We start from the raw sequence: 71,280 nt of genomic DNA on the forward strand, positions 1-71,280 counted from the left end.
TCCCATGTATTCCCTTATTAGGTTAACACTTCAATACAATCAATATTCCTTCAGGAGTTTTCATCCAAAAGAAAGAAGGGAGGATAACAACCCATGTTAAGAAAAAAAGGAATGAATACAATATCATATTTTGGTTATTTTACTCATGAAATTATATTAGCTTTCTTTGCTTTAATTTTAGTTGATTATTTTAGTTACTTGATCCATCGTTTATTCCTCCCTTTCTCATTCAGAATTTATATTACTCATCACTCAAATGTCATAATATTATTTTTATCATGTTTTTTTTTATTTTTCAAGTACAATTTTAACAATACAATTCCACAAAAGATAAAAGAAATGTTGAATTCCTTTTCTAACAAAAATATATTATAATTGCGATGAGTTATATCAAATGAAGTTTGTTTAGATTGTGGTGGTATGACAATGGTTTAATTGATGATATGAGTGTATTAAGTTTGTAATCTATGAATTTAAATAACTTAATTGTTTTTTAATCAAAACATAATATTTATTAAAAACTATTAAAATTTGACAAAATTCATATCAAATTTTAACTCATAAACTAAAATTAAAATCATTTTAGTACTAATTAAGAATCTTCAAGTTTACACTTTAGATATTGAATGTCATTGATTTTTGAATATATTTATTATATATTGATGGAATTTTTAAAAATACTTATGCTCATTGGAAAGGGGTACACACGCAATGTGCGTGTCCAAATACTAGTCCTGATACATAAAGCAGAAGAATTAATCAAATGAAAATAGACAACAGAACTGTTTTCATACACCCAACTGGCATTGACTTAGTTATGTATTACTATTCGAAAACATTACAATATGACTACTTTATCCTGTTATATTATTTAACTGCTTCTTATTATTTTATTGATAATTACTAATATGGTCCTGCAAATTAAATTGTGGTATGGTTGTTACATCAGTCACCCAACTGCCCATCATTAATATTACACCTACTTCTTCTGATTTATACACAACCAACTTATATGGTGTTGGAAATTAATTGAAGTTTTATTATAAATACAAAAAGAGTAGTACATTATTTGATATCTTGAGTTACACCTATTCTATATTGACTTGATGGCAGCTTATACCGCTGTAATTTCTCTTCTTCAAACTCTTGATCAACCAAATATTTCAGAACTCTTTCATGACCACACTACTGAAATGCTCGATTCTCTTCGTGCTACAGCTGAATATTTTCAAGATGTTCTTGAAAACAGTAGTAATGAGAAAATCAAATCTTTGGAGGAAGATATTAGAGTTTTTGTTAGTGAGGCAGAGGATGTTGTTGAAATGAAGATTTCTAAAGTCATCGAAGAATTAAGCTGGACATTTGGAATTTTACAACACCAGGATATGCTACCAGTTGTTGAAAAAATGGATACGACAAAGAAACAAGTGATGGAGATTCTTTCTCTTGATGCTGATCAAATTCTTGAATTAACCGGGGATTCCTTGATTGGTGCTTCCTCTAGGAGTGATCCAATGCTGTCAGATTAGATGAAAGGTGATATCGTTCAGGGACTTGATGTTGACTTGGAGATAATAGATAAAAAATTGAGAGGACCAATGTCGGATCTAGACATTGTCACCATATCAGGTATGGGTGGCATTGGCAAAACAACACTGGCTGAAAAAGTTTATGACCATCTTCCAATCAGGTATCACTTTGACATTTTTGTTTGGATTACAATTTCTCAAGAGTTTCGATATAGAAATGTATTGTTAGAAGCTTTACATTGCATCTCAAAGCAAAGAGTTATTGTGAACACAAAAGATTATGATAAGATGGAAGACAACGAGTTAGCTGACCTGGTGCAAAAGAACCTAAAGGGTCCAAGATACCTTGTTGTTGTTGATGATATTTGGAGTAGGGATGTTTGGGATAGCATATCACAAATATTTCCTAATCGCAACAATGGGAGTCGAGTCTTATTGACTACTAGGGAAACTGATGTAGCAATGTATGCAGATACTAATAGCCCTCATAAGATTAACCTCTTAAATTTAGATAGCAGTTGGAAGTTACTTCGTGATAAGGTGTTTGGACTAGAACACGATCATCCTCCCGAGTTGGATGAAATTGGAAAAACAATAGCAGGAAAATGTCAAGGACTTCCCTTAATAATTTCAGTGATTGCAGGGCATCTTTCTAAAACGGTGCCCAAGACATTATTAAATTGGAAGTATGTTGCCCAAACCTTGAGTGAAATCATTGCTAGTAATCCAAATAAATGTTTAGCCGTTCTCGGTTTGAGTTACCATCACTTGCCTAATAGACTCAAACCATGCTTTCTTTCAATGGGGGATTTCCCAGAAGATTTTCTAGTTGATACTCGGAGATTGATCCAATTATGGATCGCAGAAGGTTTCATAAGGAAGTCTTCCGGAAGTCGTGAAAGCTTGGAGGAAGTGGCTGAACATTATCTGGAGGATCTGATCAGCAGGAATTTGATAATGGCTAGAAAAAGGAGATTTAATGGTGAGGTAAAAGTATGCGGAATACATGATGTTCTGCGTGAGTTCTGTTTGTTAGAAGCTGAAAGGACAAAGTTTACACATGTTGTGAGAGCTCCTTTTTCACCAGCAGAAAAGCATAACGTTCGTCGCTTCAGTATTCAAGAGTATCATTATGCTAATAAGAAATTACCCCCTGTTACCAGATCTATGTACTGTTTTTATTCACTTAGTCTACTATTTGAATCCCGTACTGCAAGTCCTTGGAAATTGCCCGTCATCCATTATGATCCTACAATACTTGGATTTCTCTCTCGTTTCAACCTTCTCAGGGTATTGGTCATCATCCATAATGAAATGCTACGGTTCGACTCATTTCCACTTGTGATTACAAAGTTATTTCATTTGAGATATCTCCATGTTGAACGTTTACTCTTGAATATTCCTGAATCAATCTCAGAGCTTCTGAATTTGCAAACTCTTATTTCTAGCTGTAGTCCTGTATTGGGAATGACTTTACCTAAGAAGATATGGTTGATGAAGAACTTGAAGTACATATCTTTAGGGAGAAACACTTACTTACCAAGTCCTAGAATAAATAAGAATCTTGTGACAGTGATGCCAAATCTAGAGAAATTTTTCGGTCTTTGTTACACAAGTTGTACAAATGAAGTCTTTTCTAGCATTCCCAATCTAAAGATATTGACCATTCATGTACCTTTTACATTTGAAGAAGAAATTATTCACTATCTCTTGGATATGTCGAGCTTGAGAAAACTTGAGGCATTCAAGCTTTCCTGGAACAATAGTTGGGAAAACCTCATCAAGAGATTTGTTTTTCCAACATCACTTAGTAGGTTGACTTTATCTTTTTGTAGTAAGTTCATTTGGGAAGAGATATCATCAACTTTTATCATGTTGCCAAATCTTGAAGAGCTCAAACTTAAATATTGTGGAGCCGATGATGATGTATAGATAATGAGCGATAAAGTCATATTAAAAAGCTTGAAGTTGTTGTTACTGAGCACGCTAAATCTTAAGCGTTGGGAAGCTAGCAATGATAACTTCCCTAATCTAAAACGTCTTGTTCTGAAGAGATGTGAGGACCTGCAAGAAATTCCAACAGATTTTGGGGAAATTTGTACTTTGGAATCGATTGAGTTACATGATTGCAGCGCTACTTCTGAGGATTCTGCCAGAAATATCGAAAAAGAACAAGAGGACATGGGAAATAATATGCTTAAGGTCTACATCCGTAACAGCAACAGTAAGTTATAATTCTCTCTGAAAAGTTCTTCGATTCTTCACCTCATTTTTATTAAATCTTTACCTCCTTGAAATTAAGATGATGACTTGTACTTTTTATCTTTCTTATGCAGGGAATGGAAACTTATTTTGAGGGATCATCTAATGTCGCGGCCAATTGTGTTTTTGTATTTTGTAAATGGTAACTATTGATGTACTGTAATCTCTATTTTGTTTTCGAAATAAATAAGCATGTTCAATCTACTATGCATTGCCTGTGGAGTATAAGATTTGCTGGTTTCACACTGTTTTCCTCTGTTCATGTATAATACATGTTTTTCGTTGATGTGTTGTTCCTACTTTTGGGAAATTGATGCCCATGCCATCCAAAAACGAGAGCATACATGCTCTTCACTCTAACGGAAGACTAAATAGGAATACGTGGCGCAATCTTATCCGCCAATCCGATATTGAATAAATGTAAGATCTGTAGATAAGATTATGACACGTGTATATCCGTTAATTTTGTTAGACAGCTATAGTGAAAGCAGTTAGGCAGTTATAACTGATTTCTGTAAGATTAGTGATCCATAGTTGTACATTAGAGTAATCCAATTACTATATAACTTGTAATCAACTCTGTTAGAATCGTTCACTCTTCCTAAACCCTCTTCTTCTCTCTTAATTCTTCTTCTTTGGAAGCTGGAAGTAGTAGATTTTATCGAACTCCAGATATTGTGGATCAAGACTTATGCGAAAATGAAGGTCAAGATTCGTCTCTTGTTCTGTTTCCAACTTCCAAAAGAAGCATATATTTTGGAGGATGCCGTTGTGTCTGAAACTTTCTAATTCAAAAATGATTTAACTAGAATTCATCTGAAAGCTAAGATACCAAGTTAATAAGGCCTTTGTTGAGAGTAACATGTCTTTCAACAAAAACAATGATGGATTAAAACAACAGTTTTACACGAACATACCAAAGCAAATACAAAGATAACAGAATAGGGAAGATGCAAACAACAGTTTTACGCAACTACAAAGATAATAGAATAGGAAAGATGCAAACAGTTTCATAACGGAGAAAAAAAAACAATCTACATAAAGGGGAACTCGAGTTGCAGCAGACCTAGCCTTATTTCAAAATGACGATACTCCTGTTAGCTATTTGTCTGATGACCCCTGGCTTCCAGCAAGCTCGATGTCCAAGTCATCTCCTGCAGAAAGAAGGAAAATTATGTTAGATATAAGGAAATGGTATTTTCTACTCCAAATCATGGTCGAGCCATATATACACACACGTAAGAGCAGACTGCAATCCATAATGTAAGTGATAGAATATGATAGAATCGATAATTCATGTTTTGATGATAGACAAGAAGCGCAAATAATCAGTAGCAATTGTATGCAGCAAAAGAAGCCAAGCTCGAGTCCAAGATCGAGTAAAATGGGTCAGCCAACTAATCAAGAAAATAGAGTTATTTGTCAAAGCCAAAAATAATATATTAAAGGTATAAGTTGATACAAATAAGGAAAACCTTAAATATATTATTAAGGAAGGAAGTTGTATATAATAAGGATTGTACTTTAAAAGGGAATCCCTGTTTAACAATGACTTCCTTACCTTATCTGATAAGGATTTAAGGCAAAAGAAACTCTATAAGAAGAGGACGATGCTGATGAAGAATTCCACAACTTCACAAAGAGAGAAAAGTGAGAATTATTCATCAAACCGAAGTCTTCAAAATCGATAGGTTTGCCAAGTTTAAAACGTTCTTGAGTGAGAAGGTTTTTAACGTGTAAAACTATCTTCTTGTTTTGTTCTTGATTGTAATTTACGGCTTATTGTACAAAGGGTGGGTTTGGCTCTTTGTAGGGTTGAGTTTTAGTGAGGGTTGTAACAAAAGGTGGGTTTGGCCTTTTGGAGAGATCGATTGTAGTCAATCGAGAGAGGTAGTAGTGATAAGGATTTTTGATTATTGAGTTGTAATCACAAAATCTTATAGTGGAATTAATAAAACGAGGTTTTTCCTTCCTTGAGTGAGGAAGGTTTTTAATTTATAAGTGTTTGTGTTCTTTACTTAAAAGCAACTTACAAGAACCTGGTTCTTGTTCTGGGGTAAGGTTTCTTCAATTGGTATCAGAGCAGGTCTTTTCGATAAAAGATTCACACCTTGAAAAGACTCAATGGCAGCACCACCTACCCCACAAGAGGGAGCTTCACAAACATGACCCCCACTGTTCAATGGCAAATATTATGGATGGTGGAAAAATCGTATGATGGACCATCTTATTGGCGAAAACCCTGATCTATGGGGAGTAATTCTAGATGGCCCAACCATACCTATGAAAACCGCAACTGATGGAATCACCAAAATCCAAAGGAATGAAAAGAATGGAATGCTGAAGACAAGCTTGCAATCCAAAACAATGCCAAAGCCAAGAAAATTTTGATCTGTGGCATAGGACCAGACGAATACAATCGAATCTCGTCCTGTCAAGATGCCAAAGCCATATGGGAAACACTACAAACAGCTCATGAAGGAACAACGCAAGTCAAGAAGTCCAAAATTGATAACTTGAACAGGCAATATGAGCTGTTCAGGATGGCAGAAGGGGAGACTATTCAAGATATGCACACCAGGTTCACCTCCATCATTAATGAGATGTACTCCTTGGGAGAGATAGTTCCTAATGGAAAGGCAGTAAGGAAACTCTTGAGTGTCCTTCCTGAAACTTGGGAAAGTAAAGTCGAGGCTATCACTGAAGCCCGCGACCTAGACTCACTGGCCATGGATGAGTTGATTGGTAATCTCATCACATACGAACTCAAGAAAAACCAAGAAAAGGAAATTGGAGGAAAAAGGAAGGAAAGGAACCTGGTTCTAAATAAAAATGCATCAGATGATTTTGAAGATGAAAATATTGCCCTCATAACCAAAAGGTTCACCAGAATGCTAAAGAGAGGGCAGACCTTTCAAAAGAAAACTTCTCAAAAACCATCTGAAAACACTAAAGACCAGGTTTGTCATAAATGTGGGAGCCCAGATCACTTCATCAAATTCTGTCCACTTTGGGCTTTAGAGCAGAAAAAGGCAAACTTTGAGAAGGTCAAAGACATCAAGAATGATAAGTACATTCCCACAAACAGAAGAATGACCAATCAAGAAGCGGATCTTTCAACGAGAAGAGCCTTTGCCGCTATGGGGGACTTATCTGAAGAAGAATTTGAGGATGGAGGGTTCGAAAACCAGTCACTACTTGCAATAGAACAATCAAATAAATATGATTTTCTTGCACTCATTGCTGAAACAGATTCTGAAGATGATGAAGAAGATGACAAACAAAGCAAGGTAAGTTTTCATCACATCAAAGTAAATATTGAATCATATTCTAAAAAGGAACTAGAGTCTTTATTGAGTACTCTTATAGATGCATATCAGTCTGTCAATTCTGAAAGAGAACAAGTGATGGAAAACTATGCATCTTTAAGAGAAGTCAATGACAATCTTGAGAAACACAATCACTTTCTTCAAAATAAATTAAAAGAACAGATTAAAATCTCAGAGTTAAGTCACAAGGGCAAAAACTCTGCTAGTGAACTTCAATTAGCTCTAGAAGAAAAAATAAAATTGTTAACCATAAAATATCAAGCTTTAACAGAAAGGAATAGGTTGTTACAAGAAAATCTTGATCATACCAAACTGGATCTGGAAAGAAATCTTAGATGGACCAGGTCCTCTGAAATTTTAACTCAGATTCAAGAAAAGCAAACCACTAGTCGAAGTGGGATAGGTTTTAAAAAACAGAATAATCTTGTGTCACACACTATTCACATGTCTAAAAGTTTATGCACTCATTGTGGAAACTCAGGTCATTTAAAGAATCAATGTAAAGCTTTATTTGAGGCTTTTCAGAAAAATGTTAAGTTCACCAAAAAGGAAAAGACTGATACGGCTAAGAACCTGGTTCGAAATAAAAATGCTCCAAATAAAAGGTTTTCTTATTTGCCTTTATGGGCTAGAAGAAATCTTATTCATCCTTTTACTCACATAAAGGGGCCCAAGCTAATCTGGGTTCCCAAGACTAATCTTTGACTAGTGTTTCAGGTGAAGGTGAGAGGGAAAAGGCCAACTTGGTACATGAATAGTGCATGCTCCAAACATGTGCTAAAAATGGTAGAAAATTTCCTCTCGCTCTTTGATTTTCAAGGAGACAGTTTATTCCTTGAAAAGGATGAAAAAAAAAAAGTTGAAGAAAGTGACATGATATCAAACATCTTTGATGATGCAAATTTAGGGAACACTGCATATGAACCTGGTTCACAGCTAACAATCATTGATGCACCTGCAACATGAATTACTACTAATCTATGGTTCTGGAGATTGGGGGAATATTAGAGCAATCGGGACAGTAAGAGTATGGCACACCTTTAGGGGGAACTTCGTTGTGTGAACATGGTCCTTGTTATTCATTGGAAGGTATTGAAAATTGACAAGGGTTGGTTCTCTGTGAATCAGCTTGAGATTCATTTGATCTGGGAGAATATGATGATGCGACATTCTCATGAAGGCCTTGAATATGAAGAACTTGAGAAAAATCAGTCAAAGCATGGTGTTATCGAAACAAGTTGATGCATTATCATGATTTCCTTTAATAATTGGCTAGTAAAAGAATAATCTTACGCTTGAGTAATTATACAATGAATATCTGCTAACTCAACCTCGTACTGTAACAGGTACACACTCAAGTCACATCTCAAACAATGCTTAGAAAGTTTGCGGATGTTATCTCTTCTTTTTGCTAACACCATTAAGTAAGTCATGAAGAAACACAAAAAAGGGGAACCTGGTTTCTCTGTAATACTCAGGTATGTACCATCCTTTTTCAATGCATTAATTTCCTGAGTGTGGGTCAAACATAAGCACTAATGAACCTGGTCGATCATCAAAAATTCAACTTTCTTAAAGATCACCAAGAACCCTCTTTGACAATAAGCATCGTTCAATCTCAAACTGCTCTAATGATGAAAATCTCAGTATTGAAGTCACTCATGCTTTAATTTAGGGGGAACCCTGCTTTATCACCCACATCTGAACCAGGTTCACAAACTCCAAATTGATATTTCATCCATTCCAAGTGTATAACTTGTCTATCTCTCAGGGGGAACAATTCTCACAGAAATAAATTGTTGCTTGCTTTCATTATTGATAAACACATCTCTTTGTGCACCAAAATGTGATGAATCTCTTACTGGTAGTTGGTACTCCTTCAAAGTTGTCATCAAGAAAAAGGCTATAAAAAAAAAAAAAAGGAGAAGAAAATCATGGAGAATGAAAATGTTACGGAGTAGAGTAAAAAAAAAAAAAAAGGTGATGATGTATCTCATGTTTCTCGTGATGAAATTTCACATTCTAAGAAAACTGATCAGAATAAAGAAGCTGGTGCACAATGGGCATACTGAAAAAATTATCAATGGCAGTAAACATCCCTTTCTTCCTTACTTTAGTAATCTTTGTCCCAATCCTTATCCTCAAATTTTATACTCTTTTGACTCTTTGATGTGCTTATGTCTGTCTCATACTCATGATATTATATGTTTTTGATTAAGGGCATAAACTGGTACATATTTGTTTATTTCGTTTCTCATTGAAGATCTTAATTGTGTATGAGTGTAAGATGACTAATATCCTCAGATTAACTAACCATTTTGTTAGCAGAAGTGTACTTGAAAGTGTTGCCCAAGTGGCTATGAGTTAAAAATGATATTGCACTCATTGAATGTTATTCGAGTTCTTTGGTTATTGATTTTCAATGATGCCAAAAGGGGGAAATTATATAATGTGGATAGACATATGCATAGTTTGTCATCATCAAAAAGGGGGAAACTCTTGGGGAAATGAGAAAACATGAAGTTTGCAGTTTTGATGGATGACAAAGAATTGAAGTTTTTGGAAATCTGTTAACTAGAGTGTTTGATGCATTTGAAGTACCATTGGGAGAAGACAGGATTTTGACTCGTGCAGATATGTTCACTCAAACCATTCTTGCTGATTGTGGCATTCCCATGGAGTCGGAGCAGGTTGCAACTGCATCTCCACGTACATCTGGTCATGTTGCTCAGTTACTTAGGGAACTTAAAGTAGCTGAAGAAAAGAACGCCTCTCTTGAATCAGACAACCAGAAGTTACGTGCTGAGCTTGATTCCTCAAATGCTGAAATACACAGGTTGAAGGATCAGTTGGTGCAGCAGCAACTTGCTAACAATGCAAGAGTTGACAGAGTTCTGGATATGCTGGAATCTGCTTCAACTAAGCTTGGTCAACCTTCACATTGAAAAAGCATCTTGTTTGAACCTGGTTCTCTTAGTTGTTTAAACTTATTATGCTCAACTGGCTGGGCTTATATTGTTGCTATGGATGTTGATTGGGTTTGTTTAGCCGCTGTTGGATTCTTTTTGATTTGTCAAAAGGGGGAAGAGTATTTGCGCATGCATCACACAGAAAGATTTGTTTGTCTTCATCAAAAAGGGGGAATATGATAGAATATGATAGAATCGATAATTCATGTTTTGATGATAGACAAGAAGCGCAAATAATCAGTAGCAATTGTACGCAGCAAAAGAAGCCAAGCTTGAGTCCAAGATCGAGTAAAATGGGTCAGCCAAGTAATCAAGAAAATAGAGTTATTTGTCAAAGCCAAAAATAATATATTAAAGGTATAAGTTGATACAAATAAGGAAAACTTTAAATATATTATTAAGGAAGGAAGTTGTATATATATTAAGGAAGGAAGTTGTATATAATAAGGATTGTACTTTAAAAGGGAATCCTTGTTTAACAATAACTTCCTTACCTTATCTGATTAGGATTTAAGGCAAAAGAAACTCTATAAGAAGAGGACGATGCTGATGAAGAATTCCACGACTTCACAAAGAGAGAAAAGTGAGAATTATTCATCAAACTGAAGTCTTCAAAATCGATAGGTTTGCCAAGTTTAAAATGTTCTTGAGTGAGAAGGTTTTTAACGTGTAAAACTATCTTCTTGTTTTGTTCTTGATTGTAATTTACGGCTTATTGTACAAAGGGTGGGTTTGGCTCTTTGTAGGGTTGAGTTTTAGTGAGGGTTGTAACAAAAGGTGGGTTTGGCCTTTTGGAAAGATCGATTGTAGTCAATCGAGAGAGGTAGTAGTGATAAGGCTTTTTTATTATTGAGTTGTAATCACAAAATCTTATAGTGGAATTAATAAAACGAGGTTTTTCCTTCCTTGAGTGAGGAAGGTTTTTAATTTAATAAGTATTTGTGTTCTTTACTTAAAAGCAACTTACAAGAACCTGGTTCTTGTTCTGGGGTAGTCTCCCCTTCTGCCATCCTGAACAGCTCATATTGTCTGTTCAAGTTATCAATCTAAAGGGGAACTCGAGTTGCAGCAGACCTAGCCTTATTTCAAAATGACGATACTCCTGTTAGCTATTTGTCTGATGACCTCTGGCTTCCAGCAAGCTCGATGTCCAAGTCATCTCCTGCAGAAAGAAGGAAAATTATGTTAGATATAAGGAAATGGTATTTTCTACTCCAAATCATGGTCGAGCCATATATACACACACGTAAGAGCAGACTGCAATCCATAATGTAAGGATTATTAGTGAATTTCAACTGACCTTTAAATATCACTGTGCAACCTTGGATTAATTTTCAGGTGGGTATATGCTTAGCTTGAGTTTCATGCTTTTAGATGTCTTGCTATCCCGAAATTTTTTTGCGGATTTTACCGCTTTGCTTGTGTTATCCAGCCTCATCTCTACAAGGCTGGGTATATCAGCTAGTTCAAGTGGCATAGTATCAAGCTTATCCCAAGAGATAAGAACCAGTTGCCTAAGCACGGGGAAGTTAACAACCGAAGCCTCCTAAGATTCTAATTCTGACCTTTCAATCCACAAAACTTGGAGTGCGCTAAATTCACTCTTTGTCTTCCAGATATCACCCGTGAATGCATTTTCTTTGAACTTTAGGACCTCAAGAGATTCCAACGTCCCCAATTTTTCCGCCTCACTCCAAGTAAACCTTGTGTTTGTCAGAGTTAACTTTTTCATCGTACGTACCAGTTCGGAGAATGTTGATGGAAGGTGAAGTGCTTTATTCATGAAAAGAACATCATTCAACATGATAGAATGTGATAGAATCGATAATTCGTTTTGATGATAGACAAAAAGCGCAAAGAACAGTAGCAAATGTACGCAGCAAAAAAAGTCAAGCTAGAGTCCAAGATCAAGTAAAATAGAGTTATTTGTCAAAGCCAAAATAATATATTAAAGGTACAAGTTAATAAAAATAAAGAAAACCTTAAATATATTATTAAGGAAGGAAGTTGTGTATAATAAGGATTATAATTTAAAAAAGAATCCTTGTTTAAACATAACTTTCTTACCTTATCAGGAAGGATTGTACAAGGCAAAAACTCTATAAGAAGAGTACGAGGCAGAGGAAAACAACACGACTTCACGCAGAGAACAAGGGAGAATTATTCATCAAACTGAGGTCTTCAAGATTGATAGGATTGCTACGTTTAAAACATTCTTGAGTGAGAAGGTTTTATCGTGTAGAACTATTTGTCTTGTTTTTGTTCTTAATTGTAATTCACAGTTTATTGTACAAAGGGTGGGTTTGGCTCTTTGTAGGGTTGAGTTTTAGTGAGGGTTGTAACAAAAGGTGGGTTTGGCCTTTTGGAGAGATCGATTGGAGTCAATCGAGGGAGTAGTAGAGATAAGACTTTTTGATTATTGAGTTGTAATCACAAAATCTTATAGTTGAATTAATAAAACGAGGTTTTTCCTTCCTTGAGTGAGGAAGGTTTTTAATTCAGTAAGTGTTTGTGTCTTTACTCTGTCTTTACTTAAAAGCAACTTACACGAACCTGGTTCGTGTTCTGGGGTAAGGTTTCTTCAATTGGTATCAGAGCAGGTCTTTTCGTTAAAAGATTCACACCTTGAAAAGATTCAATGGCAGCACCACCTACCCCACAAGAGGGAGCTTCACAAACACGACCACCACTGTTTAATGGCAAATATTATGGATGGTGGAAAAATCGTATGATGGACCATCTTATTGGCGAAAACCCTGATCTGTGGGGAGTAATTCTAGATGGCCCAACCATACCTATGAAAACAGCAACTGATGGAATCACCAAAATCCCAAAGGAAAGAAAGGAATGGAATGTTGAAGACAAGCTTGCAATTCAAAACAATGCCAAAGCCAAGAAAATTCTGATATGTGGCATAGGACCAGACGAATATAATCGAATCTCGTCATGTCAAGATGCCAAAGCCATATGGGAAACACTGCAGACAGCTCATGAGGGAACAACACAAGTCAAGAAATCTAAGATTGATAACTTGAACAGGCAATATGAGCTGTTCAGGATGGCAGAAGGAGAGACTATTCAAGACATGCACACCAGGTTCACCTCCATCATCAATGAGATGTACTCTTTAGGAGAGATAGTGCCTAACGGAAAAGCAGTAAGGAAACTCTTGAGTGTCCTTCCTGAAACTTGGGAAAGCAAAGTCGAGGCTATCACTGAAGCCCGCGACCTAGACTCACTGGGAATGGATGAGTTAATTGGTAATCTCATCACATACGAACTTAAGAAAAACCAAGAAAAGGAAATTGGAGGAAAAAGAAAGGAAAGGAATCTGGTTCTAAAGGCTACTGCATCAGATGATTTTGAAGATGAAAATATTGCCCTCATAACCAAAAGGTTCACTAGAATGCTAAAGAGAGGGCAGACCTTTCAAAAGAAAGCTTTTCAAAAACCATCTGAAAACACTAAAGACCAGGTTTGTCATAAGTGTGGGAGTCCAGATCACTTCATCAAATTCTGTCCACTTTGGGCCGTAGAGCAGAAAATAGTAAACTTTGAGAAAGGGAAAGACATCAAAAAGGATAAGTTTGTCCCCTCAAACAAAAGAATGACAACTCAAGAGGCAGACATGTCAATGAAGAGGGCTTTTGCAGCAATGGGGAGTTCATCTGATGAAGAGTTTGAGGGTGATGAGACAGAAAACCAGTCTCTTCTTGCACTAGAACAAGAAGATGATTATGACTTTCTTGCCCTTGTAGCAGTGGAAACCAAGGAAGAAAGGGAAACTTGCAGATCACAAGAAACCATACTAGCACTCATGGCTGGATCAGATTCTGAAGAGGAAAAAGAAGAAGAAGACATAAATGAAAAGGTTAGTCTTCATCACTTACAAGACAATCTAGGTTCATACTCAAAAAGAGAGCAGAATCCTTACTCTACACTCTCATTGATGCATATAAAACCATAGACTCAAAAAGGGAACTGATAATGGAAGACTATGCATCACTAAGAGAAGAAAACAAGAGTCTTGAAAAACAGAATCTTCATCTTTTATCCAAGAATACCAAACTAAGTAAAAATCTAGACTTGGTAACTAAAAGGAATGAAACACTCTCCAAAGAGCTTCTTGTGACTAAAACTGAAGCAGAAAATGGAATGAGATGGACCAGGTCCTCCATACTGCTTGACAGCATTCACAAGAATCGTACATTTGAGAAACATGGGATATGTTTTGATAGAACCAGCTCTCAAGTAAAAAATCCCAACATAGACTGTTTATGCATGCACTGTGGACTGGTAGGACATAAAAGTCATGATTGTCAAAAGAAACAAACTGCTCATAACAAAAACCTGAAATCCTTGAGAAAACCTCATCATGATAAACCCAATGAGCAAAAACAAATCCCTACAGACAAGTCTCTTCCTAGATGGGCCAGAAGAAATCTTATCCACCCATTCCCTAAGCATAAATCAAAGTGGATTTGGGTACCAAAATCTAAACTCCAAAAATAAATTCCAGGGATGAGTGAAGAGGAAGCAGCAGCAATGGTACTTGGATAGTGCATGCTCAAGACACATGACTGGAGATAAAAGAAGCTTCCTCTCACTCAAGAACATCAAAGGAGGAAACGTTGCCTTTGGTAATGGTAAAAGTGGTGAAATTAAGGGAATTGGAAAGGTTGGATCAATGGATACTCATGCAATTGAGAACGTATATTATGTGAATGGCCTACAACATAATCTTTTGAGCGTATCTCAAATATGTGATAAAGGAAACAACGTTCTCTTTACAGAAAAAGAATGCAGAGTAACAAACTCAGTGACTGGAAACCTGGTTCTACTAGGAAAGAGACACAAGAATGTGTACAAAGTCAAGACTGTTGACTCCAAGGAAGATAATCTTAAATGTCTAAGTGCAGTCTCAGATTGCTCCATGCTATGGCACAAAAAAATGGGACACATTAGCATGACAACTATAAACAAGCTCATATCTAAAGACCTGGTTAGGACTGCCAACCAAAAGTTTCAAGGACAACCAAGTATGTGGAACCTGCATTCAAGGAAAACATGTTAGGTCATCCTTCAAACCAAAGTTGACAGTAAGTACTACTAAGCCACTAGAACTGCTTCACATGGATTTGTGTGGACCAATGCGTGTACAAAGCAGGGGTGGAAAAAGATATGTGTTTGTAATAGTTGATGACTACTCAAGATTCACTTGGACATTGTTTCTTGCAACAAAGGATGAGACATTCACTATGTTTGAAGTCTTTGCAAAGCTGGTTCAGAAGAAATTCAACAAAGAAATAATCAACATCAGATCTGATCATGGGCTGGAGTTTGAGAACTCACAATTCCTACAATTTTGTACTACAAATGGGATTGAGCATAACTTCTCAGCACCTAGAACACCACAACAAAATGGTGTTGTTAAGAGGAAAAATAGAACACTGGAAGATATTGCAAGAACAATGTTAATCTCAAGCAAACTTCCAAAATTCTATTGGGCTGAAGCAGTGAACACAGGATGCTATCTAATAAATAGANGTTAAACAAAACACCATATGAGCTACTAAAAGGAAGAAAACCTAATCTAGCACATCTTAGGGCTTTTGGATGTATATGTTTTATACACAACAATGACAAAGACAATTTGGGAAAATTTGATGCCAGGAGTGATGAAGGGATTTTTCTAGGCTACTCATCACAAAGCAAGGCCTACAAGGTACTGAATAAAAGAACAAACCGAGTAGAAGAATGTGTCCATGTTGTCTTTAATGAACATACTAGTGAAGTTGAAGGAAATTCAGAGGATGAACAAAATGAGGGAACCTGCTCCAAGCCATCAGACCCAAAAACATGGGAAAAAGAACCCATACCATCTGACAAAACATCTGAAATAGGAGATAAGTCTACTGATGAAACTGGTTCATCTGCACGTCAAGAACTAGTAAGTATTCCCACTCATAATTGGAAACATCAAAGCTCTCACCCTCTGCAAAACCTTCTTACTCCTCTTAACTCAGGCATATCTACAAGATCCAAATTACGTAGTATGTGTGCATTCTCTGCCTATGTGTCCCTGATTGAGCCTAAAAATATAAAGGAATCATTGCTAGACTCTGAATGGATTGGTGCTATGCAAGAAGAACTCAACCAATTTGAAAGAAGCAGAGTGTGGAACCTGGTTCCAAAGCCCCAAAACAGAACAGTAATAGGAACTAGGTGGGTGTTTAGAAACAAGCTCGATGAGCAAGGTCAAATAGTGCGCAACAAAGCTAGGCTAGTTGTACAGGGATACAACCAAGAAGAAGGTATAGACTATGATGAAACCTTCGCACCAGTAGCAAGAATTGAGGCAATTAGAATACTGGTCGCATATGCTGCTCACATGGAGTTCAAACTCTACCAAATGGATGTCAAAAGTGCCTTTTTAAATGGTTACCTACAAGAAGAGGTGTATGTAAAACAACCTCCAGGTTTCGAGAATACCATATATCCTGATCATGTATATAAACTGGACAAAGCACTCTATGGGTTAAAACAAGCACCAAGAGCATGGTATGATCGATTGTCTACTTTCCTTCTCACACATGGATATACAAGAGGAAAAATTGATAATACACTGTTTCTTCGAAAACAAGGTAAAGATCTGTTCATAGTCCAAGTATATGTAGATGACATCATATTTGGAGGGACCAATGACTCACTAGGAGTAGAATTTGCTCAACTAATGAATAGTGAGTTTGAGATGAGTATGATGGGAGAGTTGAACTTCTTCTTGGGACTCCAAATTAAGCAAACTCCAGTTGGAACATCAATTCATCAGCAAAAGTACATCAAGGAATTACTGAGGAAGTATGATATGAATGAAGCTAAGACAAATGATACCCCCATTGGGACAACAACAAAGCTTGATAAAGATGAACCAGGTTCACCAGTCAATGACACTAGATATAGAGGTATGATTGGATCACTCCTATATCTCACTGCCAGCAGACCTGATATAGTGTTTAGTGTTGGTCTATGTGCAAGATTTCAGTCTTGTCCAAAGGAATCACATCTAAAAGCTGTCAAGAGAATCCTGAGATATTTGAAAGGTACAAGAAACCTGGTTCTCTGGTATCCAACTGGTGACTCTTTTGATCTAAAGGGATTTGCTGACGCTGATTATGCAGGACACATGGTTGATAGAAAAAGTACTTCTGGGATGGCAAACTTTTTAGGACCATGTTTAATATCCTGGGCAACAAGAAAACAAAATTCAGTGGCTCTATCTACTGCAGAGGCTGAGTATGTTGCAGCTGCTTCGTGTTGTGCCCAACTTCTTTGGATAAAGCAGCAGCTTAAAGACTTTGGTATAGAAACAGGTTGTATTCCTATTCTATGTGATAACACAAGTGCTATAAACATGGCCAAAAACCCAGTTCAACACAAGCGCACCAAACACATAGATGTTAGACATCACTTTCTTTGTGATAATGTTGAAAAAGGACACATAATAATGGAGTTCTGCAAAACTGAGAATCAAGTTGCTGATATTTTCACCAAGGCACTAGGAAGAGAGTCATTTCAGAAAAATAGACTTGAGTTAGGGCTCATCTTCTTAGAATGAACTATGCCCAACCAAGTTCTAATGAGGTATAAACCAGGTTCAGTCAAGATGGTTCTACATATTCTTTACATTAAAAAAAAAGGTTAAATTAAAAAAAAGGGTTAAATTTACAACAAAAAAAAGAGGTTAAATTAAAATAATAATAATAATAATAATTTGGGGGAAATCAATCTCATCTTCTCTCTCCCATGTCCCCTCCCTGAAAAGCAGGTGCAACCGTCACAGCGCACGTCTCCTCGATGTCAATCCCCCATAATTACTCCAACCCCTTGATTACCACATCAAAACCGTTCCCAATAAAGCACTCTCTCTAAACTAGCAACCAACTTTCTCTCATCTTCATTCTTCAGAAAACCAAGAAACCAAAATCCCTTCCATCACCATGACTAATCCACTTGTTGCTTACTCTGATGACGAAAGCTCGTCTGATAGTGCATATTCTCAGGGGGAAGAGAACCCAGTTGTTGATGTTGTGCCCACTCTTGGGGAAGAAAGCCAACTCCCAACCACACCACCACCAAAAGCTCCATCACCACCACTAAAAACTCCATCTCCACCACCAAAAGCTACATCTCCACTACCACAAGTAACCCCTTCACCATCACCAGTTAAAGGAGCATCTTCACCTGTCGTTACAGACTCCCCACCACCACCCATCATCGAATCTCCCCCATCACCAGTCCAAGAAACCCCAGTATCACCGGTCCAAGAAACCCCACTTTCACCAAACCCACAATCTCCCACAACCACTGTCCCAAACATTCCCCCTCCTTCGCCATCTCACCAAACCACTCCTCAAAACCCACCACTATCTCCAATCCATGATGATATTCGTTTGAGTTCCCTTCACCCTACAAAACCAAGGCGGCCAAGAAAGCACATTGCAGTCAAACAGGCTCGTCCACACAGGCCAGTAACAAGGAGTGCGCATGTGGTCAAGCCAGCTGATGATGAAACATCTGGGGTGAAGCGTCGCCGATTGGGTAAGTCTCCTGTTCCTTCATCAGTCTCCCCAATGGATCTTGATTCTGATACTGATGCTATGTCTGAGGGTAAACATTCTGCTACTCCTCAATCCAAATCAAAATCTGCGAAAAGAAATGCAGATAAATTTCTAAAAGTGGTAAGGAAAAAGTACTTCCAAACCAAATCAGTGCTTAGGGGTAGAACCTTTCACCCTGATATACTTTCAATGGATATAGTGAAGCAGGTTTGTGAACTCCTAAGGTTTCAGGGGTGGGAGGAGTTATTTCTAGAACCTAGTTTGATTTATGAAAAGTAAGTGGTCGATTTCTATACGAACTTGGTAATCCTAGAAGGAGATGTGGTGTCGTCTAGTGTAAAGGGGGTTGACATTGTGTTTGATGCAACCAAGCTTGGGGAAATCTTGCATATACCATCTGTGGGGATAAATGAGTACAGTTGGGGGTTTGATGAGTATTCTAGTCTGCCAGCCCGATTCTCTCAAGGTAGAGTCAATTCTAGGGCTCAAACTGTTTTAAAGGGAATAATGTGATCTTTGCATAAGCTTCTTTTTGAGATAGTTCATAAGGTGATACTGCCTCGAGGTCACCAACGTCACATTGCCTCCATAAGAGACATGGGACTTATGAATGCACTTGAGTGCAAAGAGCGCATTGATTGGCCTACACTGATTATCAAACATCTTGCTAGAATTGTGGATCCTAAGTTAGGTTCTCATCAGTTAGCTTTTGGAAACTTGTTGACTAGAGTGGTTGATGCTTTTGAAGTACCATTGGGAGAAGGCAGGATTTTAACTCGTGCAGATATGTTCACTCAAACTATCCTTGCTGATTGTGGCATTCCTATGGAGTCGGAGCAGGTTGCAACTGCGTCTCCACGTACATCTGGTCCTGTTGCTCAGTTACTTAGGGAACTTAAAGTAGCTGAAGAAAAGAATGCCTCTCTTGAATCAGACAACCAGAAGTTACGTGCTGAGCTTGATTCCTCAAATGCTGAAATACACAGGTTGAAGGATCAGTTGGTGCAGCAGCAACTTGCTAACAATGCAAGAGTTGACAGAGTTTTGGATATGCTGGCTTCTGCTTCAACTAAGCCTGGTCAACCTCCACAGTGATAAAGCATGTTGTTTGAATCTGGTTCTCTTAGTTGGTTTCACTCTGTATTGTTGCTCCTTGTTTTGTTGCCAGAACAATTTATATTGCTCAACTGGCTGGGCATATTTTGTTGCTATGGATATTGATTAGTGTTGATTAGCCGCTGTTGGTTTCTTTTTGATTCGTCAAAAGGGGGAAGAGTTATTTGCGCATGCATCACACGTTACATGTTTGTCTTCATCAAAAAGGGGGAATATGATAGAATGTGATAGACTCAATAATTCATTTTGATGATAGACAAAAAGCGCAAAGAACAGTAGCAAATGTACGCAGCAAAAGAAGTCAAGCTAGAGTCCAAGATCAAGTAAAATAGAGTTATTTGTCAAAGCCAAAATAATATATTAAAGGTACAAGTTAATACAAATAAGGAAAACCTTAAATATATTATTAAGGAAGGAAGTTGTGTATAATAAGGATTCTAATTTAAAAAAGAATCCTTGTTTAAACATAACTTTCTTACCTTATCAGGAAGGATTGTACAAGGTAAAAACTCTATAAGAAGAGTACGAGGCAGAGGAAAACAACACGACTTCACGCAGAGAACAAGGGAGAATTATTCATCAAACTGAGGTCTTCAAGATTGATAGGATTGCTCGTTTAAAACATTCTTGAGTGAGAAGGTTTTATCGTGTAGAACTATTTGTCTTGTTTTTGTTCTTAATTGTAGTTTACAGTTTATTGTACAAAGGGTGGGTTTGGCTCTTTGTAGGGTTGAGTGTTAGTGAGAGTTGTAACAAAAGGTGGGTTTGGCCTTTTGGAGAGATCGATTGGAGTCAATCGAGGGAGTAGTAGAGATAAGACTTTTGATTATTGAGTTGTAATCACAAAATCTTATAGTTGAATTAATAAAACGAGGTTTTTCCTTCCTTGAGTGAGGAAGGTTTTTTATTCAATAAGTGTTTGTGTCTTTACTCTGTCTTTACTTAAAAGCAACTTACACGAACCTGGTTCGTGTTCTAGGGTAAGGTTTCTTCACAACAATTTCAAATGTTCCAGACACTGTAGCTCTTTAAGATTGTTGATACCACCCTTGTAAGCACCAAGAAAAGTTGCCATTTGCCCTCGAATGCTCAATTTTTTCACATTACACGTCTTTGCTAGCACTTTTTTCTCACAACTTTCTGGTGTAATCATAGGAAGAGTTTGTAGACAAGAAGGTTTACCTATCGTGGTAGTCGAGGATTGCAATTTTGCAGGTATGTTGGTGTGGAGATGCCTCAACTGTAACAAGTTCCATATATCGGCTGTAACTTCAAGAGTGGGTTTTAAGGTACTAGTAACCATATAATGCAGAACAAACTTCTTTGAGAGATACTTCATCATTCCCATGCAGTAGAGTCGTTTCAAGATTCTCAAACTCATGGAGAAGTGAACTTAACAACATTAAGGTCATGTCTCCATCCGTAAAAGTCACGTCCATATTCCGCAAATTTGTCGTCAACTTATTAAAGATGGTGATATGATCATTCATTGTGCTACCAGGAATATAAGTGAAGCATAATAGTCTTCTTTTCATGTAAAGTTTATTTTGACTGCTTTTCTTCAAGAATTTCTCCTTCAATGAATTCCATAATTTATTTGCACATGTTTTCTTCGTGTATGGATACTTTTGTTCTCTTGTAAGATAAAATCGAATGGTACCGCAAGCAACACGATTAATAATCTTCCAATTTTCTTCCCCTACACCGTCTGGTTTCTTTTCTTCTATTGCAATATATAGCCCTTGTTGAAAAATAAAATCAAGGACCTCGCCTTGCCACATTCCGAAATGTCCTGACCCATCAAAAATTTCAACTGCAAATTTCGCATTTCACACAACTCTTATCATAAGTGAAGATGACAATCATGACGTATTATTGACACTCGATGTGGACTCATCATTTTTCTTGTCTCCCATTTTACTACAAATACTATTTACTCGCTAATAATGCAGTGACCAAACTAAATTTTTTTCTGATGTGGAAGTTCAGACTATGCTGCAACCATAGAGTATACTCAGATAATACCTTGGCTCTGATACCAATTGTTGCGGAAGCCAAATATAGAGAGAGTGATGGGATCACAACTGTCATATTTAAGGTAGCTAATAAATAATAAATGAGACAACAATAAAAAGAACACCAGGAATTAATGAGGTCGGCAAACTTTTGTTTTCTTTTGCCTACTCCTCGGACACAACCAACCAATATTTATTTCACTCCAAAAGATTACAAGTGAAATACTACAAGAGAGAAAGAAGAACAAATGTCTTAGGAGATGAGAAGGCAAGTGAGAGGTGTGTTACAAATAAGTTGGGAGCTACCTATTTATAGGAGTGAATTCTTCCTATTGATGTCATCCATCACATCACAATATGTCAAAATGTCAAAATTTACCTTGTGAAACCATTTTATGGTTTACAAAAGGTGTTATCTTGACTTTTTTTACAAATGAAGAATTATCCTCCTAACTATCATATCTTCTCATTGATTCGTTTTTGAATCTTGTCAAATTTAACATACGTATTATCATAAAGACGGTTACTTTAAGCAAATTCCAATCCCCTGTCAAATGAATTGGTAGCAAACAAAGTCAAAGCTTTGCTCTTATCACAAGAAGGAAGCTAATAGTCATATGATTGTGTGGCAGCAAAATTTGTTGTAATTGGAACTGTGGTAAAGGAAGATGAACGAATGAGATTCTGTTCAAAATGAAGGAGCTTCTCATGAAGCTCTTCAAATTTCACTGGAGTTTCTCTGGCACGTAGAGCTGCAGTGATAGTGTCATGATCGGCTGAAAGTCCATAAAGAGCATGAAGGAAGAGCTCATCCATTGAGATTTGAACCCCAGCAGAGGCTAAAGTGCTTCCAATTGGTATCGATGTCTCGGTCATTCGTCCTCTCCCACTCTTCGTCAAGTTTTCAAGCTTTTAGCTATTTCATCCTCTTTAGAAAAATCCTTCTTTTGTAGTTCCTGTAAATGCAGTGAAATGCATAAGTTTCCTTTCTATAACTCTACAATAAAGAGCAATGCTCCTTTGGAATACATTTATTCAGATGTTTGGTTAATATTTGTTGGTCATTATACAAAATACACCGGTTCTTTCCCATAAAACGAAAATCTGATGTATCCTTTATGTTTCCCAAATTTAAGAAAGTTTTAGAAAAGCTCTTTCAAAAGCCCATCATCTCCTTTTATTCTGACAATGGTGGTGAGTTCATCCATCTCAGGTCCTTCTTTGAAGACAATGGAATATCTCACCTCGTCACTCCTCCACATACTCTGAACATAATGCAAACGTTGAACGTCGTCATCGCCATATTGTTGAGACAAGTATCGATCACCCTATTACACAATGCAAATCTCCTTCTTAAATTTTGGTCCTATGCCTTTGCTACCGCATCCTACTTGATTAATCTCGTTACCGACCAGAATTTAGAGAATCAGTCTCCCTATTTTGGACTAGCTATATGAGCTTCGGGTCTTTGGTTGTTTGTGTTACCCATGGTTAAGGCCTTATAACCAAAACAAATTGCAACCCTCGCTCCAGCACATGTTTGTCTCTTGGATGCTCACAAAATCAAAGTGCTTACCTTTGTTTTGATCCTAAGAAGTCTAGATTATATGTCTTCAGGCACAACGGCAGTCTCCTTCCTTCCGGTTACCCCACTGTCAAGCTCATCTGACCTGGACCAGATATCGTTTGGACCACTGTGGCAGGAAAATATATCCCAAATTCGACCATTATTAACATCGATATCTGTGCATTCAGAAATTCAAAGAAGGATTCCTTGTTACATTGCCTTATATGTCAGAAGGATCGCTCCGTTACATTCTGTCATCTTGATTTCACAACGGATTACCGGAGGATTGTATTGCTATTGCTCTTAAACAAGGTCTTTTAGGTTTGTTTGATCTTCATAATTCGGGTCTGGTTCATAAGTTTTCCAGTGCTGGGAATATCTATGTTAATTTCAAACAGACACCAAGTTCGAATGTCGAAATCAGATTGGGATTTGCAGCAACCATTTACGATTCAGAGTTGGAATCTCCTCTCTATGTTAGTCACGTAAACAATTTGTTAGTTAATTTACGGTGTTGAAAGTCTGTTTAAGTCGATAATTTTACTTGTGATTTTTGAATTCCAACAAAATCCAGAACTAGGTGTTTAACATATAAGGATTTTCTTTACTGGACAAAAAACGGTGAATGGACAATCTAATTTATGGTTAAATAAAAGTCGAACAAAATTTTTCCAAATCTGATTCACAAGTTTTAGTTAAATGCCAATTAACACCTTTTATCTTCTTAAATTCGTCAAAATAAAAATAATTTGAAAATTTTCACACCAAAAATAATATTATTTTTTTCTATTTCCCTCTCAAAGTAGGAAAAGAATTTAAAATTATTTTTTCTGTTTCCCTCTCAAAGTAGGAAAATAATTTAAAACCTAGAGTTCACTCTTATAAATTCAAGCTTAATTTCCTGCCTCTCTCTATCTCTCTGTGCGTAATACTTTTTTGGCGAATTGTATTGTTTCTTCCATGTCTGATCAAAAGATATTCCTTAGCCTTAAGAAGACCTTCTTTTACAATTTTTTTCCATCAAAAGAAGAAGAAGAAGCTTGCAAACGTAACAACACTCCATATGTAGTGACTCGAGAACTAATTGAGATTAGGGATATGTATCCTCCCCCCAAAATCGATCTACAAAACCCATGGCAGATCAAGATAAAGATTACCAGTTATGAAGTTGAGGCAGGAGCCCTCTTGATTCCATATATCGAGACGTTTGAGTACATTATTCGGTACTGGACATTGGACCTCGCCAAAATTTTGGTGAACGGGTGCGGGGTGTATGTTCAAGTGTGGGATGTAACGGAGGATAATGCTCCTAACAAGTATGAAGGTGAGCGTGTTTACTTATGGAAGCTGTGCAACGATGACTATGCTCTTTCGTGCATTGAATTGTTCAACCATAACAGATTGGGGGTCGGTGATGAAATTGGGCTGTTTTGGGATCCGAGATGTTCAAATTTTATGTTCAAATTACTTTCTCGTAGAATTTAGAACCAAAAACAACATACCGTAGTCTTTTATTTGTTAGTATTACTCTTTCATTAGTTGAAGATTTGATTATGAAATTGGAATATTAATTATGATTCTTAATTTAGTCTGTGTGATCCCCTTCCTGTACTTATGTTACTATAGTGCGAACGATTTAGTTCCGTGAGCATCAAATTGTTTAGACATGAAAAGCTATGATACTTTCACCTTAAGTTGATGTATTAATTTTGAATGAATGAATATCCCAGAAAACTGTTTGGGATTTCCATAATATTAATAATTCCTCAAGTATGAGTAAAGATTCCTCTGCGTCTTCCATATACTGATATAATATTCTCAATATCTCTAACTTTGTGTACACGTTTATTCAGAAAGTGTAGAGTTTCAAAGTTTGGTTGATTTCTCCTTAAGTTGCAAACAGGAATGGATACCTCCAACACGTGCCAAAAGAATGAACAATTTTGCCCAACTTTTGACATTTTTTCAAGAGTCGAGGAGTGACATGATTACTGTTACTATAATTATTTCATATTACCAAAATTGTTTCATTGTAGCTGGTTGTCAAACAATACAGAATTAGGTGCAGGGTTGTGAGAATTGTTCTGCTGATATCATCGTCTTGATTCTGCTGATCTGATCATTTTCGTTGTACTTGAATTTTAGTAACCGAGTGTGTGTATGCTCTACTTGCCACCAAAAAAGAAAGAAAGAAATTGAAACAGACATATAAAGTCGTATGTCAACCGGCCAAAGTAATTTTGGTACTGAATGCCGAAATGATGAACAACTTACTTACCATTAAATACTCTGTAAGGCAAAGTAGTTTTTGCAAGCCTTGGCATGCCAACTATAGAAATGACATCAACCTCAGCTGGTCCATTGGTGAGCTTTAATTATCCATTCTGTCTCCCCCTCACATGCCCAAACCTATAACACGAGACTTTTGAGTACATTCTTCCATACTCAAAGTTGTACATGGACAAAGGTTTGGTGAACGAGTCTGTCACGTGTGTGGGATGTATGTAACACAGGAGAGTGACCCTAAGAAGTATGAAAGCCCAACTCATGCAAGTGCTAGCTTTAGGAAGCTGCATAATGATCCCGGATTGGGTGTTGCCAATGAAATTGGGATCCTAGGTTTTAAACGTTTATGTTTAAAATCATCTATCTCGATGATCAAGAAGTCGAAATTCCAAAACAGGGGTATCTAACATTTTGCACCTTTTGCTTCAAGTGTCTTAGCTGACATTTTTAGGAAAGATGACAGATAACGAATAAAGGATTTAGCGACGATAATATAATTGTTGACACATTATATTTAGCGGCAATAAAAAATACAAGTTTTATAACCAACACTCTTCATTAATGTCTCTTAAGGTTGTAGTGATTCTGGATACAATGACATTAACTCAATTATCACTTAATGTTTTTATGACAATAATTTGCCGCGGAATTAAGAGAGCTTATTGTTATTAAATATATTTTTTGTTTCAGGCTAAATAAATTGAAATGAATATGTATTTTAAAAATAATTTCAAAAATAATTTATCATTCAAATTAAACATGAGATGAGTGACGAAAATGCCAAGACTTGTACTTAAGTTAGATGTTTCTAGTCTGCAGGATTTTAGAATTCCAAAATTTGTTAAACTCTGAGTTCAACAATTTTATCCAGCCTCTACCATGTTTTAAATTGTATCTCTAATGAAATTTCTTGTTTATAAGATGTAGAAAATCAACGAAATTTATTAAAAACTATTTTGTATGAATCCAATCAAGGAAAAATAATGAGTGAGTGCAAATTGTAAAAAAGCTAGGAGTTTCGACTTAAAAGAAAATGTCAATTTTAAAAAAGAAAGAAAAAAATAATAACCACTTGCTTTTCACTCTTATGAGGTTTTACTAGTATACGGACACGTGCGTTGCACGTTTACTTTATAACGATGAATAAAATGATAAATAATTTTTGTTTTAAAAGATAAAAATAAAGTAGCAAAAACAAAAATGGAGGCACACTACCTTATGATTAACTTTCTTAAAATGTCTTTTTTGTCTCATAAAAATGTTGAAATTAAATTAATATTTATACATTTCAAGAAGATAAAATGTTTGACATTAATTAGTAAAAGATGAAATTCTCCTTCTCATTAAGTAGAAGGCAATTAAGTAATTCAAATTTATAAATAAAAAACTTATTAGAAGGAAATAACTAAGATTTAAAGTGCAATGATTGATATTTAAATTATGTAATTATACAAATAAAATATTAATATTTAATTAAATAAATCAGATTTTAATTTAATGGATAGTCAAAATGACAATATTATTATCCTTACAACTAAAAGTTTGTTAAAATATATTTTAAATTTTTTTGTTAAAAAATTAATAGGAGCAATATTTGGTTACAGGATAGAAGATCTTCTAACTTCTTAAGCATTTTGGTGTATCATTTTTTTGACTTTGGGATTTGGATCTCATGATAATTTTAATGAAAATTATCGAAAAACTATAGATTTTATCCACAAGCACATGTAAGAATGATTCTTTACAAATATTTAAAATTTAAAATGCATAAATGTAATTATTAATAATTTGAAATTAGAAAATCTTGTAGGCATTAATTGTTTTGCATGTCTTATAAACTATTTTTATGATTGTATTTGTCTCATTTTCTAAAGCAAAAAACACACCCTTCAATCAAATATATTCTTAAAAAAAAATTACAAATACAAAGATAAAGTATCATATATAGGAGCAAGTTTAGCATAACGCAACCAACGAAAAATAGAAAAATTCTAAGACAATCTTTTTCCTGTTTTTTCTTGATAATGCAAATTGAAACAAAGTTTTAGTAATAAACATTCAACTTTTGACCATAAATAATTAAAATATTTGGAAGACAAGTTAATGGAAGTGATATTTAACTACATAAATGGAGGGGTCTTATCATAGTTCCAATCTCGACAAATAAGTAAAAAAAAAATACATCAAGCTTCGATACTTTAGTAGAATCATACTATGCCTTGTAATCTTGACATAAATCTTCTTGCCTTGAAATTTTTTTCACTTGATTAAAACTTCTCTAGTCTTCCACACACAAAAATTGTATCACATATAAATCTTCCTATAAAATAATGTTAAAAGATTGTATTTATTGGAAAAAATATAGCTTTGGAATATGAAGATTCACTTACAAAGTTGAAAGGTCAAGTGTTACAAAAATTTAAGACAAATATTAATTAAGAACATAAATTAATTTAGAAGATAAATCATATACATGTATCTATTTAAAGGGTAAATATTTCAAGAAAATAAATTAAATTAGATATTTTAATTAAGAATTATTCTAAAGAAGTGCAAAAGTCATTCACATTTCCATTAAAATAATGTAACTTAATATTTAAATTAAATAGTTAAATATTTTTATATATTTTAATTTATAATAAGGGTAAAATCGTAATTCAACTTTTAACTTTTTTTATTCCCTCTTATAATAATATATGATGATACGTTGAAAAAGCTAATTTAAGATGTTCAAGATAAAAAAAAAAAAACAGATGATAAAAGAGGTAACGTGAAATGTAATAGTCCATGAGAAATATGTCTTAAGTTGGATGACATGATCAAATATATCAAAAAAAATATGGCGAATCATCAATGCCGTAGTCAAAAATTTCACGAAGGGTGTCCAATAATCGCATAGGTAAAAAAAATAATTTGATAATGGGTGCACTAAAATTTTGAAATCGAACTATGTAAACAATTAAATTATTTTAATGAAAAAATATACTAAATTTTTTAAAATCAAACCACGAAAGATTTAGCTTGAATTTTCATGTTTCTTTAATAGGAAGTGAACGAAAAAGAGAAAAAGAAACTTCAGTTTATGATGAAATCGCTTGTATACTTCAAGATTTCACCAATCTTTGGCGACTTAACAATAAGATATGAAAAATAAAGAGTAAAATCAAACGAGTTTTTCTAAAAAAGAACCAATCTTTGGCGACTTAACAATAAGATATGAAAAATAAAGAGTAAAATCAAACGAGTTTTTCTAAAAAAGAAATTCTATATAGAGTCTTTTTCACTTTTAATAGCGGTATAGGGGAAAAATAGAATTTCCTTATTAAATTTAAATTAAAGGGAAAAGGGTCGGATATACCCCTAAACTTTGTCATTTGGAGATGATATACCCCTCGTTATAAAAGTGACTCATATATGTCCATACCGTTATACAAACGGCTCACATATACCCCTGTCGTTACAAAATGGCTCACATATACCCTTCATTTAACGGAAGTTAAAAAATTAGTTTTAAATTTATATTTATTACTTCTAATTTTTTATAAAAAATTAGAAGTAATAAATATAAATTTAAAACTAATTTTTTAACTTCCGTTAAATGAAGGGTATATGTGAGCCATTTATTTACAAGTAGGGGTATATATGAGTCACTTTCATAACAAGGGGTATATCAGCTCTAAATAACAAAGTTGAGGGTATATCAGACCCTTTTCCCTAAATTAAATAATTACTTTTAAATTTTATTGAAAAAATGATTAAAATTTACTATTTACTGCTTTTTTTATCATATTTTCAAGTTGTAGGTCTCTAATTTGAAATTATTCTAATAGGTGCGTGTGCGCATTTTGCAATGCATGGGCCCAAGAAACCGCTAGGATAGGAGACTTTAGTGTGTTTAAGGGTGTTCAAAATGTGTTATTTAACCATTTAATGTGTAATTTTACTTATATATACGATGTAATTTTTCCGACGAAGGGTGTCCAATTGAACACCCTGGATATAGTGTACCTCCGCCCGTGGGAATCACAAATATAACACTTTTCTGAGAATACAAGGATAAATATGACATTTTTCTATTTTAAAAATATTACATAAATTGAAATGAACATAATATGTGTTAATTATTTGGCCGAAATCAACCTTGTAGGTTAGTAGAACTAGATTTACTATTTCAATTCTAATATATCGTATTCACTACTATTTTTATTCATTTAACACAAACCATACAGTTGTTTATAAAAAAAAAAAAGTTAATTCAATCATAATTAATCTCTAAGTAGTTTCAACATTACCAATTCATAATATTGAATATTATTCTTATTTATTTAATACAAACCATAAGATGATTAAAAACTAATTTAGTTCCAGCATAAAAAATAATTTAAAGAAAATGAAAGAGAGAAAAAAGAAAGAGAAACAAAAACTGAAAAATGGTTATGCCCCGCCATTTGTAACAGCCTCTGTTTATCCTATAAATTTCCCTCTTCTTTCTTCTTCAATTTCCCACTAAAATTGTTGATCGTCAACAGAATGAGTGAAAAGGATATATATTCTCTTGTAAAACCTTTGCGTAGCCTGAAGACCTTCTTTTACAATTTCTTTCCATCAAAAGAAGTAGAAGAAGCTTGCAAACATAACAACAATCCATACGTAGTGAACTCGAGAGCTAATTGAGATTAGGGATATATATCCTCCCCCCAAAATCGATCTGAAAAACCCATGGCAGATCAAGATAAAGATTACCAGTATTGAAATTGAGGCAGGAGCCCTGTTGAATCCTTACATCGAGACGTTTGAGTACATTCTGCCATACTGGACACTGGACATGGCGAAAATTCTGGTGAACGGGTGCGGGGTGTATGTTCAAGTGTGGATGTAACTAAGGATAATGCTCCTAACAAGTATGAAGGTGAGCGTGTTACTTATGGAAGCTGTGCAACGATGACTATGTTCTTTCGTGCAATGAATTGTTCAACAATAATAAATTGGACGTCGGTGATGAAATTGGGTTGTTTTGGGATTCTAGATCATCAAATTTTATGTTCAAATTACTTCATAATCAAAGAAGACGGCTGATTCATTGTAGAATTGGGATATTATGTTCAAATTCTGTGAAGTGTTTCAAGATATAGGAGCATAGCTTTGTAAAATATGTTGGGTTTTAAAATGTGTTAATGGAAAATGAAGAGTTGCGACTTTTATGAAGAGTTGTGATTTTTATGAAAGGTTGCGACTTTTTTGATTAGTTGTGACTTTTATGAAAAGTTGTGACTTTTATGGAAAGTTGTGACTGAAAGGTGTCGACCTTTCCGAAAGATTGTGACATTTTTGGAAAGGTACAATGAGAACATTGTCGCACTACCCTTTGTTTTCTATAAATTGAGGGATTTCCTCTCATTTTAAAAATAGAATTTTCTGGACTTCTACTATCACAAAATCCAATATTCTAAGTGTACTTTACTGTCGTTGAGTGGCTCGCTGACACCAGCTTTTTGGGTATCAATACACTGGTGATTGAGATCATTCTACCCAGGGAGGACATATTCCAAATCCAACCTCGGATACTAGAGGGGAGTAATTTCCTTAAGGGGATACTGTGCATTCAATGGGCTTGATCTTCTTTCTGTTTTTCCAGATTCTGGTATGTGTTACGAATTTTAGATTTTGTGAATTAATTTTAGTTCTTCTATTCTTTTATTCTTCACTGGTTCATTAAACTTTGGTAACTTCGTATTTCTGCAAAGTTTGTTGGAATCAGTAAGATTCTTTTGACACATATTAACAACAATTCTTCTTTAAGAAAAATATTTCATATACTTTTTCTAATCTGTTTCTGATCGTAGTTTCGCTACTAGTTTTAATTTTCTAGTTGTGAAAATGTACTTAAACTTTGTTGTCTTACAAAGTTCTTCAAAGTTTTGTTCTAAGTGTGTCAGGAATACAAGATGAACAACAATCTTAAGGAAATTATTATACTGTTAGTGTTTCTTGTATTCTACTGATTGAGAGATCATGGAAATAGAAGATAAAGGCATTACTTCTTAATAATTTGTTGTTTTGTTTAGCTAGGTCGAAGTGAGAATGTACCCAAAAAAATAGGTGGTATTCAGATTAAAAATTACACCCGGTATTTAGACCCTTCTGAAAAATCTACATTGCATACTCTTTTTCTACGACATGCTGGGAATCCCGTTGAGTTCTTACGCTTTCATGTTGACAACTCAATTCATTCGATTACTACAGGGATGAACCCAATCCCTTCTTATTGTCTATCTAAGGAAGAAAATAGTAAAGGTTAACAATATTGATATTTATCATGTGTGTAATCAGAAAAAGTTCTGCAAATCGTATATTTTTTAAATAATTTTTTTTGGCAAATAGTGTTGCATTTAAAATATATTGATTTGCAGAATGAGATATGCACATTTATGTTTGATAAATAGTATGTTAAAATGTTATAGTTGGAAGATTATTTGAAAAGAAAAATATTTCTATGTGATGGTCTAAGAATATGTGTTATTCTGTTTGGAGAAAAAAAAGACTTCAGTAGTACTGCATGTGAAATGTTAGTGTGTCTATTTTTTGTAGACTAAAAACTTTTGTGGTTTTCTACTCTGGATAAATTGGACTATGCAATTGGTTTGAAGAATATGAAAACTTCACATAATAAGTCAGTGTTGTACTTTTGATTTTCTATAAACTTCAATGTTATATAGAAATAAATTGTACATTTTTTTTGTCCTTGTTATTTGTTGTTTTGATGATGTAACAAACTCAGTGACCTTGTGAAGGTACCCGGTTCTCAACATGAATAGATCGTTTACTGCCAACTGGAGAAGGTACAGAAAGTTGGTGCACAATTCCCAACTGGGTCAGAAACGTCAGACCTTTCCAACCAATGGCAGGGGGTTTAAAGAAGGTGACTTGTCTATACAATGTCATCTTTCCATACATGCTCTTTAGTTTTTGCAACTTGAAAAAGCACATTCAAGAACTCTTGCAAAGGCTTAAGAAAATCAAGGAGAAGAATCATTCAAGAACAACCTAAACTCAGGCGTATATTGTGTAGTTGCTTGAAAATATATTCTTTCAATCTTACATTGTAAACTGATCCGAAATCTATAAAGGAATCAGTGTGCTTTGATCTGAAATTCTAAGTTAGTTAGTTGAACTAATTTAGTGCGTAACCATTGTGTTGCTTAGAAAATTATAAGTTGTCTAGAGTGATAGCTTAGGGGGTAGAATAACATCTACTTAGGTTCATCAAGCAATAGAGTTATTGATTGTTGGTGAGATTAAAAACTTTTTCTCACATTTGTGTAACCGGTTTACTTTTGCTTGTAAAAATTAGTGAAACGGTTGTGAAAATCCTGTGAGACATGTCGTGGTTTTACTCCCTTGAGCAAGGAGGGTTCCACGTAAAACTTCTTTGTTATTAAACTGTATTTACTTTCTGTTATATCCTTATTTGTGTGTCAAGGGACCTGGTCCATTGACTGATAGTGGACGCACAGATTCTAACAGTCCTTATTGTTAGTATTTTAGTGGTATGTCTATTTGTGATAAAGAAATAAATATTATTAGTATTTAGAATACTAAATGGTATGTCTATTTGTGATAGAAAAATAAATATTAGTGAATTAGAGTTTGTGATTTTGTGCCTCTATAGAACGAACTTTGACATTGTGTCAAAGAAAATTGAAGGAATATAATTCTTTTGTAGAATTATATTTCTAAAAGAGGTTTCATATTGTCACTGACATTTTGAAAGTCTAGGAAAGTATGTGGAAAAACTATTTTCAAATACTTGAAAAATACTTTTGAGATTCTTGGAGTATATTTGGTATTGTGGTTGTTGAGTTTCTCTACTACTAGTATATAGTGTGACTAGTATGAAACTACCAAATTATATATATGCTTGTTCAAAATAATTGTGTTCTTTTATGAAAAAGTCACTTAAAATGTTGTGATTTTTCATGAAAATATATGTCTATTATAATAAAAGTATTTGCATAGACATGAATATTGGTGAATAGTCATTTGTTATGTTTTTGTAAAAGAAAAATTTGGACAATATTGCCTTTGTTAGACCCGATGAGACTTGGTTCATGGGTAGTTCTATATCAATCAAATGGAATGTTATGGAAAGGTTCTTCTCAAAAGGATATTTGATAAGATGAGGACTCTAAACAATGTTTGTGTCACACAAAATTGTAAAAAATACGAACAAAATATTAGTGAGCAAAAAGCTACCTCGCGAAGAGCTTTTCAAACTCAATATTTTTATTTGTTCTTACTTGCTTGAGTCAATGTTTGTGACATAAACACTTGGGGCATGTCAATTACAAAACCTTGTAAGGAAAACTAATCAACTTTAAAGTTTTGTCTAACTTTGAGTGCAATAAATAAAACTGTCAAGTTTGTGTGGAATCTAAGTACACGGAGCATTCTTATAAATCTGTCAAAAGGAATTATAATCCCTTTGAACTGATTTACAATGAAATTTGTGATATAAAGTCAATAATCTCATGGTGGGAAAAAGTATCTTGCTACTTTTATTGACAAATGCATTAGAAACGAATATATCTATTTGCTTAATGGTAAGGATGAAGCAATAAAAACGTCTAGACAATATAATATTGAAGTTGAAAATCAGTTGGGAAAAGATATAAGTGTAGGATGGAGAGTATAAATCTCATTATGCAGAAATATGTTTGAAAAGTGGAATTATCCATCAAACTGCTGTCATATTCACCTTAATCTAAAGAAAAATCGAACGTTGAAAGAAATGATGGATGCATTAGTTCGGGTTTACCGCAAAATTTGTGTGGAGGAACTATGCTTACTGTAAAAGAGGAAAACAAAAGTTGTCTTTTCAGAAAGAAAGCAATTTGGTTTGTTCAAGACACAATCTATTCCATATGAGAAATGGAAAAGAAGAAAATTCAACTTGAAATATTTTGAAGTGTGGAGGTGTCTAGCCAAAGTCCAAGTTCCTATTCCTAAAATGATTGAAACAAGACCTAAGACTGTGGACTATAAAATTAGACTTGAATATTCTAGTGAAAGGTCTAAACGACCTTGGAAAGAACAAAAGGAGAATGTACTTAATAAAGAGATTCAGAGGCGTAGTAAATGTCAAAGGACATATACTTCCTTCGAATATGATTTTGTAACATTTCTTGTGTCTTATGTAGACTCATCCTTTTGGACAGATGGTGTCAATAATGAGATTGGTTCAATTTGAGCAATCTTATTGAAAGTTGGTTGATCTTCCTTCAGGAAATAAACTTTTGGGTTCAAAGTGAATTCTCAAAAGGAAAATAAAAGTTAATGAAACTTTTTAAAAATATAAAGCAAGACTTTTTGTCAACGGTTTTAGACAAAAAAAATAAGGTCTTGATCTTTTCGACACATACTCGCCAGTAACTAGAATTACATTTATTTGGATGTTAATTTTGTGTTAGTTGTGGTATATGACCTCTAAATTCATCAAACGGATGTAAAAACAACTCTCTTAAACGAAAAATTTGAGAAAGAAATTTACATGGAACAGCCCGAGGATTTTATGGTTCCTGGCAAATAAAAAAAAGTGTGTGAACTTGTTAAGTCACATTATGAACTAAAACAAGCACCCAAACAATGACATAAGAAATTTGACCAAACCATGTTGGCAAATGGATTTAAGAATGACAGAAGTGGTAAATATGTTCACATTAAAATCACAAGGTCATTGTTTGATTGTACATTGGTGATATGTTGATCATCAATAGAGACACATGACATAAATGCTATTAAACATATGCTAGAAAGCAAGTTTGGAATGAAATATCTTGGAGTTGCTGATGCAATCTTAGGTATAAGAATCCTTCGAACTCCATAATGTTTAGCTTAAAAAGGTAGTTCAAATATATGGATTTCAATATTGTCAAGTCTCCAATAAATGTGAGCTTTGCAGTTCAAAAGATTGAAAGTGAAAGTGACTCACAAGCAATTGGATTGTGCTAGAGTATTGGAAAGTATGATGTATGTCATGAAGTGTGCGCGATCAGATATAGCATTTGCTATTAATGAACTGAGTCGATTCACAAGTGATCCCAGTAGAATTCGTTAGATGACAGTAAAAAGTGTTTTGGAGTATTTGAGAAATACTTAAAACTATGTCTTGCATTATAACAATATCCAACAGTATTGAAAGGATATAAAGATGCAAATTGGATCACCAGACAAATGAAGTAAAATCCACAAGTGGATATGTATTTAGTCTTGGTAGAGGAACAGTCTCCTGGAAATATTTCAAAAGGGACATGTATCGCTATCTCCACAATGATCTCTGAGCTAGGTGCTCTAGATAATGTCGGTGAATAAGTTGAAGACTCCGAAATTTCTTGATAGATATTCTTTTTTGGCCCAAACCATTGGCATGAGTATGCATACACTTTGATAGTCAAGATGCAATAGGTAGGGCATGGAGCATGACGTATAACGGAAAGTCTCGTCATATAAGACATAGACATGATAGAGTTAGAAAACTACTCTCTAGTGAAATTATCAGAATTGACTACGTAAAATCAAAGGATAATGTGTCGGTATCCACTTAGAAAAAAAGTCTAACTAGAGAGAAAGTTGAAAGATCATCTAAGGGAATGGATTTACGACTTAGGACAAGTCATCTTGGCGGTAACTCTATCTAGCAGACTGGAGATTCCACGAGCTAGAATCGAGGAGAAAAACAAAGTTGTGAATGATGGTTCGGTATTGTCAACAAACTCTATCCATTCTCATGATGAAGACAATGCTCAAGGAAAAGGATACAACATGAAGGCTTGTTAATGAGTTAATAACGCGTAATGGTTTTAATGATTTGCTAAATTTGGCAGAGTTGGCCAAATAGGTATTTACGCGATAACACGTTAGAAATCACCTCTGTGAGTGTGAAGTGTAAGCCGCTTCAAAGAAGATGATTGTCAAAAGCCCATCTCTTTATACACTCATGAAACCAGGAGGTGTTCATGGCTGAAAAGAATACAACCGTAAGAACCATAAACAGTAAAGGGTTAATTTTGTGACATATGGTTGTCTAGGTATACACCAAAGCTCGACGGTTCAAAGATATCGCATCTACCGATTTACCGAGTATATCCGACATACGTTCACTACGGAAAGTCCAAGCAAAAACCTACTTATCCAGATGCAATTAATTCTTGCTTGTAAAGTACACATATTTGTTCGTTTCTTTGTCTTGGAGTCATTCCCCATTCATGCGGGGGATTGTTGGATTTTAAGAAGGTGTGAATGGAAAATGAAGAATTGCGACTTTTATGAAGAGTTGTGACTTTTATGAAAAGTTGTGACTTTTGTGATTAGTTGTGACTTTTATGAAAAGTTGCGACTTTTATGAAAAGTTGTGACTTTTATGAAAGATGTCGACCTTTCTGAAAGATTCTGACTTTTCCAAAAGTTTGTGACCTTGTCGGTAAGGCACAATAAGAATCATTTCGCACTACCCTTTGTTTTCTATAAATTGAGGGATTTCCTCTCATTTTAAAAATATAATTTTCTGGACTTCTTCTGCTACCACAAAATCTAATATTCTAAGTGTACTTTACTATCGTTGAGTGGCTCACCGACACCGCGTTTTGGTATCAATACGCTGGTGATTGAGATCATTCTACCCAGGGAGGACATATTCCAAATCAAACCTCGGATATTAGAAGGGAATAATTTCCTTAGGAGACACTGTACATTCAGTGGGCTTGATCTTCTTTCTGTTTTTTCAGATTCTGGTATGTGTTATGAATTTTAGATTTTGTGAATTAATTTCAATTCTTCTATTCTTTTGTTCTTCACTAGTTCATTAAACTTTGGTAACTTGGTGTTTCTGCAAAGTTTGTTGGAATCAGTAAGATTCTTTATACACATATTAACAACAATTCTTCTTTAAGAAAAATATTTCGTAGATTTTTTCTAATATGTTTCTGATTTTAATTTCGCTACTAGTTTTATTTTTCTAATTGTAAAAATGTACTTTTCAAAGTTTTGTTCTAAGTATGTTAGGAATACAAGATGAACAACAAAATAGATTATGAATATCTGGCTATGATGATTGTCTATTTTTCTCTACTTGTTTTTCCAAGTTTTATGTTGAAATTCTGTAAATGATTCAAGAATTGTCTTTGTTAATGTGTACTTGTATTTGCAAGAAAAGATTGGCTGACATTTCTGTTATTCGATGAGATGTTGTGCTTCAATGTATGGTTATACAATTAGTGCCTGAATAGTTAAGAATTGAATGTGTTGCTGTAAAACATGTTGTATAATCGTTCTTGAAAGGTCTTACGACATGTTCTTCTGTAACTGAAGATTAGTCACTGGTGGAAGATTACCGGCCAGTTCCTTAATCATAAAGTTGATGAATACCTCCCTCCTAAGTGATCCAACACATCATCTCTATTATGATTTAAAAAAGCCAGTCAAATATATAGGATCCTTGAGCTGTTTGATCACAGTTTCGAAGGAAAAAAATTGAATTAATTTTTTTTGATTTTTTCATAAAATAAATTGATTACGTGATCGAATTATAATTGGTCACTTCATCAATTTTTTTCAGTAAAAAAATCAAAATTCTGAATAAAAATTGAATTTTTATTTTTTTAATTAAAAAAATTGATGACGTGACCGAATTATAATTGACCACATGTCAAAAATGATTTTGCAAAACCACAGTTAAAAAATAATGGCATTAATGAGTCTTTTGACATAAATGAGCCAAACTTTTAACGAATTGCATAAATAAGTCTTTTCTGAAAGTTCAGTATTTGAGCCTTCTCCCATAAAATAATTGTGCACCAAAGTGAATAGAATATACTTTGTTGCTTTCCATTTTGGTCTATAAATAGGCTTAAGTTGAGAAATGAGTTTCCAGAAGAAAAAGAATTTCCCGCTAAAATTGTCTCCCAAATTTCCAATTCTTGATCACCAAATGGATCATCCCATTTGGAGGAAGAAGAAAGTCTTTTTAAATCCCATGACATCGAATTCGACAGTAGTAGAGATAGTAGAGATAGGCTCTCCCATCGATTTCGATCAGAAAAACCCATGGAAGATCACGAAAAGCATTACCCCTGAAGTTCTCCATCAAGGACATCTGGTGATTTCACATTTGGAGACGTTCGACTACATTCTTCCATACTGGAACATGGACAATGCCAAACGACTAGTGAACGGGGCTGTGTATACGGGTTATGGTATGTGGGATCTAACGAAGGAAAATGCAGGTTTTATTTTTTGGAACCTGCCTAATCATAATGACTATTTTCTATGGATCCTGGGGTTGTTTGACGTTTACGATTTGGGAGTTGGTGATGAAATTGGGCTCTATTGGGATCCAAGATTTCAATCGTTTATGTTCAGAGTACTTTTTAAGATTTCTTGGGAGAAGATATTCAATTACCAAGTTAACAACACGACACCAGTACCGGTAGTGACTCGAGAGCTATTAGAGTCAGGCCCTGCCTGTACATATTATTCGAATAATATGAGGCACATGACTAAGAAGATTACCAGTCAAGATCTCACTTTTGGAGAGCTGCGGATTTCATTTTCCAAGACGTTTGATTACATTCTTCCATACTGGAAGTTGGAGCTGGCAAAAAGTTTGGTGAACGGGAGCACGGTGTGTGTTGGCTTGTGGGATGTCACGGAAGAGAATGAATGGCCTAATAGGTATGAAGATGGAAGTTTTACTTTTAGGAAGCTGTATAGTGATGACTACTCTCTATCATGCATGACATTGATCAATGATCGCGGAATGGGTGTTGGTGATGAAATTTGGCTATGTTGGAATCCTATTATTTCAAAGTTCATATTCAAATTAATTTCAAAGGTTTGTAGGAAGAAGACATTTGAGGTACTGACTAATAGAGACCGGCCCTGTCATGATATTTGATCTGAGTAAAGTAAGGCACATCACCCGCTCAAAATATTGTTCAAGGTCAACTGGAGATTTCATCTTTTGAGACGTTTGGAAATTGAACAAGGCCAAAAGTTTGGTGAACGGGTATGTGGAGCATGTTCGTGTGTTGAATATAATGGGGACGAAATTACCGTAAGAAGTATGAAGGTGAAACTATTAGTTTTAGGAAGCTCCCTAATAATGTCTATTCTCTAACGATTGTGGAATTGCTCAATGATAGAGGACTAGGTGTTGGTGATGAAATTGCTCTATTTTGGGATCCTAGATTACCAGCATTTATTCTCATTAGGCTGGTGTTTACCTGTAATATTGATTGATTAGGGGCATGTAGAAACTCAAGTTTAGTGTTCAAGTTTGTAAATGATTGAAGAATTGAGATATGAATATGATGGAGGATTCTTTTTAACGAATTGTGCTTGGAATGACTGGATACTTGTATTTATTTGCAAGAAAAGAGATGAGTTCCAATTTTGAGCAAAGATGTGATAGTTCAAACTGTTTTATTTCCTTCTTACAACAATCACATAAACATTCACCTCTTCTGTTTTTTCTTTTACTTGCAAGTGTATGCGCTAGCATTATTCATTGTATATATTTTTAGCGGGTTGGATTAAATAGGCGGGTCATTAGACGGTTTAAATGGATATATATATTTTATTCTTAAAATTTTGGTTAATAATTAAAAGTCCATGTCACTAATTTTAATGAAAAAATAATTAAATAGATTGAGTGACTTTTGCAAAGAAGTCATAGTTGAGTGATCTATGATCGCGAATTAGGTGTTGGAGTGTGGGATGTAACAGAGGAAAAGTATGGCAGGACTAATAGGTATGAAGATGTAAGTTTTACTTTTAGGAAGCTGTGTAGTGATGACTACTCTCTATCGTGCATGGCATTGATCAATTATCGTAGATAGTCCACTAATCGGTTTACATAGTCAGCTAATTTAACAGACACAACTAACTAACCACTTGATTAATATCAACTAACTAATTGCTAACAGAAGGGAACTGCTGTGCAAGTACCTGCATTTGACCGCTGTAAGTAAAAACTCATCTCCTGGCAGTCGAATTTCTTATTTGCACGATTTAACATCGTGATGACAATACCATAGAATGCTCTTCTTGATACCAAGTAAAAGATCAACATATTAACATGTCAGAAATCTTCTCCATCAGAAATGACATACTGTTTTTTGAGGCAATTATAGCAATAAGTTGTTACTGTTAATTAGGTCTTTTAAGTCTAACTCACACACCAAAAGCTAGCTCAAAGGGAGGAGGATTGCCCAAACCTTATAAAGAGTCCATCCATCTCAGTAACCACCGATGTAGGACTTTTGTAATTCTTTAACACCCCACCTCACGTTCAATGCTTAGCATTTGGTGCGTGGACAATTTTTTATTTGGGGGGTTCCAACATCGGGTGAGATAGGTTCTGCTATGATATCATTCGAAATTAGGTCTTAGACCTAACACACACCATGGTTAGCAACTCGAGAACCAGTGTAAATAAGGGTTTTTTGTAAAGACAATCTAATTTATGGTAAAATAAAAGTTGAACACAATTTTTTTGAAATCTAATTCAGGATTTTTAGTCAAATGCCAATTAAGACTGTGAGATTTAAAATTTTTCTATATCTTCTTAAATTCCATACTAAGTCAAAATACAAACAAATTGGAATAAATAGAATAATTTTAAAAATTTCACACCAAAAATAAGGATTATTTTTTTCTGTTTCCCTCTCAAAGTAGGAAAATATAATTTAAAACCTAATTTCTTAAGAGTTTACTCTTATAAATTCAAGCTTTCTTGCCCCTCTCTCTGTGCGTACTATTTTTGGAGTCTATGCGCAGTTTTCAATGTCTGATCAAAAGATATTCCTTAGCATTAAGAAGACCTTTTTTTACAATTTTTTTCCATCAAAAGAAGAAGAAGAAGCTTGCAAACGTAACAACACTCCATATGTAGTGACTCGAGAACTAATTGAGATTAGGGAATGTATCCTCCCCCAAAATCGATCTACAAAACCCATGGCAGATCAAGATAAAGATTACCAGTTATGAAGTTGAGGCAGGAGCCCTCTTGATTCCATATATCGAGACGTTTGAGTACATTATTCGGTACTGGACATTGGACCTCGCCAAAATTTTGGTGAACGGGTGCGGTGTGTATGTTCAAGTGTGGGATGTAACGGAGGATAATGCTCCTAACAAGTATGAAGGTGAGCGTGTTTACTTATGGAAGCTGTGCAACGATGACTATGCTCTTTCGTGCATTGAATTGTTCAACAATAACAGATTGAGGGTCGGTGATGAAATTGGACTGTTTTGGGATCCGAGATGTTCAAATTTTATGTTCAAATTACTTTCTCGTAGAATTTAGGACCAAAAACAACATACCATAGTCTTTTATGTTAGTATTACTCTTTCATTAGTTGAAGATTTGATTATGAAATTGGAATATTAATTATGATTTTTAATTTAGTCTGTGTGATCCCCTTGTATTATTATAGGAGGAGGATTTTTTTAGGCATGAAAAACGATGATAGTTAAGGGGTATCTAACATTTCATACCTTTTGCCTCAACCATCTTTGTAGGAAAGATGACAAATAACAAATAAAGGATTTAGCAACGATACTATAATCGATGATATATTATATTTAGTTGTAGAAATAAATATAAGTTTTACAATCAACACTCTTTATTTATGTCGCTTAAGGCTGTAGTGATTCTGGATACAATGACATTAATTCAATTGTCACTATATATTTTTATGACAATAATTTGTCGCAGAATTAAAAGAGCTTATTATTATTAATTTTTTTTTTTGGTTGCAGGATAAATAAATTGAAACAAATATGTATTTTAAAAATAATTTATACGTCAAATTAAACATGAAATAAGTGACGATAAAACCCAAGACTTGTACTTAAGTTAGATGTTTCTAGTTTGCAGGATTTTAGAATCCAAAATTTTTTAAACTCTGAGTTCAACAATTTTATCCAACCTCAACCATGTTTGAAATTGTATCTCTAGTGAAATTTTTTGTTTATAAAATGTAGAAAATCAACGAAATTTACTAAAAAAGCTAGGAGTTTCGACTCAAAAGAAAATGTCATTTTTAAAAAAAGAAAGAAAAAATAATATAACCACTAGATTTTATGATACGACGGAAAAGCTAATTTTAACTATTCAAGATTAAAATATCAGATGATAAAAAGGTTAGCGTAACATGTAATAGTCCAATTGAAAATATGTGTCTTAAGTTGGATGACATGATCAAATATATATAAAAAAAAATATGACGAATGACAAATATAACGCTTTTTTGAGAATATAAAGACAAATATGATATTTTTCCGTTTTAAATATATTAGTACCTAAATTGAGATGAACATAATATGTCTTATATTCTAAATTCAACACATATTTGACCGAAATGAACCTTGTAGTTTAGTAGAAGTAGATTTACTATTTCAATTCTAATATATCGTATTCACTACTAATTTTGTTCATTTAACACAAATCATACAGTTGTTGATAAAAAAAAAGTTAATTCAATCATAATTAATCTCTAGGAATTTCAACATTACTAATTCATGATATTGAATATTATTCTTATTATTTAATACAAACCATAACATTGTTGATGATTAAAAAAATAATTCAGTTCCAGCATAAAAAAATAATTTAGAAAGAGTGAAAGCGAAAAAAGGAAGAAAAAAAAAACTGAAAAGTGGTTATGCCCCGCCATTTTTAACGGCCTCTGTTTATCCTATAAATTTCCCTCTTTTTTCTTCTTCTTCTTCAATTTCCGACTAAAATTGTTGATCGTCGACAAAATGAGTGAAAAGGAAGTATATGCTCTTGTAAAACCTTTGCGTAGCCTTAAGAAGACCTTCTTTTACAATTTCTTTCCATCAAAAGAAGAAGAAGAAGCTTGCAAACGTAACAACACTCCATACGTAGTGACTCGAGAGCTAATTGAGATTAGGGATATATATCCTCCCCCCAAAATCGATCTGAAAAACCCATGGCAGATCAAGATAAAGATTACCAGCTATGTGTTGGGCTTTGTGGAGGCTTGTGAGCCGGCCCGACCCATTACTGAAACCCTAGGTTAACCATTTGGCTTTCCTATAAATATGATCCTTGTATTTGTAATTCCATAGCAGCACAAGTGAAATAAAATCCTCCTGTTACAGTCGTGGAGTAGGGAAACCGAACCACGTTAAATTCTTGTGTGTCCCGTTTGTGTTCCGTTTCTCTTTTCTCTAGATTATTTGTGTGTGTTGTGTGTTTAATTCCCAACAAGCGGTATCAGAGCGAGGTTTCAACAACATTGTAACACAAACTGTGAGAAATTGTCACCTAGGGTTCTTGTGTGAAGAACTGTGTGCAGGGAGGAGTAGCCGCCGTTACCGTGTGGGTAACCTCAAGCAGCAGCCGGCTAGGAGAACCGCGCAGGGTGCGAACAGCCGTCGTCCGTGTGCTGTCCGTCGCGCCGTTCCGTTGGCCGCCGCGTCGAGGAGCCTCAGATCCAGCCGCGAGCGTCCAGATCGTGAGCATCGTCCAAATCGCCGCCCGCTGTCTGTAGACGCCGTTAAGGGAATTGCCGAAGTCCTTTGAGATGGCAGAAGATGGGAAGTTCCGAATTGAGAAGTTCGATGGTACAGATTTCAGTTGGTGGAAGATGCAGATTGAAGATTTGCTGGTTCAGAAAGATTTGGACGTAGTGTTGGGTGACAAGCAAGGAAAATTGTCTGATGCAGAGTGGGCAGTTTTGGATCGGAAAGCTATGTCAGTTATCCGACTCTCGTTGACCAAGAATGTTGCGTTCAACATTCTTAAGGAGAAGACAGCGAAAGGCATCTTGGAAGCCTTGTCTAACATGTACGAGAAGCCATCTGCAGCAAACAAAATTTTTCTGATTAGAGAGTTGGTGAACACAAAGATGAAGGAAGGCAGTTCAGTTACCGAGCACATCAACTCATTGAATTCGATCTTAGCCAGACTTTTGTCAGTTGGCATTAAGTTCGATGATGAAGTTCAAGCTTTACTACTGTTATCATCATTGCCTGACAGTTGGTCCGGAACGGTTACAGCAGTTGCCAGTTCAGTGGGACCTAATGGATTCACCTTTGAGAAGATTCGTGATCTCGTTCTTGGCGAGGATGTCAGAAGAAGGAGTTCTGGAGAATCATCAGGTGATATGCTAAACGTCGTCAGAGGCAGAGGAAATAACAGAGGTAGTGGGAGCAGGAACCGAAGAAGGAGTCAGTCGAAGGCTCGGGATGGCTCAGGTGTAACATGTTGGAACTGCAAGGAGGTGGGGCATTTCAGGAATCAATGCCAGAAAGACAAACAAGTCAACATTGCAGAAGACAGCGTCAACGAGGATTTGTTTATCTGTTGCGCGGAGAGCAATGTGGATTCCTGGGTCATGGATTCTGGTGCTTCTTTTCACGCTACCCACAGCAGTGAAGCATTGCAGAATCTGGTTATTGGAGACTTTGGAAAGGTAAGGCTTGCAGACGATAGAGCTCTTGATGTTACGGGCATGGGTGACATGGTGCTGAAGACGCCAGTCGGTTTCTGGACCTTGAAGGATGTCAGAGTTGTTCCAAGCTTGACGAAAAGTTTGATTTCTGTTAGGCAGTTGGATGAACAGGGACATCATGTGAAGTTCGGAAATGGGCAGTGGAAGGTCGTGAGGGGCAATCTTGTCATGGCTCGTGGAACAAAAAGAGGATCGTTGTATATTGTCGGATTACCGTCTGAGGGAGTGACCGTCCCAGTTCAGAAGAAAAACAAAGTCCGGTTCACAGAATCTCGTGGGCAGAAGAAGGTTGTCTTTGCAAGAAAGAAACCCAGAGCCACAGGTCAGATTCAGGATGAACGAGCAAGGAAAGGTTCAGGAAGACCAGTCAGAGGCGTTTGTGGCAGTGGGAGCACCGGCCGTGCTTCAGCCAAGGCTCCTAGAAGACAGTGGGTCAAGAGAACCAGTATTCCAGCTGTTGATACGTCTCCAGAAAATTTCTTGCTGAGTATGGAGAGTGTTTGTTCTCAGGGAGTTCTAGGATCCGGCAGTTCGTGTCTCAAGTGGGAGCCGGTAGGGACCGAGGACGAGTCAAGGGCAGTTTCAGCCGTGACTGATGTGTTGAAGCTTCGGGGAGCTTCAACGGGCCTTTCAGTTGACTGATGAGAAGGCCGCTGTAGCAGGAGAGAGTTGAAAAAGATTACTAGACATACAAGTGTTCTAAGTGGATGACAGTTGAAATTCTTCAAGCCTCCAAGTGGGAGATTGTTGGGCTTTGTGGAGGCTTGTGAGCCGGCCCGACCCATTACTGAAACCCTAGGTTAACCATTTGGCTTTCCTATAAATATGATCCTTGTATTTGTAATTCCATAGCAGCACAAGTGAAATAAAATCCTCCTGTTACAGTCGTGGAGTAGGGAAACCGAACCACGTTAAATTCTTGTGTGTCCCGTTTGTGTTCTGTTTCTCTTTTCTCTAGATTATTTGTGTGTGTTGTGTGTTTAATTCCCAACACTATGAGATTGAGGCAGGAGCCCTGTTGAATCCATATATCGAGAGGTTTGAGTACATTCTGCGATACTGGACACTGGACATGGCCAAAATTCTTGTGAACGGGTGCGGGGTGTATGTTCAAGTGTGGATGTAACTAAGGATAATGCTCCTAAGAAGTATGAAGGTGAGCGTGTTGTTGGGTTTTATTTGCCCTAAATTTCTTACCATAAATAGGTTTTCCTTTTAGGAAAAAGTTTTGGATTGACTAATCCTTTTTCTGGTAGGAAAAGGTTTAAGACTCTATAAATAGAGGCATGTTCCTTCTAACTTAATTAGCATTCACAATGTAATCTTAAGGGTTTTGAGAGTTTTGGTTAGAGGGAGAATTTGTGGGTCACAGACTTGATACGTTATCACTTGTGTGAACCTCCCATGTATTCCGAGTGAATTGGTTGAGGTTGTTTCTCTCTGTATTTTGTACTCTCATATTTATAGTGGATTGTTCATCTCCTTTGTGGACGTAGGTCGATTGACCGAACCACGTTAAATCTTTGTGTCTTTTGGTATATTTCTCGTTGTCTTCTTACTCGTGGTCTTTCGAGGTTTGCATTGCTAGCTTCCGTGTATTCACCTGCTTATTTTCGGTCCTAACACCTGTTACTTATGGAATTTGTGCAACGATGATTGTGTTCTTTCGTGCAATGAATTGTTCAACAATAATAAATTGGGCGTCGGTGATGAAATTGGGCTGTTTTGGGATCCTAGATCTTCAAATTTTATGTTCAAATTACTTCATAGTCAAAGAAGACGGCTGATTCATTTGTAGAAATTGGGATATTATGTTCAAATTCTGTAAACTGTTTCAAGAAATAGGAGCATAGCTTTGTAAAATCGAGTATGAATATCTGGCTACGATGATTGTCTGTTTTTCTCTACTTGTTTTTCCAAGTTTTATGTTGAAATTCTGTAAATGATTCAAGAATTTTCTTTGTTAATGTGTTCTTGTATTTGCAAGAAAAGATTGGCTGACATTTCTGTTATTCGATGAGATGTTGTGCTTCAATATATGGTTATACAATCTTGAATGTCTTGTGATAACTCGAGCTGTTTGATCTCCAAAAGTTCTTTTTGTATCGTTCTTGAAACCTCGATTCTACTTATCTGAATTTTCTTTGTAGTTGAATTATAGTAACCAAGTGTATGCTCTAGCATTAGTCATTGTAGTTCAACTAACAAAATATGCACATTAATTAGTCCATGTACATAGACAAAGGTTTGGTGAACGGGAATGCGGAGCACGTTGGCTTGTGGGATGTAACAGAGAAGAAATACGAAGATGTAAGTTTTACTCTTAGGAAGCTGCGTAGTGATGAATACTCTCTATCGTGCATGACATTGATCAATGATCGCGGATTGGGTGTTGGTGATGAAATTGGGCTATGTTGGAATCCTACTATTTCAAAGTTTATGTTCAAATTAATGACTCTAGAGCTAATATTTTATCTGAGTACCCCTTAAAAATGTAGGAATATAAGTAGAAATTCAAGTTTTATGTTCGAATTATGTAAATGATTCAATAATTGAAATATGAATGGATGATTCTTTTCTCAAATCTAATCTGTTTTTTGTAGTTGAATCGTAGTAACCGAGTGTATGCTCGAGCATTATTCATTGTAGTTCTCCACGTTTCATCTAACAGAATATGCACAGTAACATCAAAGAGACGGTGTCCATTTTGTGTTATCTGGACTAGTGACTGCACATTGATCTGTTTATATAAAATCCAAATGTCAGCTAATCTAACTAACTAACCACTTGAACGGCACCCTACACAATACGAATTCGAAATAGTTAGAACTCAAACTCCAATACAAATATTGAATATCCTCTATATGATTATTGTGTTTCTCCCACTAGTTTGTACTAACTGTCTACCATAACTACAAATATATGTTTAATTGTTTGGACATGGGTATAACATATCACAAATTAATTCATATTACAACTTGTGAATTCAAAACTCAAAATTTTCAACACTCCCTCTTAGCTATTTAGGAAGAATTAATATTACTACTAATGTACAATTTTCATTGTCCCAATTTATATGACATCATTTAAATTTCAAGAGTTAAATTTTTAATTTTACCCATGAATCCAGATAGATAATCTTTAAAAAAATTTAAAATAAAATTTATATATTTAAAAATTACGTAAAAAAAATACAATTAATCATAATAATAAAGTAAATAAAATATTTTTAAAAAAATAAAAAAAGGTCTCAGTTAAGGGAAAATTATTTGGATTAGCTAGGAAAATCACCTTGTGAAACAATTGAACAACACCTCATAATATTTATCAGACATTTGGTAGAACGTATTGAATAAAATAATACATATTAACTTTGATATTATTAATATTTTAAGTGTTGGTAAAAAAAATTAATTCAACCATAACTAACCTCAATATTAGTAATTTCTTCGTCATATTCAGTACTCTCTCCGTTCAACAATAGTCGTCTACTATACTATTATGGAATATCTAACAATACTTATCTACTTTATAATAATTTTACGCTTAGTTCCGATTCTTTATAAAATTTAAGAAAAAGAAAGAAAAAAGGTGAAAAATAGTTTTGTAACGGCTTTTTCATCATATAAATACTCTGTTAACTTCCCTCTTCTTCTTCATGAATCATTATGGATCTTCAACAAAAAATAGCAGCAAGCCTGGAATATTTGGCTGAATACCGCCGCCATTACGCCCCCCGGAAAAAGTCCATACCCGAATTCACCTACGATCCAGGACTCGGAAAGGTCTTCATCGATCAAAACGTCGGCACTAGGTACGTTCTCCTAGAAATAATCGGAAAATGCGTCCAACTGCGGCCTACACACAACTACAATCTTTTGGATGTGATCTACAAAGCTAGTTACTACACACCCGATTGGATCGAACACGACAGTTTCCTTCCTTCCGGTTATGCCACTGTCAAGTTCATCCGACCTGGACAAGAAATTCGTCAGAGCAAGCTGGCCGGACAATCAATCCGTAATTCGAATATTATTAACTTCGATAAATGGCTTATTCAGAGATTCAGGCAAGGATTTTGTGTTGCATTGCCTTATATGTCAGAAGGATCGCTCCGTTACATTCTGTCAACTCGATTTCACAACGGATTACCAGAGGATTGTATTGCTATTGCTCTTAAACAAGCGCTTCTAGGTTTGTTTGATCTTCATTTTTCGGGTCTGGTTCATAAGCGTTTCAGTGCTGGGAATATCTATGTTAATTTCAAATCGAATGTAGAAATCAAATTGGGATTTGCAGCAACGATTTACGATTCAGAGTTGGAATCTCCTCTTTTTGTTAGTCACGGAACAGAACTTGGCCTTGACTCAACTGTTGCCATTCTACCGAAAAATCCTGGTGGAATCCCGGTAATAAATAATTTGTTAGTTAAATTAAGGTGTTGAAATTGTGTTATAAGTCGATAATTTTATTTGTGTTTATGAATTTTCAACAGAATCTAGAACTAGGCGAGTTGTACAAGTGGGCTGCTGCACCGGAGGTGTTCTATTCGAAATATGAGGAGGAACTAAGTCAAGTTCCATCACCTCTATATCAAGATGATAATGCCCACACTGTTCATTCCGATATATGGTTAGTCGGTGTAGCAGCGTTGGAATTAGCATATGGAAATTTAAGGATAAGCGATCGCGAAGATTTTGAGGCAATGATCAAGAAGATAAAGAGGTCGAGGAGATTGCCGGATAAGTTGGAAGATGTGCTTGAGGAGATTAATGTAGAAGAAGGGAAAGGGAAAGGGAAAGGGAAAATGAAGAAAGCTGTGGTGTATTTTAACGACAAACTGAAGTATGTGAAAGGTAAAAGAAAGTTTTCGAAAGAGTTTGAGGAGTTGGTGTTGGATTGTCTTTCTAGCAAAGAATCAAAGAGGCCATCAGTTGGAGATCTACTGCAGAGACCATTTTTCCGGAATGCTAAGAACTTGCAATGGTTTCAACGCCGCGTGTTGTATGCAAAGAATCCAATGGCTTATTGCTGATATCTGATGATGAACGATTCGTGGAAGATCAAGATCAGAAAAAAGAGCATATTGTTACATAGAAATGTCATACTGTAGTAGTTCATGTTTTTAAACACTTCATTGCTGAAAAGGGGAATTACATTTCTAGCTTCTTCATCTTCTAGGATTTTGTTAATGTTTTAAGTTTAGATCTTGGAGAACAGATAATTACTATTAAGGTAAATTATGGAGAGAAATATTATTTATTCTTGATATGCTAAAAGTGACGATTAAAAAGAAAAGAAAAAGAAAACGCCAAAGACCCCTGCAGAAGTACCATTAGGACTATTTACTATTAACTGCTTGTTGACTATCCTAGAGTGCCATGGAAATGTACAATGTTTAGAAATGGGGTTATATATAATGCAAATTCATATTACGATTAATGCTGCAGGGAAAATTACGATTGATGAACGTTAAATGTATCCTTGACCAACAGACAAATGAGTCCAAAATCATATCTTCTAGGAATGCTCTTTTTCTAGAATCATCTTGTTACGAATCCTCAAATGGTTACACAAGGAGGAACTATACTATTAGCAACGACTCAAAAGGGAGATCGCAACCTGCTCATATTTTTAAATCGCTTCTAGAAGAGTTCACTCACTGTTTATAGATGAAAAGAAACAAAAAAGATATTCGAGAAGAAAACTAGATATCGAGAAGACATAGCAATGGAAGTGGTCTACATATACAATGCAAGAACAACCCTTCGAATTAGAACCTTATAGTTCAAAGCTACTTATTCTAAACTCATCATACGGATATAGCTGGATAGTTTCGTTATAGCTTTGATGTTTAATGCGTTTGTTTAATCGCGGAACGCCAATCGTGTTAATTGGACCTCACCTTCGTAGATATTCTATACTTTAATAATTAATACAAAGTTGAATTACTCAAAAAAAAAAAAACAGATAACTGAAATTGGTTATGCGCGCCATTTCTAACTGCTTGTTGGCTCCATTTTCTTTTACTCTGTTCATCATATAAATACTGTGTAAACTTCCCTCTTCTTCATAATTCTCCCATCAAGAAAAAAAAACTCACTGAAAAAATGGCTACAGGCGGCAGCAGCGGCGGCAAATTAGCCTACCGTCCTAGGCCCGGAAATATCTTCATCGATAAATTGACCGGCACAAAGTACATCCTCGAAAAAGTAATCGGAACTTGCGATTTCCATTTCATCTACAAAGCTAGTTACTACACTGCCGAATCCACCATCGAAGGCCGTCTCCTTCCTACAGGATACGCCACCGTAAAGTTCATCGAACCAGGATATGATTTCTATAAAAGCAAGGTGGCGGAACAATTGCTGCGGAATTCGAACATGATTCACGTCGAGAGCTGGCGTATTCAAAAATTCAGACATGGATACTGTGTTGCATTTCCTTATATGTCAGAAGGATCGCTCCGTTACATTCTGTCAACTCGATTTCAGAACGGATTACCAGAGGACTGTATTGCTATTGCTCTTAAAGAAGCGCTTCTAGGTTTATTTGATCTTCATTTTTCCGATCGAGTCCATAAGCGTTTCAGTGCTGGGAGTATCTACGTTAATTTCAAACCGAGATCTGTTTTGAATGTCGAAATCAAATTGGGATATGCAACAACGATTTACGAATCGGCTCTGGAAACTCCTACTGTTCTGAAACGCGGACCAGAAACAGGCAATCAACCATACCTTGGCCTAAAAGGAAAAAATCTTGGTGGACCGCCGGTAAGGTTTCAATTTTTTAGTTAAATCAAGTTGTTGAAATTAGTCAATAATTTTATTTGTGTTTATGAATTTTCCGAAACAGATTCTAGATCTATCGTTTTTGCCAGATTGGGCTGCTGCACCGGAGATATTCCATTTAAACTTTTATGATTCTGATAATGAGAATAAAACATCATCTCGATCTGAAAATGATGGGAACTACAGTTTTAAATCGGACATCTGGTTAGTTGGTATAGCAGCATTGGAATTAGCGTATGGAAATTTAAGAATAAGTCATCGCGAAGAACTGGAGGGTTTGATTAGTAAGATAGAGAGGTCGAGAAGATTGCCAGATAAGTTGGAAGATGTGCTTGAGGAGTATCACGAAGAAGAAAAGAAAGGGAAAACGAAGAAAGTAATGGGATATTTGAAGGACAAGATGAAGTTAGTGAAATGTAATAGAATTAACAAGTTTTCGAAAGAGTTTGAGGAGTTGGTGTTGGATTGTCTTTCTACCAAAGAATCAAAGAGGCCATCAGTTGGTGGTCTACTGCATAGACCATTTTTTCGGAATGCTAAGAACTTGCAATGGTTTCAACGCCGCGTGTTGTATGCTAAGGATCCAATGCCTTATTACTGATAATACTACTGGTATTGTTAGCTAGAACAATTTTTTTCTAGCATTCACAATGCTGATAGATTCTGTTTTGTGTGTCTGATTTCTCTGTGGCTAAAACTAGTTAGTTAGTTGTTGGGATTATATGTGATGATAATTTTTCAGTGAAGGAATTGATTAGTTTATTTGAACAAGGGAGCTAGTTTTCTTTGAAAGTTTTTTTTCAAAGAAAACTATATAATCCAAGCAATTATATGTGACTTAATTTTGAACATCAAATGCTTAATTAGATTAGAAGAATGTTAGTATCAAAACTCTTATTTTTTTAAAAATGCAAGGCAAGTCATAAATTTAGTAAAAATTGCAAGTCACCATGTAATTGTTCACTTACTAAAACGGTATATTTAAATTTGTGTGAGGTTAAAGCTAAGGCAGGTAATCAATTTAATGTCTATTTGAATCAACTTATTTTTATATGCTTTTGATTTTTAAGTAGTTTTTTGTTTGAGGTGTTTGGAAGGTTATAAAGTGTTTTTTAAGTACCCATTTTTAGACAAAAGCAAAATTAAAATAAGATCAAAAGTCAGAAGTAAGATACCATCTAATTATGTCTTTTAAGTACCGATTAGTTGTTTGTTATTCGGAAGGAAAAGAAGTTGACACCCCTCTGTTAGGCATCTGTGTGTTTGGATTTGAGAATTTTTATTTGAATATTTACATTTTATATTAAAGAAAATACAACTTAAATAAGTCCAAATTAAACTTTTTAATATTAGTTTTGATTTTTGAGTCTTTAAACTTTAAGACGAGTCACAAAAATTATGAACAATTTGTACCTTTTTGATAATTATCAAAGACTAAAGTCATCCTACGTGCAACATTTATGTTTTTATGTAGATTAGTAAAATATGATATGATCATAATTCTAATTTATTAAACCTTTAAAAGAAATTGATTTATTTATATTTATAAAGGGCATATAAAAATTTCACTTAAAACACGTGACACAAAAACAAAAGAAATTAGTTAATTAAATTAATGAGTTTTGTTAATGGAGATTTAATAACATGTCCAAAAAGATGAAGGATCATTAATACTGATAATAAGGATTTAAGATTAAAAAGAAACAAAAAGATATTCGAGAAGAAAACTAGATATGAAGAAGACATAGCAATGGAAGTGGTCTACATATGCAACGCGAGAACAACCCTTCGAATTAGAACCTTATAATTCAAAGCTACTTATTTTAAATTCATCGTACAGATATAGTTGGATAGTTTCGTTATAGCTTTGATGTTTTATGCGTCTGTTTAATCGCGGAAGGCCAATCGTGTTAATTGGACTTCACCTTCGTAGATATTCTACACTTTAGTAATTAATATAAAGTTGAATTACTCAAAAAAAACAACAAAAAAACAGATAACTGAAATAGGTTATGCGCGCCATTTCTAACTGCTTATTGGCTCCAATTTCTTTTACTCTGTTCATCATATAAATACTCTGTAAACTTCCCTCTTCTTCATAATTCTCCCATCAAGAAAAAAAAAACTCACTGGAAAAAATGGCTACAGGCGGCAGGGGCGGCGGCCGCGGCAAATTAGCCTACCGTCCTATGCCCGGAACTATCTACATTGATACATTGACCGGCACAAAGTACATCCTTGAAAAAGTAATCGGAATTTGCGATTTCCATTTCATCTACAAAGCTAGTTACTACACCGCCGAATCCACCATCGAAGGCCGTCTCCTTCCTACAGGATACGCCACCGTAAAGTTCATCGAACCAGGATGTGATGTCTATAAAAGCAAGCTGGCGCAACAATCGGTGCGGAATTCGAACATGATTCACGTCGAGAGCTGGTGTATTCAAAAATACATATATGGATACTGTGTTGCATTTCCTTATATGTCAGAAGGATCGCTCCGTTACATTCTGTCAACTCGATTTCAGAACGGATTACCAGAGGACTGTATTGCTATTGCTCTTAAAGAAGCGCTTCTAGGTTTATTTGGTCTTCATTTTTCCGGTCGAGTTCATAAGCGTTTCAGTGCTGGGAGTATCTACGTTAATTTCAAACCGAGATCTGTTTTGAATGTCGAAATTAAATTGGGATATGCAACAACGATTTACGAATCGGATCTGGAAATGCCTATCGTTCTGAAACGCAGACCAGAAACAGGCAATCAACCATACCTTGGCCTAAAAGGAAGAAAACGTGGTGGACCTCCGGTAAGGTTTCAATTTGTTAGTTAAATTAAGTTGTTGAAACCGTGTTATTAGTCAATAAATTTACTTGTGTTTGTGAATTTTCCGAAACAGATTCTAGATCTATCATTTTTGGCAGATTGGGCTGCTGCACCGGAGATATTCCATTTATACTTTTATGATTCTGATAATGAGAATAGAAATCCAGCTGAATCATTGTCTCGAGATCATAATGATGAGAAGTACAGTGTTAAATCTGATATCTGGTTAGTTGGTATAGCAGCATTGGAATTAGCGTATGGAAATTTAAGAATAAGTCATCGCGAAGAACTGGAGGGTTTGATTACGAAGATAGAGAGGTCGAGAAGTTTGCCAGATAAGTTGGAAGATGTGCTTGAGGAGTATCATGAAGAAGAAAAGAAAGGGAAAACGAAGAAAGTAATGGGATATTTGATGGACAAGATGAAGTTCGTGCAATGTAATAGAGCTAACAAGTTTTCGAAAGAGTTTGAGGAGTTGGTGTTGGATTGTCTTTCTACCAAAGAATCAAAGAGGCCATCAGTTGTAGATCTACTGCAGAGGCCATTTTTTCGGAATGCTAAGAACTTGCAATGGTTTCAACGCTGCGTGTTGTATGCTAAGGATTCAATGCCTTATTACTGATAATAGTACTGGTATTGCTAGCTAGAACAAATTCACAATGCTGATAGATTCTGTTTTGTGTGTCTGATTTCTCTGTGGCTAAAACTAGTTAGTTGTTGAGATTGTATGAAATTTTGAACATAAAAGAAAACTATATAACCCAAGCAATTATATGTGACTTGAATTTTGAACATCAAATGCTTAGATTAACAGAACTCTTTGTTTTTAAAAAATGCAAGGCAAGTCATAAATTTAGTATAAATTACTTACTAAAACGGTGTATTTAAATTTGTGTGAGGTTAAAGCTAAGGTACGTTATCAATTTAATGTCGGTTTGAATCAACTTATTTTTAGATGTTTTTGATTTTTATGTAGTTTTTTGTTTGAGGTGTTTGGAAGTTTATAAAGTGTTTTTTAGTATTCATTTTTAGAACCATAAAAAAATGAAAATAAGATGAATAGTTAGAAGTAAGGTACCATCTAATTATGACTTTTAAGTATCGATTAGTTGATTTCTTTTCGAAAGAAAAAGAGTTGACACCCCTTTGCTATGCATCGGTGTTTGGATATGAGAATTTTAATTTGATTATTTACTTTTTATATTAAAGAAAATACAACTTAAATAAGATCAAATTAAACTTTTTAATATTAGTTTTGATTTTTGAGTCTTTAAACTTTAAGACCAGTCACAACAATTATAAACCTTAGCAACCAACAATTTGTACCTTTTGATAATTATCAAAGACCATCTATAGCATTTATATTTAGTAAAATTATGATTGTAATTTATTAAACTTTTAAAAGAAATTGAATTATTTATATTTAACGCATATAAGAAAAAGAAAAAGATAAATGTTGAAATGGAGGATTTAACATGTCGCAAAAGATGAAGGATCATTAATGGTGATAGTAAGGATTTAAGATTCATGGCTTGGAATAATCCAGATTTACCAGAAGGTACAGTTCGTAACCTAATGGAACAAGATACACTGAAATGGGTATTTGTAGGCGGTAAAGGCGGTGTTGGAAAAACGACGTGCAGTTCTGTTTTAGGGATCCTTCTTTCTCAGGTCCGATCTTCTGTTCTAATTATATCAACTGATCCAGCTCACAATCTAAGCGATGCATTTCAACAACGTTTCGCTAAAACTCCTACCGTTGTTAATGGATTCACCAATTTGTACGCCATGGTACCCTAACCTACCCGCTTTCCATCTTCATTTTTTTTTTCCTGATTCATTAATCTTAGTATTACTTACTTCGGATTTGACGTATATACACTGATAATTTACAATATATTCCTGTAATTTAACATGTTAATTGCTTTAATTTTTGTGTAACTAGTTCCATTGATTACGTTATTGTTCATCTTGTACCATTAACCATTTGTTACCTGGCTTTTGTACCCAACCGAACACTAAAAAAATGGATAGGAAGGTTGATCCTTGTAAATTTTGAGTAATACTCGTTGTTGTCGACTGTAATGTGTGTTGAATTATGTATTTCAGTGATTTTAAAGAGAATTTTACGCTTAACTTTATCAAATTATCTAGTTTTTTCAGTTTATGGTCAATTTTGTTCTGATATGCTGTTACGGGGTAATGATTTTATAATTGAAGTTCTGTTCTTTAGGAAGTTGATCCATCTATAGAGAATGAAGAAGGTGGTTCAGAAGGAGTGGACGGTTTTTTCTCAGATTTGGCGAATGCAGTTCCAGGGATTGATGAAGCTATGAGTTTTGCTGAGATGCTAAAGTAAGTGACATTTTTTCATGACACATAAATTGGGTTTATGGATTCTCTTCCCCAAAAATGAAGTTAAAAAAAAGTTTTCAAGTATATATATTGGATGTAGTAACTGCAATTCGGATGATTTTTGGCGTTATTCTGGTGATATTATGATACAAGTATATTAAACAACTTGAAGAGGATCACTGCAATTAACTGTTTGGTTTTCGAAAAAATCAAGTTTGATGGTCACTTTTGCATCATTTCAGCTGACATTAAGAGAACGTTTATATGATCTAGAGAATAATACATTTGTGGTAGTGAGATAGTTAAGAATTTTTACAGTGTATCTAAATTAAAGGAAATGACATGAGACATCAACTTCAAATTCATGAATCTGTGCCAGCAAGCTAATGCTATATATATATATATATGTGTGTGTGTGTGTGTGTGTGTGTGTGTGTAGGAAAATAAGGTTTTCTTTTGTAGATATAGTTGTTAATATGCACGAATACACATGCAGGTTCTGTTCTTTTTAGAAAATTTCTTTTTGTAGTCAAAATTTCAGTACTTCATTGTGTTGCTTACCTGCCTAGATCAAACTTTTCTCAATGGAGTCAGTGTTTGGCTTCTAAATTCAGCACTTAAGGAAAGCATATCAGCTAATGGGAAGTTCCCATTAGCTGCCTGATTTGTTTTTTCTAGAAATATACAAGGGTTGCAGATTTTACATATGGCACGGTTAATGCATTGCTTAACAAACACTCAAAAGCCAACATGGTGAATGATTTGATTTTTGTCTTTGTTGATCTTTTGCGTCCAAGTCTTAACTCATATGGCATATATTTTTGAATATAGTGGTGCTTACCTATGTGGCATTTTTTTGTTAGTTTGTTATTTTCATGATTTCTGTTACTTGGCAAAAAGATCTTAAAAATTAATTTTAATAGTTAGGGAGTTCACCATTGATATGGATTTGAGTTTGAGTTCTCTAGAAGTACATCATTTTGTGAAGTAGCTCGCTCGCCTCATCACTGTATCCTTTTATCTTGATTTGTAACATGGTATTTGGAATGGTTGATAGAAATTACACGCGTTTGGGGTTTATGCTGGAAACTGTAAAGATCAAGCTGGCTGTCACATGCTTATCAGGCAAACTAAGATTAGAAGTTTAGAGCCAGGCTGTTCAACTTTGGAATACATGTGTGCTAATTATAAGTGAAACAGGATAGTGGGGTTTACGTTAATTCCAATTTAATCTTGCTTTTCCTTTTCCTGGACATCTGAATCATATCTAGTAACAGTTTTCACTGGTAATTTTCATCCTGTTATGGTACATTGATAGTCCTTATATGCTAGTATTTGTTGAGATCTAGAAGCAAAAATGAACTCTTGTGTTTTCTGGTTATATGTACATTCTGGTGTTTTCTTTATCACGTGGACTTCAATACACTTGATTTGTTTCTTTTTAGATTGGTGAGAACGATGGATTACTCTGTAATAGTGTTTGATACAGCGCCAACGGGACATACTCTCCGGTTGTTACAGTTCCCATCAACATTAGAGAAGGGGCTTGCAAAAATAATGAGTTTGAAGAGCAAATTTGGTGGTGTTCTAAGTCAGGTAACATCCCCTTCCCTCCGAAAAAAAACAGGAGAGAACTTAACACTCTACGATATCCCATATAGCATATGAGGATCAAAAGCTCAAGATTATAAGGGGGTTACGAGAAATGTGTGCAAAATTATTGCTAGTTTCATCTGCAAGCCTGAAAATTCAAGCCAGATTGTAGGAAGTGGATTATGTGTTTGTGTATATCTATTATTAATACAAAGTATTTGTCAATCGCAGATGACTCGTGTGTTTGGTGTTGATGATGAATTTGGCGAGGATGCAATTCTAGGCAAGTTGGAAGCCATGAGAGATATTATTGAACAAGTGAACAGACAATTTAAGGATCCCGTAAGAGTTATCCTAATAATGCTCATTTACTTTTATGAAGAACTTGTTTATATTCATTAATTCTAGGTGGAGACATAGGGACAATTTAGTCCAGAGTTTGTAGAGTCATGCATTTTCTATAGCTTGTAGCAATGCTCATGCATTATTTGAGGCGTTGTTAGTTTCAGTAGAAAATAGTTTTTCAATCCAGTTGAATATTTATTCAGTTAATTTAATGTCTGAACTTGATCGCTGACAACAGTTACTTGTGTTTTCAATTAGAAAAAAGACTATTTATATGGATGAAAGCATAAATAATCACAATACATATTCTGGTGATCCTTCTGTTTAGATTGTGGAAAAAATCTACTAAGATGAACTGCAATATGTGTTATCTACACTTGTGTTTCTTTTTCCAGAATGTTGTTTGAGTGATTCGTGCTAGTAGCTGAACAGTGACCTTCTTTATGTTCTCATTTTTACTTGTTCTGAGCTCTGTATATGAATAAACACCACATTTCTTATAGGACATGACGACGTTTGTTTGTGTTTGCATTCCGGAATTCCTCTCTCTATATGAGACTGAAAGACTTGTTCAGGAACTCACTAGGTTTGAGATCGATACACACAACATTATAATTAACCAAGTGCTCTATGATGTAGAAGGTACACAAACTTCCTCGATTGTTTTTCCCTTTTAATCTATTTCCATAACCTCATTTTGTTTATGATAACCTGTTCCAATGCAAGAGAATTCATAACTATTTGACTTGTGACTATTTTCAGTTGTTGAATCCCAGTTGCTGAAGGCTAGAATGCGGATGCAACAAAAATACTTGGATCAGTTCTACACGCTATATGACGACTTCAATATTACTAAGCTGCCTTTGCTACCACAAGAGGTATGAAGATACCTTCCTCTCACGAACACACACAGACACGTATATATATATATATTTCCGTTTACCTTTTGGTGCATTCAAAGAGTATACTGGCCATAAAATCTTGTCAACCGATGACAACTCATATTACTAACTTCTTTTTTTGGATAGGTTTGTGGTGTTGAAGCTCTGAAAGAATTCAAGTATCGTTTTCTAACACCATATCGACCTTCTCGTGCGCGATGTTCAGCGGAAGAGTTGGAGAGTGGAATAGCCAAACTGAAAGAACAGTTGAAAGATGCTGAAGCAGACTACGAAAAAATTAGGAAAGGAAAAAGTCAGGTTTAATCTAGAAAGACTTTTCAAATGTTGGGGAGATAGTGTCATTGAACAAATTATTGTGTTCTTTGAGAAGATCATAATGTATAATTGTTTTATTCATTGATTTTCCTTACCACCAAAACATATAGAGCTTATTCGTTACCTTTTTCATCAAATCGCTAGATAGGCTTCTTACTTGTGGCATAATGCTACAACTAAGTTTTTGTTTCAAATAAGTCGGGATTGGCTATATAAATACAATCTGTTTTCATCATGAATTTGTTAATTTTACACTAGTTGTCAGCTCGACACAACATCAATATGAGCAAGGTCGCCCAATCAGTGCCGAGCAAGCCAAATACACTTGGTAGCCTGGATTGATAATCTTGAACTTCGGATCCACCATATGCTATATGGACAAACCTTCTACGTCAAAGTCAAAGTTAAAACTTAGCACTCTACAATATCTCTAGGCGGCCTGATATTTGGCATTGGAAATTACACTCAATAATAACCTTAGTAATTGATAATCTTGAACTTTTATGGACAAACCTTCTAGGTCAAAGTCAAACTTAGCACTCTACATTATCTCCTCGCTTGATATTTGACACTAGAAATTAAACTCCATAACCTGAAAACAGATAATCTTAGATTTTTTATTCGCCGTATGCTATATGGACAAACCTTCAAGGTCAAAGTCAAAGTCAAAACTTAGCACTCTACAATATCTCCACACTTGAGATTTGACACTGGAAATCACACTCAATAACCTTGGATAATCTTGAAATTTTGATCCCCCATATGCTACATGGACAAACTGTCAAGTTCAAGGTTAAAGTCAAAGTCAAAACTTAATGCTCTATAGTATCTCACGCCTAATATTTGCCACTGAAAATTACCCTCTATAAACTTTAAAAATGATAATCTTGAGCTTTTGATCCTCATATGCTATATGGACAAACCTTCAAGGTTAAAGTCTAAGTCAAAACACAACAAACTCTACAATATCTCCACACCTAATATTTGACACTAAAAATTACACTCAATAACCTTGAAAATTGATAATCTTGAACTTTTGATCCCCGTTTGCTATATGGACAAACCTTCAAGGTCAAAGTCAAAGTCAAAACTTAGCATTGCACAATATATCCACACCTGATACTTGGAACTAGAAACTACACTCAATAAACCTTGAAAATTAATAATCTTGAACTTTTGATCCCCGTTCGCTATATGGACAAACCTTTAAAGTCAAAGTCAAAGTCAAAACTTAGCATTGCACAACATATCCACGCCTGATACTTGGCACTAGAAACTACACTCAATAAACCTTGAAAATTGATAATCTTGAACTTTTGATCTACCGTTTGCTATATGAATAAGCCTTCAAGGTTGAGGTTGAGGTCAAGGTCAAAGTCAAAACTTGGTGAACTTTGAAGATTTGCTCATGGAGCGGGTCAAATGTTCAAGACCCTACTTGTACTCGGGAGAATTTTTGCAAATAACTAATTATAATAAAATTAATTATACTTCATAACTATAATTTGCATTTTTAAGGGCTATAACTATAATTTAAGTTGTCTCATTTGTATAATTTGCGTGTATATTCGTATAATTGAGTTGTTTTTATAGAAATTTGAAATAACAAATTTATACTAACACAAATATCTCAACTTCGAATAGTTTTACAAATTATATTATACAACAGTTTTATAAATTATATTATACAAATTTCGAACTATACGAATGAGTGAATTATATAAACTCAAAATCCGAGCCCATTCAATTATTAATAAATATTATTTGGAAATGCTAATTAATTAAGATTACGACTATAATAACTAATTAACTAGTATATATTTGCCCGTAATCCCAGCCCAAGATAAGCTAGCTCTATCATTTGGTTCAACTTGTGGCTGAAAAAATTATCTTTGTTTTGTTCTTTGTCACCTATATTCCCCACCACAATTTCTTGATCTTCCTTCATTCCCTTTTCTTCTCAAAAGTTTAACTCCTTTACCCAATCAATGGATACCCTTTCTACCTCTGTTTCTTCCCTTAAACTTCCAAACATACGCAGATACTCTGCTGATTTCCACCATTTCAAGAATCCCTATACAACAACAACATCATCTTCTTCTTCTTCACCCCATTTCAATTTCCCAAAACCAACTTCAATCTCAAGCAAAACCAACTCTTTCACACATAAAAAGACAACAAATTTCCCATTTCCATCCAAAACCCCACCTCCCAAACAACCCTTTTCCAAGCATCAAACAGCACATACAAGAGCTTCAAGTGGGTATGCTGCAGCACTTATAGACATAGGTAACTGCAACAACTCACTTGAAAAACTCGACAAAGACGTGAGGAAGTTATCAAGATGGTTAAGACATGATCAGGTGCGTGTTCTTATGACAGACCCTTTTGTGGGAAATCAAGAAAAAGGGTATGTTGTTAAGGAGATTTTGTCTAAGGGGAATTTCAACAAACAGTTGGTGGGTGTGGTGAAGCTTTTGGTGGAGAAGAACAAATTGGGGATTGTGGGTGAAGTTTTGATGGAATTTGAGAGGATTTATGATCAGCTTTGTGGGACACAAGTTGTTTTGGTTTCATCAGAGGTGAAAATGGAGAAAGATGAAGCTTTTGGGATTGCTAAGAAGGTGCAACAACTTAGTGGGGCTGAAAGAGTGAAGGTCAAGGTGAAGAATTTGGTTAGTGATAAGAAAAGGTCACATTCCTTTGCACTTTGACTTTTAATTTTTGATTCGATACGAATTCAAGATTTAGAGTCAATTTTATTTAATATGTATGTGTGAGGGATTTGTTTGTGCCTAATCTTGATCTACTATTGACTTTGATTAAATGTGGTATATTGTGATTCTCGAATGCATGATTGGTTTTATAATGTAATTATTAGTGATTGATTTTACTTTTCGAATAGCGTTATCAGTTCTATAAAAAGGCATAATAAGTTTCTCATATATTGTATGAGTAATTCTCCAATTCAATCAATTGTTTATTCGAGATGTATGAATATATATGTATGTGATGAGTTTGAATTTCATTATTTAATGTTTTTATGATTGTTTTGTTGATCTATTATAATATTTTTCAATTATTTTACCTTCTTTAGTTTTGGGTTTTATTTGTCCTAAATTTCTTATCATAAATAGATTTTCCTTTTAGAAAAATGTTTTGGATTGACTAATCATTTTCTTGTAGGAAAAGGTTTAGGACTCTATAAATAGAGGAATGATCCTTCTAACTTAATCAGCATTCACAATATAGTCTTTAAGGCTTTGAGAGTTTTTGGTTAGGGGGAGAAATTGTGGGTCACAAGTTTGATACGTTATCACTTGGTGAACCTCCCATGTATTCTGAGTGAATTTGGTTGAGGTTGTTTCCATATGTATTTTGTACTCTCATATTTATAGTTGATTGCTCATCTCCTTTGTGGACGTAGGTCGATTGACCGAATCACGTTAAATCTTTGTGTCTTTTGGTATATTTCTGGTTGTCTTCTTACTCGTGATCATTTGAGGTTTGCATTGCTAGCTTCCGCATTTACACCTGCTTATTTCCGATCCTAACATTTAGCACTATTTTGAATCAAAACAAATTTGAGAGTAATATTTATTTTGAGCAAAGGAGTAAGCTTGACATTGCATTAACTGTTGAATTTGATATTGCAAAACATAACAATCTAACTAAACATTCCTATAAACATTGTACAATTAAATTCAAACCTCATTATATAATCGTGGAGAAGACCTTATCACCAAATAGTCATATATTATTTTTGTACAAATTTTATATTAAACTAAATTCCATAAAATAAAATTTATCAAAAACTCATTAAAAAAGAAAGGCCTCATTCGGTGGAATAGGTCACTCAAAATTCACTTTAAAAAAATTGAATTCACTTTGCTAATCAAATTGGAAAAAAATCAATATTTTTAAAAGTCAGTAGTTTGATTTCAATAATTCTTTATCATATATTATGATTAAAATACTAATATACATAAAGTCTTGCCTTTTTTTTTAGTATAAATAAATAAATTTATATTAGTCTGACGTCACCAAACCCTCTATTCTTCTCCTTTTTATTTCATTGAATTTATATAAATCACGAAAGAATTCCTTTTAAAAAAGTCGCCAATAACAATTAATGTATCTTGCGATTTTAATAAATATGTATCGTTAACTATTTAGACGGAAGCATGGTTTATGATGTCATTGTTGAAAAATAGCAATGAACACATTCGAAAAATTTATTGCTTATATAAATTATAGATAACAAATACAAAATGCATATTGCATGTTTTATGATTTATGATGTCATTGTTAAGAAATAGCACGTAATGAACGCATTTGAAAAGGTTATTGCTTCTATGAATTATAGATAACAAACACAAATACATATTATATATAAAGTGTATTGAATAATCCTACTTAAAGCATATCTGTCAAACAGTAAGCAAATATCTTAAGGTAAATTCGATACCAGTACTAAAATTTTGCAAATATTCTATAGAAAATTATAGAAGAATCCTATTTATGAAGAAGTTTTTTCTCAATCCAAAATTTGGAAGAAAAAGAACATGCCCTTCTTCCTTTTCAAATAGGATTGTGAGTTGTTTGAACAAATTAGAGACCAATCTCTTATGATATGATTCAAAAAAATAACTTAAATTAGTTTTTATTATAATAAATTACAAATAATTATACTGAAAATTTGTAATTGCACTTCTTTATTTGTATCTTCAAATTCCCTATTAATCTTATATGTAATTCCTCATGTTAAGACTATAAATATTGATCAATAAATTAATTTTTGACGAATTTAGCTCTATAATTAATTTTCTTTAGAGTAATGCTTAACTTATTTCATACACTGAATTCATAAATCTGTTCATCAAGTTTAAACATGAATACTTGTAAATTTCTCATAAAAAGGGTATTCATCAATCTCTATATTGAGAAGTGATTATTTCACCAATATATATGCATACACTATATCAAAAATTATCATTAGCGGTAATCAACACTTTTTGTATATTCACTAAAGTCTTTAGCGATATTGGTTCTAATGGCACTTAACTAACGCCGGTAAAGATTTTAGCAATTTTTCTTAATGTCCATATTTATTATCGCTAAAAGTTGTTTTTGTTGTGGTGATATATATATATATATATATATATATATATATATATCATCCGATCTGCCATGCATATTAATTAATCTCAATATCTCACCTTTTAATAAATCAAAACGACAATTAATATATACAACTCGTGATAATTATATAAATATTTAGAATATAAGTACATTTACCAATTTAAAAAATATATTTTTGTTAGACAATCTATAACATCTGTGTCTACACGATCATGTTCAATACATACGAAATAACTAGCACAAAGACTTAAAACTATGTATTATTATTATAAGTTGTAACAATTAAGATAAATAATATTTTATCTCGTGCTACAACCATATGGATGGTTTGTTCAAAAATCCATCTTCAGTTATAAACTATAATTTTCAACTCATTAGAACGGATGATTATTTAATCTTCTGTATATGAGATGGAATATATACACTAAATTAACTACTATACACGTTGAATATGCATATATGATAATCTGATCTATTCAATGTATCACTTTATTGAATTGAATAAATAAATAATATTACATCAAAACATATAGTTAATATTGTGTTCATCCAATAAAAAAGATTTATATACACTTTATTCTTTTCAACATTTTATTTTATAAAATTACATTAGATACGTTATCGTTGACTGAGTCATCCACTTGAGATATGTTCATAAAACCCCTCCTTGACAATCTTAAAGTTTTCAAGAACAAATTTTCCTTCTTTGTACTTTTGAGTTTCATTATATGCTTTTTCATATTTCCATCCCAAAACTTCCCCACAATCAGAGCATTTAACATCAGCCACAATATGCAAACCACTCATTAGTTGTCTCTCCTCATTTTCCCCTAAATATACATTCATGGCATGTGTAAACAAATAAGCCCTCCCTGTTCTTGCCTGCCTTTTTCACAACATATTTTGTTATAAACAAAAGCAAATATAAAATGTTTAACTGAATTTCAATATTTTTTTACGTAACATAAAAATATTACTAGTTCAAACTTAATAAATGTGATTATAAATTTACTCAATAAGTAAAAGATATAATGATCATGGATTGTGGTAGAACTCTGAAATCAAAGTCATAAAGTTCAAATCATGATGAACTATCTGAAACTCATAATTTCAAATCTATGGTTGTAAAAGCCTGATCAGTAGCATAATCAGAATTTTACTAAGATGTATCAAAATAAGAAAAAGTACACATACGAATAAATCAAGAGAATTCAACACATAACATATATACATAAAAAGATTATTTTACATATACATAATATAATTTTATAGTGAAAGGATCTATTGATACCCTTCAAATATATATATGGTGTCGCCACTAAATAGAAGTGAAGCCAAAATTTTGAATTTATTGAGTCTAAATAAATAATTTATTCATATTGAATATCTTTTTTAAATACAAACTTATAAAAATCTTAAAGATTAATTTCATCACATTAAAAAAAAATGTGTGCCCTTCTTCTTTTTATTATTTAAAGTTCTCCTAGAAAAGAAAGAAACTAAAAAAAATGAGATAAAGTGAAAGGAAAAAATCATAACCTGAAAACATTTGGAGACAATATCATCATGAAGAGCAATGTGATTTCTGCATTTAAAACAACTATATATCCTTGGACCTACTAATCCTTCTTCCATATATGTTGAAAAAAAAAAGAAATATTATCTCAAAACTAGAGGATCAATGAGTAATTAAAGCTTGATTAGTATTTAATGATCAATTAGTATGTAGAAAGATTAATTTCTTGCTTTCTTGAAGCAAAATCTTTGTTCAAGTTGGCTAACATCAATGATTAGACTGAAAATAAGATGAAAGAGAAAGGAATTAATAAGAAAATGAAATGCTTGATTAAAGATTAATTTACAAATTAACAAGTGGTAGTAGATTTCAAGTACAATCAACCAACTTTTTTAGATTAAATAATTAGGTGTTGATAAGGATGGGATTCACTATTTAATTGTCCCCCTTGTTTAACGGATAATCTTATTATTATTATTATTATTATTATTATTATTATTATTACTTGTGAAGTAATAATAACAACCTCCCACACCTTTATGTTATGGTCAAAATGGATAAATACTTATTTTTATTTAATATTTACATCATGTCAATAGATATCACTGTTAAAAGTTAAAAAACGACAATCAAAAGCGATGGGTTACGTAACTTTTTTGGTCAAAATTGATGAAAAAGCGACGCAATTACTTTCGTTGGTTTTTAGCTCAATGCTTTTTTAAAAGCGAGGACAGCGTGGCTTTTTGACTATTTTTTTAGCAAATGCACGGACTCCGTCGCTCTATTTTAATTTAATTTTTTTTTAATTTTCAAATGGCAACACGGTCTGCCACTTTTCTGGAAATTTATTTTTTTGGAAAATTCAAAAAAGCGGCAGATAAAACCACACCATCGCTTTACTGGATTTTTTTAAAAAAAATAAAATCCAAAAAAACGACGTACAAAATCACACTATTTATCGATTTTTCTGCGATATCTTTTACCGTGAAAACCTACCCGCAAATTCAATTCAATCCAATGCAAGAAGTATGTACCATCCAATAATACGTTTGGAATTTTGTAGCATATATGTGTTGATATACTTATTCAACCACAATAATATATTTAGTATAATCTCGTAAAATAAGATTTGAAAAAAATAAAATATATGTAAACATCATCTTTACCTTAGATGATAGAGAGGTTGTTTTTTAAAACACAAATATACGTATTATCAGCGTAAACACAATTTGACAGAAATATTATATACATGCATATACACTTATTAAGTATGAAATACAATGTATTTCACCATTATTATATGCTTAAATACTATATAACCATTATTATATACTTAAATACAATATATTCCGCTACACGGATGTTGTGTATGCACTTATTATATATGTGCGTAGATATAATTTGTTTCACCATTATTATGTGCATAAATTTAATGTATTCTGCTATAAAAATATTAAATATGCTCGGATACACTTATTATGTACACGAATGTATGTATTCTTCTGTAGAGACATAAAATACGCTTTAATACATTTATTATGTGCACAAATACAATGTGTATTTCACTATTATTAGGGAGTAAATACAATATGTTTCATTATTATAATGGACATAAATATATTGCATTCCATTACATTGTGAAACTAAGATACTTTGTGTTATAATTAAACAAAATCTTGCAACATTACATATCTGACCTGTGTAATAATGTTATCTATGAAATTTCTCTTAATTCAAATAAAAATTACATTATAGATAAAATATCAATATTGTTTGTTTACATTTACTATGGATTTTTATTTGTCTTGCTATTTTATATGTAACCACTCTAATAAGTAATAAATTTGATAATTGCATAAAATGAAAGTAAGACAATATCCTTGTGTTTAAATCATTAAAAGTTATATTAATAGATTTCTTGTCATAACAAATTTTATTTTGATCACATAAAACTTTAAATTAAGAAAAAAATAATTTGAACCCAAAAAGAAAACAAACAATGCGGTGAACGTGGATCGAACACGTGACCTTCAGATCTTCAGTCTGACGCTGTCCCAACTGAGCTATCCCCGCAATTGAAAGTAATTGGCACTAACATATAATATTTCTACGTGTTAGTGAGATATCTACATCTCAATGATGATTATGAATTTTTGTCTCTCAATATGAAAATTAAATAATCACTACCTTAATATATTTTGGATTACTTGAAAAAGAAGAAGAAGTTTTTATGTTATATTTGTATTGTATAATATATTTTTCTATAGAATCTTTTCCTCACGAGAGGTAATGATAAAAAATTTAAAATAAATTATATTGCTACATATATTAGATCACGGATAAAATAAAAATTACAAAGAATTCAAAAATAGAATATATGAACTTGATTATTGAGCACCATTAGAAAATAAAGAAATCAGTTGCAATTACCATAACTCAATTCCAAATAAGTTGAATGTGACTACATAAATTCTCATTTACCATGCATGTTTATCTATTTAAATTCATATCAAGTAGAAGTTATACAAAACAAAACAAAAAGAAAATGAAGTACTAATTATTTTTTTTATATATTTATCACTTGCATTACCAAAATCCTAATAAGACTAAAAGACTCCTAGAAATGGTTGTGTCCCAAGGTAAATACATTAACATGGCATGAGTAAAAGTACATATTTTCATAGAAATTATCAATATTTCGAGATAATTTTATTTCTTATGATTTTCAATTCATCTTCATCTTTTTTAATACATTCATTTAATTAATACATCTAAAGATCGACTTTAAGACAATAAGAGCATGCTTCAAACAACTCTCATTTTCAATTCAATGCAAATGTTATAATATACATTGAATTTGTCAAGGCCAGAAGCTACCTGCTTCCATTTTCCTGAGGTCATGAATAACTTCACTATGTATCTAATTCCCATTAGAAAATTTAATAGAATTAGTTTTCTATCTCATATAATATAAACTACTTTGGTTGACTTGCACCATAACAATATTGAGGTGGCAAATAATAAAGGGCAATCTTTGACAAGTTAAAATATATAAAATCAATAAATGGATAATAATAATAAATAAAAAATTAAAAAAATAATATATATTATATATAGATAGATAGTGGTATTGGATCAAATTTTGACCGGTTAAACATGTCAAATCAATAAATGAATCGTGACTTTTTTTTTTACCCTTCATAGGAGTTCCCACCCCTATTGTGTTCTTCGTGACTCAAACTCACAATTTTCGATTGAAGTGAGAGGTGCTTACCATCAGAGCAATTCCCTCTCGTCAAATAAATCGTGACTTAGATCCTCTAAAAAAAGTTAATTTATCGTCTGAATAATAATAACGAGTCATAATTAAGTTCTAAACTTAGAACAACATCCATCCTCAGTAAGTTTGAGATATTTACACACATTGTGCTCAAGCGGAAATTATGTCAAATATCTATTTTGAAAAATATTAATTCGAAATTTATTTAGAGAAAAAATATAGCAAGTACAAAATATACCATTTATGTTTTGTATAATTGAACGATATACAATACAAAAAACTACCGTATATCTCGAAGGTATACAACGATAATATTTCCATTATTTCTATATAAGTCATAATTCAAGATTTGAAGACTTTATGTATACCAATATAAACGTAGCTCAAATATGAGTTTTAAGCTAAACTTAAAATAAAAACAATAAAAAAAAGTCTTTGGTTGGATTCGAACACTGATCTAAGGGATGGTATTTCTAGCTTGTACTAGTAGCAGAAGGGCACTTTTATGCTTATCGTGGTTGCATTGTTAAGTATATTGTAAATTCTATCAGTTTTCAAAATAGATATACATATATACATATAATTTTTTTCAAGTTACCTGATATACGTGCACCCCCTCTCCATAGTGTGGATCCGTCTCTGTTTATACTTTTTCAAGATATCTTAAAGTTTTAGTTTAAATATTTGGAGGTTATGAATATGAAAAGATGAGAGTTATGAATATTAAGAGTATAAAAGTTGATAAGTAATTAGAAAATAATAATAAATAAATGAAGAATATGAAAAAAAATTAAAGTTAGCAAATCATGTAGAAAGAACAACTAAAGTTCTTATCATGTAATTAAGCATCAATGAATTTAAATTTGTGAAGCTAGAATCATTCTTTAATAATAATCAAGAGGACATTATCAATGTGTGTCTCCATTTTGTAGATTTGCACCCTTTAAATTATTAAATTTCGTTATTTATCATAAAGGATAATACTTTA

At 34.0% G+C, this 71,280-nt stretch overlaps 8 protein-coding genes, 1 long non-coding RNA gene, 1 other non-coding gene and 3 pseudogenes across 10 annotated transcripts; 10 read left to right on the forward strand and 3 right to left on the reverse strand.

The window, feature by feature from the left end:
* The first annotated feature begins 1,050 nt into the window (after positions 1-1,050).
* Positions 1,051-4,039, forward strand: LOC107018778 (annotated as a pseudogene).
* A 580-nt stretch (positions 4,040-4,619) lies between these two features.
* LOC114077234 lies at positions 4,620-11,579 on the reverse strand. The gene is made up of 2 exons (XR_003578277.1): positions 11,390-11,579; positions 4,620-4,945 (listed from the first exon to the last, which is right to left on the reverse strand). It is a non-coding gene; the product is annotated as an uncharacterized LOC114077234 (long non-coding RNA).
* A 1,148-nt stretch (positions 11,580-12,727) lies between these two features.
* On the forward strand, positions 12,728-15,163 carry LOC107019735. Its single transcript, XM_027916895.1, has 3 exons — positions 12,728-13,349; positions 13,458-13,960; positions 14,621-15,163. Exons 1-3 carry the CDS (start codon positions 12,728-12,730, stop codon positions 15,161-15,163), a joined length of 1,668 nt encoding a protein of 555 aa, XP_027772696.1.
* A 9,179-nt stretch (positions 15,164-24,342) lies between these two features.
* On the forward strand, positions 24,343-24,904 carry LOC107019736. Its single transcript, XM_015220116.2, has one exon. It carries the CDS (start codon positions 24,366-24,368, stop codon positions 24,888-24,890), a length of 525 nt encoding a protein of 174 aa, XP_015075602.1. The 5' UTR covers positions 24,343-24,365; the 3' UTR covers positions 24,891-24,904.
* Positions 24,905-41,528: 16,624 nt separating this feature from the next.
* On the forward strand, positions 41,529-42,051 carry LOC114077209 (annotated as a pseudogene).
* Positions 42,052-43,511: 1,460 nt separating this feature from the next.
* Positions 43,512-47,027, forward strand: LOC107019738 (annotated as a pseudogene).
* Positions 47,028-48,897: 1,870 nt separating this feature from the next.
* Positions 48,898-50,402, forward strand: LOC114077215 (serine/threonine-protein kinase BLUS1-like). Its single transcript, XM_027916922.1, has 2 exons — positions 48,898-49,638; positions 49,725-50,402. The coding sequence occupies exons 1-2, from the start codon at positions 48,898-48,900 to the stop codon at positions 50,262-50,264; spliced, it is 1,281 nt and encodes a 426-aa protein (XP_027772723.1). The 3' UTR covers positions 50,265-50,402.
* Positions 50,403-51,339: 937 nt separating this feature from the next.
* Positions 51,340-52,729, forward strand: LOC114077219 (serine/threonine-protein kinase BLUS1-like). Its single transcript, XM_027916931.1, has 2 exons — positions 51,340-52,002; positions 52,085-52,729. Exons 1-2 carry the CDS (start codon positions 51,340-51,342, stop codon positions 52,619-52,621), a joined length of 1,200 nt encoding a protein of 399 aa, XP_027772732.1. The 3' UTR covers positions 52,622-52,729.
* A 1,416-nt stretch (positions 52,730-54,145) lies between these two features.
* On the forward strand, positions 54,146-55,558 carry LOC114077216 (serine/threonine-protein kinase BLUS1-like). The gene is made up of 2 exons (XM_027916927.1): positions 54,146-54,827; positions 54,918-55,558. The coding sequence occupies exons 1-2, from the start codon at positions 54,159-54,161 to the stop codon at positions 55,464-55,466; spliced, it is 1,218 nt and encodes a 405-aa protein (XP_027772728.1). The 5' UTR covers positions 54,146-54,158; the 3' UTR covers positions 55,467-55,558.
* Positions 55,559-56,275: 717 nt separating this feature from the next.
* LOC107019102 (ATPase ARSA2-like) lies at positions 56,276-60,457 on the forward strand. Its single transcript, XM_015219679.2, has 7 exons — positions 56,276-56,635; positions 57,078-57,199; positions 58,645-58,795; positions 59,024-59,134; positions 59,641-59,779; positions 59,900-60,015; positions 60,166-60,457. Exons 1-7 carry the CDS (start codon positions 56,372-56,374, stop codon positions 60,340-60,342), a joined length of 1,080 nt encoding a protein of 359 aa, XP_015075165.1. The 5' UTR covers positions 56,276-56,371; the 3' UTR covers positions 60,343-60,457.
* Positions 60,458-62,228: 1,771 nt separating this feature from the next.
* LOC107020682 (ATP synthase subunit delta, chloroplastic) lies at positions 62,229-63,352 on the forward strand. The gene has a single exon (XM_015221140.2). It carries the CDS (start codon positions 62,343-62,345, stop codon positions 63,066-63,068), a length of 726 nt encoding a protein of 241 aa, XP_015076626.1. The 5' UTR covers positions 62,229-62,342; the 3' UTR covers positions 63,069-63,352.
* A 2,765-nt stretch (positions 63,353-66,117) lies between these two features.
* LOC107020684 (protein yippee-like At4g27745) lies at positions 66,118-67,257 on the reverse strand. The gene is made up of 2 exons (XM_015221141.2): positions 67,036-67,257; positions 66,118-66,378 (listed from the first exon to the last, which is right to left on the reverse strand). Exons 1-2 carry the CDS (start codon positions 67,129-67,131, stop codon positions 66,130-66,132), a joined length of 345 nt encoding a protein of 114 aa, XP_015076627.1. The 5' UTR covers positions 67,132-67,257; the 3' UTR covers positions 66,118-66,129.
* A 1,755-nt stretch (positions 67,258-69,012) lies between these two features.
* TRNAF-GAA lies at positions 69,013-69,085 on the reverse strand. Its single transcript has one exon. It is a non-coding gene; the product is annotated as a tRNA-Phe (tRNA).
* Between the last annotated feature and the right edge of the window lie 2,195 nt (positions 69,086-71,280).

This window comes from Solanum pennellii, chromosome 5 (genome assembly GCF_001406875.1).
Source record: "Solanum pennellii chromosome 5, SPENNV200".
Taxonomy (NCBI): domain Eukaryota; kingdom Viridiplantae; phylum Streptophyta; class Magnoliopsida; order Solanales; family Solanaceae; genus Solanum; species Solanum pennellii.

Bases quoted from the DNA above. Each gene is read 5' to 3' on its own strand.
- LOC107019736 (XM_015220116.2), top strand. From the start codon at position 24,366: ATGTCTGATCAAAAGATATTCCTTAGCCTTAAGAAGACCTTCTTTTAC.
- LOC114077219 (XM_027916931.1), top strand. From the start codon at position 51,340: ATGGCTACAGGCGGCAGCAGCGGCGGCAAATTAGCCTACCGTCCTAGG. The intron at 52,003-52,084 runs GTAAGGTTTCAA...TTTCCGAAACAG, and splicing joins AAAATCTTGGTGGACCGCCG to ATTCTAGATCTATCGTTTTT.
- LOC107019735 (XM_027916895.1), top strand. From the start codon at position 12,728: ATGGCAGCACCACCTACCCCACAAGAGGGAGCTTCACAAACACGACCA. The intron at 13,350-13,457 runs GTAATCTCATCA...ATGATTTTGAAG, and splicing joins GGGAATGGATGAGTTAATTG to ATGAAAATATTGCCCTCATA. The intron at 13,961-14,620 runs GTTAGTCTTCAT...GGATGAGTGAAG, and splicing joins AAGAAGACATAAATGAAAAG to AGGAAGCAGCAGCAATGGTA.
- LOC114077215 (XM_027916922.1), top strand. From the start codon at position 48,898: ATGGATCTTCAACAAAAAATAGCAGCAAGCCTGGAATATTTGGCTGAA. The intron at 49,639-49,724 runs GTAATAAATAAT...AATTTTCAACAG, and splicing joins AAAATCCTGGTGGAATCCCG to AATCTAGAACTAGGCGAGTT.
- LOC107019102 (XM_015219679.2), top strand. From the start codon at position 56,372: ATGGCTTGGAATAATCCAGATTTACCAGAAGGTACAGTTCGTAACCTA. The intron at 56,636-57,077 runs GTACCCTAACCT...TCTGTTCTTTAG, and splicing joins TCACCAATTTGTACGCCATG to GAAGTTGATCCATCTATAGA. The intron at 59,780-59,899 runs GTACACAAACTT...GACTATTTTCAG, and splicing joins AGTGCTCTATGATGTAGAAG to TTGTTGAATCCCAGTTGCTG.
- LOC107020682 (XM_015221140.2), top strand. From the start codon at position 62,343: ATGGATACCCTTTCTACCTCTGTTTCTTCCCTTAAACTTCCAAACATA.
- LOC107020684 (XM_015221141.2), bottom strand. From the start codon at position 67,131: ATGGAAGAAGGATTAGTAGGTCCAAGGATATATAGTTGTTTTAAATGC. The intron at 66,379-67,035 runs GTTATGATTTTT...TGAAAAAGGCAG, and splicing joins TTGTCTCCAAATGTTTTCAG to GCAAGAACAGGGAGGGCTTA.
- LOC114077216 (XM_027916927.1), top strand. From the start codon at position 54,159: ATGGCTACAGGCGGCAGGGGCGGCGGCCGCGGCAAATTAGCCTACCGT. The intron at 54,828-54,917 runs GTAAGGTTTCAA...TTTCCGAAACAG, and splicing joins GAAAACGTGGTGGACCTCCG to ATTCTAGATCTATCATTTTT.